Genomic DNA, 54,220 nt, shown 5'->3' on the forward strand with positions numbered 1-54,220 from the left:
TGTGTTGGTATATTACAGAAAATCTGAATAAAGTATATTTGAGGTTGTCTGTGTGTAAACATATAAAAAAAGTTTGAGGGTTATTAAAACTTTTGCAGAGAGCATATTAAAATCCAAAGTAAAAAGATGATATATATTCAATAGTAAAAAGGTGAAAATATAAAGTTGAACAACAGTCTGCAGTTCAACAGTAACTTTCACCTTTTTTTCTATTTGAAAAATAAAAAATAAAAATAAAAACTGATCTCTTTTTGTAGTTAAAACTTTCTACCAGTAGAGGTCAGTGTAGGATTAATCGATGCTGTAGTGCATTATTTTTGGCATATTGAGCCTACTCATATTTTATTCTCATTAATATTTATGTGATTATTCTGCATTAAGGTTTTATCCTCAAATAATTTGGCCTGGTTAGACCATTTTCTCCACATAAAAAAAAATCCCTTGTACTCACAATTAAATTAGTTTTATTTTACTTCAATTAGACAAAATATAATTTTCATCTGGTTTTCCTCAGGAGATTTATATATTTTATATTTATTTTATGTTTGTTTATTATATTTATTTTATTATATATTTGGCAAATTGACAAAGACAATAATACCCAATTTTCAAACTTATTTTGTTGGCATTTTATTGCATTCTCAAACTTGTGTTCAGCTCATTCATGGCTCAATAAAAGGCCTCTAAAGAACATTGACACGCTTACTTTGGACACTTTTAATTTACAGATTTATCAAAACTTTTATCTATTTGTTTCTTTTTTTGACAAAATATGTTTTCTTTTTGAAACAATTCACCTATTTAATTTTTTATTGTTTTTAGCTTTAATAATTTTGTATTTTAGCCCATAAACAAAGTGAAAAATGTACAATTTTTTCAAAATACTTTGTTTTGATGTAAGTCATCTGGCCTTGAGCGCGCGCTATTGGACCAGCATCTGGCGCGCGTCCGCCTCCCCTTCATCACTCCAGCCGCTCGCGCCCGCTGAGGATGCGTGCGTCGGAGCGTCCTCGCGCCGCTCTCCCCGTCCGGAGCTCGTTTCCTCCTCTCTGAAGCAGAAAGATTATCTCCGCAGACGCAACAACAATGGGAGGACTGGACGCGTGTGGCGGCTCCCGCTCCATCTTACTATAATTCACACCGTCGCACTTGGCTTTATTCCCGGCGAAAATGGCGACGGGGGCAGGCTGGCAGCCTCCGTACAACACCTCGACTAGCAACAGCAAATACACCCAGTCTCCAACAGGGTCCGGCATGTTTTACGACGGGAGCTTAACGCTGGAATACACCCCAGACCTGCACCTGAAGATGAGCAAGAAGATAGCCCAGCTAACAAAGGTGTGTGCGTGGAAGTGAATGGATGACGTAGGGTGTAGTGGTTAAGTCATTTAGAGCAGGTGGGGATGTAGATGGAGTAGTACTGGTGTGGGATGCAATGCTATTTGTAAACACGGTCTTCTACAGTTATGAAGCTATGTAAACATCCTAACTCTGCAACATGCATCAGTTTTAAAAGCATATTTCCATGTTTCTGCATTAAGCTTCACCAATAAGATTTAGATTTTAATTGGTGTCTATTTGTTAATTTTGAAATTGGTGCAACACAATGTAGGAGTAAACCTAAATTTGTGCACATCATAGTTTACTCTAATCACATTCCATATAGTCAATAAGCCATAGATGCAAATATTTCTCGTGACTTCAGCTGCTGCCATATCCCTGCTTAACCTGTGTGTGGTTCTCCTCCAAAGCCAGGAGGACCGATCTGAATTATGTAATCTATGGAGGGGTTGCAGGGGCTCGGCTGAGCTGCTTCTTTGTTGTCTACACCTGAAAACCGTTGGAGGATGCAGAGATAGTATGAGATTCAAGGTGGCAGCTCCGTTTAGAGCTTCGGGGCTTCTGGTGTGATGGCGTTGCACCAAGAGAGGCAAGAGCAGGAGTACAAAGCGGGAGATTTACATAACAGTTATGGTGATATTATAAATCCGAAGCGGGCTTGGGGATGACGATCTAGGATTAGTGTCTGGGTAGCGGCACAAAAAATGAAAATTGACACTTGTGTGATGATGTTGGGACTAAAATCACTTCTTGTCTGGATGTTTTCCACGTGTTTCCAAACAGTTAAAAGGAAGTTCAACTTGGAAAACCCTCCAATTGATTAAAATGTTTAATAATAAACTTCTCAAGTTGCTTCATTTTTAGTAAAAGAACTGACAGATTTACTGCTGTTCTTTGTAGAATTGTTTTAAGTTAGTCACATTCCATGGTTTTTGGGCTTGAGTGTTCTACTTGATCACACGCCACAGCAGATTTAAGTTTGGGCTTTGACTAGGCCACTTTAAAAAACATTTTGTTGGACTTGTTGTGTTTTGAATTAGGTGAGCTTAAGATCACCAACTGATTGTTAGATGGTCCTCTTCAGATTTTTTTTTTTTTTTTTAGAAATTACAACAAATTATTCAGATCCTGAAGCAGGAATGTCATCACACGGCCACGTGAACTACTTTCCATGTATTGGGATGTTTTATTTCTGTTTTACACCCACGTTTCCCAGTGTGAGATGGATTATTCTCGGTAGGAGATCCCCAGTTATAGAGTGAAAACTCAGTGAAGGTTTCTTCAGCTTTTGTCCACATATTTCAACTTCATATCTAGGCTTTGCTCACTTCAGTGGCTGGCTTGCAGCTGTGGATTCCACTGGAGCAGCAAAGTGGGACATGCTGCGGGTTTTAAAATACAGGACAACAGAAAGCAACATTTTGGAGAAATTCCTGATTCGCTGTGTAATGCATTTCAGTATGAAAATGTTTTTGGTGTCAGAGGTTTGCTGTATGTAGCTAAAAATTTCCATGGTCTGGTGCATGAAAACATTGGACCAACAGGCATCTCCCCTTGAGAAACGGGCTTTCATTAATCCTTTAATTACTGAATATGATGTTAATCCTCTGAAAACAATGAGAGCACAGACGTAGAGTTGCATTAGAGGCACATGCTGCAGTTGTTCTTCTCCTCAATATTTGTGGCCTTTCTCTCGAGCTCAATCAATAGCCGCTGACTGTGGCCTCAGAAGCCTCCCTCCTCGGTGAGCTGTTGTCATTTTCCTTATTCAGCCTCATCCATCCTGCGCAGAGCAGCTCTGTACCAGACATCTAGATCCTGATAAAAGTAGCACGACGCTAAATCCAATTTATTATCGACGCATTGGATGAGAGTATGCTATTGGCTGCTTTTTTTCTGCTTTTAATGAGAGGCCTAGTTGATTTGTAGTGTCATAATCTATTAAAAAACACTCTGAAGCCTTCCCATTGAGAGATTTCTATCACAAAGTTATCTATTTTGATCTGTTTTTCTCTAAAGGTTAGATGACTATTTTTTAAAAAAAATCTGAAAACAGATGTCAGTTTTAGTTTAATTTTATTACTTTTCAGATTTAAACATTTCCCTTAGTGCTTATTTTTAAATTCCTCTTGCATCGGAGGACAAATTTCATTTTATAGCAGTAGCGACAATTGTAGCTCTTTGAATTGAAAAGATTGCTGAGCCTTGGCTTACCCCATTACCAATATGTCAGTCAACACCAGATGGGGATGAAAATGCAAAATCTTAGTACTCTATCTGCCATTTTCTGTTATTTCTTGGGGATTTTTATACTAAAATATATACAAAGAAACCACGAAGCACCAGGTCCAGGCTGGACTTTGAACGCTTTGAGTCGTATTGTTTGAAAAATGTTTGAGCTCTTTTTGTTTTAAGCCTCTGATGACACGTTTCCTGTCGAAACTCCAGCTAAAATGGAGAAACAAGATTCCTGATTTATGTTTATGAGAGAGATTTGAAAAAACTCACTGGCATTGTCTTCAGAAACCTAATACCATGACCTTTCTTCTTCTTCTTCTCCTTTGTTCTATGGAGAATTTCTTTCAGAACATAATTGTTTTCATTCTTTTGTGCTTTTTTTCCCCTCAATTACATTTAACGACAAATTGAAAGTTTGCTCCAAAAAATGAAGTCCAGACCACGAATCCAAATCGTTTTCTATGTTCACATTGAACTCTTCCGCTACATCGACATGCTGCAGTACGACAGAGCGCAGGATAACGAGTTCAGTCAACAGCGGAGTTTAGGATACCAGGGGATGTTTGATGGCTTTGCCAAATGATTATTTGTTGAGCGGCGTTTATCAGGAATATATTTCACTCTCTAACAGGATTTAATTGCACTTGAATTGAGAGATTGCGGGAGAATATTTATGCAAAGCCAGCTTTAGCCCAAAAACCACTGCAAGGTGCCTCCATTCCTCTGAGATGGTGAAACAAAGTAGAAAGAGAGGCTGGAGAGAGAGATAGAGAAATAAAGAACAAAAAGAGGGAGAGATAAAAGGATGAAAGCACAGGGAGAGTGAGGAGCCGGAGATGAAAGCAGCAGGCACGCCAGCGTCATTAAAATAATCATGTATAATTGAAGGAACATTTCCATGGGTGACTCAAAGCTCGGAATCTGAGCTCAGAGTCAAGGAGAGGAGAAAATCCACCTTCAGTTCCTCTACTGAGCCGATCCACGATTCACCACTGGAGAAGAACATTCGAGCAGGAAATCCACATCAGCAGAAATCTGTCTGCTCTGGATGTTGAGAGTACTGTACATGAGTTAAAGTTTATAGGCTGTTGATTCGCTGCTTTCTGTCTTTTTAAGACTATAGAGGTAAAGATGTTTTCTTTGAATCTCTTGCTTCTGATGCCCATAAGAAAGAGAGATTGGGTGTGTTTTTTAAAATCATTTTCGGTTTTGTTTTATGTTGTCATAGAGATACATCCCCACTACCTTCTGTTTATTTTTTTTCATGGAGATGTGGTTTAAATTGTATTCATGGCTGTTAACTATAAAACACAAAGAAGGACAAATGCACTGTTTTTCAATTCGAGTTAATTTGTTCCTGTTTATACATCTTTTATGTCCTTTACGCATTACAGATAATTTTTTCTGTTAAACTCCAATAAATGCTGCAGATTGTATGCCAGGGTTTTCCCCAGTGTCATTCATCCACGGGCCGATGGATGAATGACTGCTAATATGCATTTGCAGACTAATGGTGGAAGGTTTTAGTTTTGAATGGAAATCCGATCGTCTAATTGGTGCGTCTTGGCTAAACGTCAAAGTTAGAGCCATCAAAATATCCGGAGGAAGTAACAAGTGAGAAAAATTTTGATTTTTAAAAAAAATGTATATTGATAATATGGAGGCCAGATTTTGAGCTCAAATTTGTTGCAAACCCGGGTTCAAAACAATCACATCAGTAGCTTTGCTTTTCACTCCCTGTTGTCTTTCCATCTATGTTTTCATTAGGATTTTTTTAAACAGATTTAAAATATTAATAAATACTATCAGACCCTCCATTCCCTCTGGAGTAAACTCTGTGAGAAATGTTAAAAACTAGGACACCACGCTGCCTATTTGCAAGTCTTCAAACTCCTTAAATGACAAGGAAAAAATTAATGGTCATAAAGTAGATGCCTAAAGGTAACAATATGCATTTATAACCTACAGCAATGTAGCGTTACAGGTTGAAAGATGGCGCCTGTCTGGTGTCAGCATGTTGTTTTCATTCATTAGAGACTTCAGTTCTGGATGGAAAACTTGTGAACATTTCTTCAAAAGTGATTACACGTCGAAGTATTGATGTATTGCGTCGTCTCAGAAAGCTTTTACGAAACTGCCACTGCTGCATCGATTTAAAAGTGGCGTTAAATGTCAGAAAGTCATTCATCTTTCTTCTCTAGAGGACATCACAAGCCTGTCTAATGCATGTCGTACAGTATGTTTAAGTGAAAACCCTTTTTAACTTCACCTGTTACCGGAGCAAATTTTGGACCGTTTGGTTCCGACAGGTCCGCGTTTCAGCTGACCGTGACCGAACATTAGCTGCTCTCCGGGGGCTTCAATTTGCTGGAGCTTAAGGGTTTTAAAGCTTCTGCATATCATTTACCTCCAGCACTCATAAAAACCTGCTTATATTCCTGAGAGTGAGCGCAAGCATGACTGACAAGATGTTATTCACTTAAGCCTGTGCGTGGAGAGTGCAGCAGGAAAAGGAGGGGATATCCTGTATCCATATTGGAGCTTGTGCCGGAGACGAATTTCTCCTCATGTTTTGTCATGTCATCATGGTGACTTGATTGAGTCATGTTAATCTGATTGGTTGTGAAACATCCACATCTTTTCCAAAAGGATGGAGTGAAAAATGTTGGGTTTTATTTTGCATCACTTAGTGAGGCAAAGCGTTGTCTGCCTACAGTCTGGAACATGTTTGCCTCTTTCACTGATGTTATTGGTATTGATTTTTGCACAGTTGATCTTCTTTTTTCCCCCCCCATCCTTCTCCGTACAACTATCGATCTTATATTGAAGCTGTTAATAAGAGTTTTTGTTCCCATCTCCATGCTGTCATCTCCTTCTGCCTCTAGGTAATTTATGCGCTCAACACCAAGAACGACGAACACGAGGAGGAAATCGAGTCTCTGAAAGAAGCCCACGAGGATGAGGTAAACTTTCCAGTCTCCTCTCTGTGTGTGTATTATTTTCCAGAACTGTAACTTTCTAATATTGAACTACTCAAAGAAAAGTTGAGTCATTTGGAGCCACTTTATGAATAAAAGATATATGGAGAGCAAGAGTTTGTCTGTACCTGCTGGGATTCATTTTAATTCGACTTTTGAGAAACAAAAGTTATTTTTACTTATTTGTCAGTGGCGCAGACGGCTTGTGGTAGAGAAGTGAATATTTAATTTATGAACAGCAGCTTTACTAACGCTTTGCTTGTGTTAGTAATGTGCTTGCGTTACATTACTGTAACGTGTTGTAATCAGCATCTTGATATGCCACACCTGTGAGGTGGCTGGATTATCACTAACAAAGATTGAACAATATTTGTGTTTGTAGAGGAAGTCTCAGCTTTTTGAATGCTGGATTTATATTTTCGTTGGATATATGACAGCAAATTATTGGACAATAACGGAAACCTTCAGATTTACTTAGCGTTTCTGGGTTGCATTAAATATATTAACATGTGATTTCAAAAACTTGAGCATTAGGATCTTGACATCTTAAAATCGTGAGTTTTTCAATCAGTTATCACAAGAAAAGAAGTTTGAGAGCTATCTTACAGATACTGATATAAAGAAATTCATCTAAATATAACAAGCAAATTAATTATTTCCTACTTAAATAAATAAACTTCTTGTTCTTGAGATATAATATTGGGATATTGAGTCTGTAATTAAAATATGAGGTAAAAAAAATGTGATTTTGTCTGGAAGCCAGAATTTTCGTACCACAATTCCTAAAAGTTATCGTCACCAAACATCTGCTATTATCTGGAAAAGATCATACCGACAGTGAAACATGGTGGTGGCAGCATCATGCTGCTTCAGTTTTCTTTTAGTTTATTTTCAGATGGAAGTAATTTATCTTAGATTCAATCACAAGCTGTTCCAGATACTAGCCAGTTCTGACAGAGCATACATGCAGTTCAGCTCATATTGCCTCAGGCATTTTGTTTAAATGTCACCTACTACAACACAATAGGTGCAGTAACATCTTCCTCTATATGACTGTTCACTCATAAATCCCATTTTATCAGTGTAGAGAGTCCAGAATCAACGCTAAGCCCATAAAATGTAACGTACAGGCGACTGTCTGGAGTGGTTTGCCTGAAACACTTCAGTTTTATTAAAGGAGCGTAGAAGCAAAGGCTTTTTGAGAGTTGTTTAAATGTTCATTTTTATTAGGATTTACTCCCAAGAGAAGCTTCAAGTTCACCATGAAATATGGTGTTTATGTAATTTGTTCTGAAACTTATATGTTTTCAAGAAGAGGCTTTTCTCTCCTGCAAACATTTCATTAAGGCGACAAGTCCTGCGTGTTGCTTCTTTAATTATATTTATTTCTTATTGCCCAATTTTTAGTTTTTATTTTTAGTTGTGCCAGCTATGTCAAAACAAATTCCGTTTGCTTTTTGCTCAGGTCCAACACATAGTGACAGAAACCAGAGACAAGATCATGCAGTACAAGAGCAAAATGGCGGACGAAGCGGACCTGAGGCGCCGGCTGGCCAGTCTGGAGGAATCTGTGGAACTGCACGACCACATGAAGAGACAGGTCACAGAATGCCGCCGGCGTCTATGGCTTTGCACACATAAAACTTCACGTGTGGGTCCTGCCTGATCTCTTTTTTTTATTTTCATTGCCAGGCCTTGGCAGAGTTCGAGATGTACAGGCAGAGGATGGAGGACTCGCAGCTCTGCACCGAGGCCCAGCATACCCAGAGAGTCGTTTCCATGAGCAGAGAGGTACGGCCTTTTAAAGAAGATTCAAGGACGCAGTGAAACCTTGAGGCTGCAGAGTACGAAAATGAATTTTGCCACGCTATTCATGCTTAAAAATCATAGCAATGCTAAAGTTGAGTAATCACGCAAGTGCATTCCAGCAGCAGCGCAATTTGAATTGGCAAAAATAAAAAAGAAAATGCACAAATCGTACAAAGATGAGCTGCTATTGCACACAGTGCAAAACTCTTTACTTTGCAGAAATAGCACCACTAACTTTCATTGGCTCTGCTGGTAAAGATGTGTAAACAAACTGACATGAAAGTCCAGGAGGACCTGGTACGAAACCAGTGATAATTATAAACTAGAATGTCATTGATTTAAAAAGGAAAAAGTCCTAAAATATTGATTCATTACACACAATGTGACACATTTATTTCTCTTATTTTGGTGTTTATGGCTTACAGGTAATAAAAAACCCAAATTCACACATCCAGGATATTAGAATAATGACTAAAAACCGCTTTAAAAGAAGGATTTGTAATTGACAAATGTTATGTTTTGGCCCTATCAAGTCAAGATAACTTCAAATATTTACTAATAATCAGGGAGAATGTTAAAAAAAATAAGTCATGCTGTTCCACACTTTACTTCCTGTATTTTTGAAAGTCCTAATGAGCCATTATGTAACCCTTAGTGGAATATTTTAACTACTTAAGAGCCAAAAGTCAGTAAAGAAACATAAGCGCCCCAGAAAACAAGCTTGGCATATCAGAGGCAGCTTTTATCTCTCCCTTTGCTGCTTGATTCCTCCTTTTTTTTATTATTATTATTTATTTGACTCCTAAAACTGAATTGCCGCTTTGAGCAAATTTGTGTAATTTTCAGAGTGTTTGTTTACACGGTACTTCAGGCAGGAAGTGGAAGTTTGTTTTGGATTAATTTACTCCAGCAACTTAAAAAAAAAGAAATTAGTTGAGAGTGATGACTGGTTGTGAAAATTGCACAAAAGTGGATGAGAATAAAAAGCAAGAAATATCACATCATATCATATATCATATCACGGCACCTGCAAAACAATCATATTGTTTGATTTGATGACAATTGGACTAAATGGATAATTTAACTGTATTCGGGTGCAGCTGAGTAGGCTCAGTTCACTGTCACTGTGTTGGCAGCAGTGTTTGTCTTGTACCCCATCAGAACTTCATGAACCGGAACCAGCCTGCTCAGGTCACAAAGCATTACATCACACGTTATATTTTTACATGTTTTTCATTTAGATCTTGAAGGCAGCAGGTAGGGCCGCTGAGCAGCTTTCAAAATGTAACTATAGTGTCACACCGCTTGAACTTTCCCTCTTTTTCCACAACTTTGAAGAGTTTTTTTGTAGGATTTTATGTGTTGCAACTAAACAATATATATACATAACTATTTTTATTATTTTTTTAATTTTATTTACATTTTTTTTGCAAATGAAAGATGTGAGAGAGTGTATTACTGAGCGTTCCTAGACTGGAAGACTATTCTTTTGGTCTTGATAAGTCTGGAAATAAATTTTAGAAAAGTATTTATATTCCCACACTATATTCCCTTTTCAATTGTCTAAATGTTGTGTCCTTTCTTTCATCCTTCCCTTCTCGATTCCTTGGTTATGTCCTTCCTTTTGTTCATTCATTTTTGTGTCTTTATTTAGTTCCTTTGTCATCTTTCTGTCCATGTATGCTACCGTTTCTCTCTTCCTACCTCTGTTCCATCTGTCCTTTTTTCCTTTCTTTCATCCTTTCATTCCTTTTTCCCGTCTTTTTTTCCTTCCTTCCTTTCGTCCTTCTTAAAGAAACTTAAAGATAAGCTGGATGTTATTTTTTGGGAGGTTCTTCCTTCCTTTTTTGTTCCCTACCTCCTTTCAATCTGTCATTTCTCTCCTTCCCTGTGCCCCTCTGTGCCCTTTTTCTTGTATCCTTTCTTCCTTTCTGTTCCTTCCTTGTTGTATTTTGAAATCACTATAAAGGACTAAAACTGGATTTTGGACATGAAAAATGTGCAAAATCTATATAGTATTCAACCCTACAAAGTCAATACTTTGTAGAACCATCTTTTGCTGCAATAATTTGTACGCTATCAGCTTTGCACATCTGGAGATTGAACGTTTTTGACTAAAACCTAGTCAGATTGGATGAACTATGAACATCTACTTTCCAGTTTTTCCACTGATGCTTTGACTTTTTGGTTTTTACTTTGACTAGGTCATTCTAGCGCATAAATATGCTCTGATCTAAACTATTTCATTGTATCTCTGGCTATATGTTTATGGTTGTCGTTCAGCTTGTCAATACTGACAAAAGTCTCTGTCTCTGCTGAAGAAAGCATTAGCATAGTGATTTTAATCTGTGGAAATTGTGGAAAAGCTCGAGCGCTGTGAACGCTGAAGACCCTGCATGCACTCATGGCACACAGAGGGCTTTAACCTTCTTATTTCTCTTGGTCGTCAGTGAAAGTCCAAACAGAATAGATCATGTTTCGTGGTTTCAATAGGTGGAAGAGATGCGTCGCGATTTTGAGGAGAAGCTTCGGGTGTTCAGCCAGGCTCAGGCCCAGTTTGAGGCAGATAAGCGGCGAGCGCTGGACGAGCTGAGGGCCACCCACCGACACGAGGTGGAGGATCTCCGCAACAACCAGCAGAACCACACCGCCACCTCTGCCGAGGACCAGGAGAAACTGGCCGAGCTGCATAGACAAGAGGTGGGCCACGACTATGAGACACAGGAAGCTATGTGTGCAGTTAAGGAGCCACATTCTTGATTGGCTTGGCTTACTCCGAAGATCCTACCCTTAGTAATTTAGCTGGAATTGCTATTTTTGAGGATTTTTTTCTTTTGTTTTTTAATGAAAACTGAAAAAACCAACAGCTTTACTGGTGCTGTTGTTGGTTTACGAGCATAATTTAAACTAAAAGTGGTTGTAATTTTGATCATAGACCTCTCGTTTTTACGCATGTCATTCCATTTTTTTTTTATCTCGCCTCGTTTTATCATATGCCTTAAAAAGCATTAGGCAGAAATAAAACAGTGGGCAGACCTCAAATGTTTTCTGGTTTAGTTGCCGCAAATCTCCGATTGCATTCTGGCAGCCTGGAGCTACTGGCACGCTGGAGTACAACAAACAGATTTTCTTTTCACTTCTCCCACTCCGTGTGTAGGTGGAGGCTTTGATGGAGAGGGTGGAGCAGCTGACGAAGGATAAGGTCCGTCTGGTGGAGGAGTACGAGGCCAAGCTGGCCAAGGCTCAGGAGTATTACGAGCGAGAGCTGGAGGCCATGAGGCGGACACACCAGCTGACCACAGAGAACCTGCTGGCTTGGAAAAGGACGGAGGTGACGGGGCAAAACTAAAACAAAAAACAAAATAAAACAAATGATGATTCTTCTTTTGCCGTGTGTAATACGTCTCCGCTCCCGTTTAGGTGGAGCTGCGGAAGGAGTTTCAGGCTCAGGAGGCGGCGCTGCAGCGGTCGCTGTCCAAGCTGAGGAGTGAGCTGCAGAAAGCTCAGGAGGAGGCCCGGGAGAACCGGGACAAAACCAACAGGCTGCAGACATCGCTGGCCAATGCAGAGGGAACCATTAAGGTGCGTCAAAGTGAACAAGTCATATTTATTCTGACTAACCAGACATGTGCAGCTCCTTTTGCCAAACAGGTTATGGGCTTTGTGAAATTGTGGCAAAAAAGCTATTTTGGAAGAAAGCTACAACAGGTCAGCTTTAGTTTAGAGCGAGCCATGCAGAAAAATGTGTTAAAAAACAGGCAGTGGTTTGTGTTGTGGAAAAAATAATGCTTTTCTGTTTTTGCAAGTGTTAATGTCCTTAAGTTGTGAAGCACTGGATTTGTTTTTTTGAAGATTTCTTTTTTATGTATTAGAGCAACCTAGTCAAATCGCTGGCTTAAATCCAACTGAGGATCTTTGACAAACTCCACAAAGAAGACTGAACGAAAAAGAGAGAAAAAAGAAACTCAATTTAAAAAAAATTTTGAAATCCATGTTTTATTTTATTATGCACAATTTATGTTGACAAATTTGTTGCCAGAGACAAAATGGATTGATTTTCAGCAGCTAAAGCACCTAGGCCAATCAAAATAAAAACAACATGTATGAATGAAACACCAAGTACAACAACAGTAAATAATAGCAACAATAAAACTTAGTGAAATAGATTGAATTTGGTTGTTTTAGTGTGAAAAACTGCTAAAATCTTTAAGAAGTATAAATACTTTTACAGACATGGTATAGACACTCAGATCTGTTTGCAATATCATGAGTATTTTCCTTTTTGGGCTCAATTGGGTTGTCATGTCACATCAAAAATGCATAAAATTGTGCAAGAATCCCCCTTTATCTGGTTACACTCTGGTGAAAGTGGGTTAAATTGAATGAAAAACCACTGCTGAGAACAAAGGCAGAAGTAAAAGCCTCGGGGTGGAATCTGTTTCCGAGCAGGAGGAAAGGTAATGTAGTGTGCTCTGACAGAGCTGCAGGCTCGTGTGCACAGGAGAGGCTCGAACGGTAGCATCACGAGTGTGTGTGTGTGTCGGGGTGTGTGTGTGTGCGTTGCAGAACCTGCACAAGCAGCTGGAAGAAGCCATCCAGGATGGAGAAATCTGGGTGATGCAGCTGAAGGACACCGAGTATGAACTGGAGAGCAGCAGGGAACGGGTGCAGCAGCAGGCCACAGAAATCCTCCACAAAGCCAGTAAGACGTAACTCTGAAGTAGATTTCTGAGTCTGGACTGCTCATGAAATTTTGTCCAAGATGAGTACTGGCGTTTAAAAGCTGGAGACAAATCACACACAGAAAGCATCGGTAGATTTATTATGGGGTTTAAATTTTAATCTAGAGAAGAGTTTAAAAAAGGGAGGCTGAATCTAAAAGAGCATTTCTAACTCGTGTAACCAGTCTGCTTATGTTAAAAGGAAGCGCATAAAGAATTAAAATATTATAAATAAAAGCATTCATTATGTTATGAGGTTGCAGTGATTATGGTTCATCTGATGTTTTATATGTTTGTAGTTCATATTCTGTCTTGATCTGAACTTCTGCATAGGGAAGAATTTACTGTACAGTCGACAGTGTTTGCAGATTTTTTTGTGCAACGTAACTTGAGATTATTTGTGTTCAATTCGCAGAGCATTTTTGAAATATTTGCTAATTGATTTATCATAATGTAAGTTGACTTTGAAACTGTTACAGTAGTTAGGTTTAAGGTATATTTGGTAGATCTGTCTGTTTATATCCATTCTGGGGTTTTTTTTCAGGTTCCTCATTTAAAGCTTGACATCATGAATAAATGGTTAAGTTTGAATTAATACTTTAAATACTTTAGTTACGCCATATAATCCTACACACTCTGCTGAGATGACTAAACAGCAGCTCTAGACACATTATTCGCTTTTAGTTTCCCATAAGCACAGAGCTGATCTGTATCCACGGCGACCCATCAGTTTAGATCAAACAAACCTGGTGTTACATGTCGGAATGCATTTGAAAAGGTATTAAAGTTAGAGATGCACCATCTAATATCTGCATCGGTTCCAATATTGAGAAAAATTCTAGATCTGGTATCTGTGGCAATTTGCCATATATATAACGTATATACGTTTGCTTTTCTACTCCTAATTGCACTGACTGAATAAATGAAAGTTGTTTTTACATATTTGACCAAGCTTGTGAAGCTATCTGTGTGTTTAATTGTGCTGTACTGGTGCAGAGTTACCAGATAAAGTTGTAATTCAGTACATTTATCTCTGGGTTTAAAAAAAGGAAAAAGTCAATTCAATTGTTTTTCTGTATCAAATCTGTATTAGCCGATACTGATCCTCCGGTATTGGTATCGGTATCAGAAGTAAGAAAAAGTGTATCCCTAATTAAAATAAATGTTAGAGTTGGAAAATATCTGGTTTTATTGCATAAGACACACAAACTAGAGGGGAGAATAAAGATGCTGTTCAAACCACAGAGCTAATTATGATTACTTGCAATTTAGAAGTATAATTTGGGAGCGTAAGTATGAGGTAACAGATCCCAAACCAGATATCTGAAGGGCGCCACAGGAGAACTGAAATGATTTGTTATGGTCTGGTGTCTGATTCTGGTTTTTGACTCTAATGTTTCCAGGTCAGATTGGTTCCTTGCAGGCCACCCAGATGGCCCATGAGGCGACCATCAGGAACCTGGACCAGGAGCAGAGTCGCCTCAAGGAGAAGATCGGACGGCTGGAGGAGGAGAGGGAGGCGCTGCTGAACCAGAGTCAGGCCGCCAGCGACCAGCACAAGCAGCAGGTGCTCAAACTGGAGCAGGTACGAGCTTTCCCCGTCCGCCGCCGCCCCGAGAGAGAGAGATGGAGAAAACTGAACATTCAAATGGATAACTCCTTTCTCCATGCATCAGTCTCTTCGGGAGGAGCATCAGGGCTATGAGAAGGAGCTCTGCAGGCTGAGGGCTCACTACGAGGAGGAGACGCTGCGCTTTAAAGAGGCTCAGGTCCGAGTGCTGGAGGAGCTGGAGGAGAAGCACCGGACGCTGAGGGAGGAGGCCCAGCAGGAGAAGGAGGACGAGAAGAAACTCCTTGTTACGGTGAGACTGATATAGGGGTGGACGGCACAGATTTAGAATTTTATCACAATATTTTGTGGTACTATTGTGAAAACAAAAAATTAATTTTAAATGCTATTTATGACTTCTTTTTTTAGTGTCTGTATGGCTGTGACTGCATAGCGCAGCTTTTATAACACCAAAACAACAAAGGTTGCTCTAGAAAAACATTCCCATCTGAAATATCTTTCTTCATTTAATTTAATCGTATTTTCCTATTCACTGATACTCTTGTGGAACAAACAATGGAAATAATAGTAAAAATAACATAATACTATCAGTTTTTATTATTCAAAATTAATTGAAATGTATTGAGACACAAAAAATCTAAATTCATGTGACTTTCACTTTCCAAATTTTAGCGCATTTTACTGGTTATATGATTGAACAACACAGAGTACATGGGAATTTTTAGTGGCCAAATCAAATTCTTGTTTGTAACAGAATGTGAAAAGTGTATTTAGCTTGTTTATCATGCAGCAAAACCCAAAAGACTTGCAGCTATAATTGCATTTAAACGCAACACTCTACAAAGTATGAATTCAGGGGGGGAAGAAATGCAAATGCATGCAAAAATATGAAAACCATTCATTATTTTTCTCCCACTTCACATCTGCGCTCTTCTTTGTGTTGGTCCATCACAGAAAATCCAAATCCAGAGTTTGTTTTTTATAACCTTCGAAAAAATGAGAAAGTATTAAAGTGGTGTGAATTTGAATGTGATTTAAAACAATAAGTCATGTTGCGCAGCTGTTTCATTTTCCCCTCACATCGTCCTGATCTGTTCCAGGAACTGAGCAAAACCATCAGCTGGCTGGAAACATCTAATTAGATCAACATTAAAACACTAGAACTACCAAAGATTCCCAAAATGGGAATCTTCCTCTAGGTACCAGAGAGGGGCCAGTTTGGCCCTCCAAGAGAGGGTGTGAAGAGGCGCCTTTGTTATGTAAATAAGGCCATTACTGATGCATCACAAGAGGGGGGCAAAGCTGAACTATTACTGTGTCTTGTCTCTATTCTCTATGCTGCAAAAGCGAAGTGATTTCCCTGCTTAAATAATATAAAGATTATATATATTATATTTAGCTTAGTTTTATTTTAGCAAAAAAGCACAATGAATTATTTTTTATATTTTAAATGGAGAATTAGAAATTTTACAGACAGGTACCAGATGTATTTGTGTCTAAGTCAAGAGGTCAAGAGGCGTTTTAGTCTGCAAGAAGCAGGATGGAGAACAGGATACAGAAGATATACAGAAGATATACAAAAAAATATACAAAAGAACAACTGTTATTTGTTTGAATGCTTTTTATTTTTGTCATTAAAAACAATTAAAAAAAATACAAGAAATAAAACAATTCCACAGTTATTTGCAATAGGCACAGTGGGACAGCAGGGGGCTGCATGTGTGTGTGTGTGTGTGAGTGGCATTTCAGCCCTCATTCTGTGCACTGTCTGCACTGTCGGCACACATCTGGCACTGCCAGTTCATGGGCTTGCTGCATTTGCCACATGCGTATTTGAAGCAGTCAACGCATCTCCTATTTGTACTATTTTTAATGCATCGACGGTTGATTTGGCACTTCGCCCTTTTGCCTGGGCTGGGTGTGGCAGGTTGTTGGCAAAGCAGTTGCTCCTTGCACGCCGCCTTCTCACTCACATGAGAGTTAGCCAAGTCTTTTGCGAGCTCCACCAGGAAGTCCACCCGTCTCTCCTGCACCCCAGTGCATGCCTGATACAGCACATGCGCATTCAGTGCTGCCATGTCAATCATGTTGTAGAACACGGCAACTGGCCACCTCCGTGTTCCTGCACGCACGCTGTACTCCCGCACCATTTTGTCCATCCCATCCACACCGCACTTTGCTTTGTTATATTGTTTGATGGTGTTTGGCTTTCTTCTGGTGGTATCCTCAGTCTCAACCACGCTGTGCATGCTGCTGAGAATGTAAACGACCTTCTTCCTTTTGGGCACATACACAGTCAGCGTGGCATCAGAGGTTGAAAACACCTGAGTGGTGAATTCAGTGCGATCCTTCCGTTTAGTGGATTGTGGAATTTCCCTGCGACACTTGTTGACTGCGCCGAGGATGGTGGTTTTCCGGCTACGCAGTCGTTGCGCAAGTGACAGTGATGTGAAGAAATTGTCCGTGGTTACAGTTCTGCCCTTGTCCATGAACGGTTCCATCAGCCTCATCACTACAATCTCGGACAGTCTCTCCCCGCTGGGACGACTGGGGTCCTTGCCAAGATATGGGAAGACATTGCAGATGTACTTTGATTTCAAGTCGCAAGCCACCCAAAACTTGATGCCAAACTTGTCCGGTTTTGTTGCTATGTATTGAAGGAAACAGCAGCGGGTTTTTGTGGGGAAAAGCTGTTCATCAACAGTGATGTGTCGACCAGGGCTGTAGGATGAGATGCAGTTAGCGGCAAACGATTCCCAAAGATCAGAGATTGCAGCGAATCTGTTGGTCTCCGCTCGCTCACGGCGTGTAAACATGTCATCAAAGCATAGGTGTCGCATGATGTTTTGGAAGCGGTTTCGGGCCATAGTTGAAATGATCGTTGGGTTTCCCAGGTTTGCTGACCAGCTGTCACATAGTGATGGAACCTTGGTCACCCCCCGCAAGATAATGACTGAAATAAATGCCATTAGTTCCGGGAGATCCATGAACCAATCCTGCTGCTCCTGACGTGCATGTTGGGTGGTCCACTATTGAATGGTAAGAAGCATCTCCAGAGTAATAAAACAGAGGAAGCTCTGAAGGCGACTCCGGATGCTTTGACTGGCCTTAGCGCTTGGCTCTCCATCTTTAGCGTACGGCTCTATTGGAGTGAAATGGAGATGTGTCCCCACTTGTTCCTGCCGCCACACTGTACCATCCTTCGTGGTCTCTGTCGGCTCACTCCCCGAACGAGCTCTCTTTTTTGGTAGCGGGAGAGTGTCCTCATCTGCAAGAAAAACAATTTCAAATCAACTTTTTGTTTCTTTCTAAATAAAAAAATAGTCAGGAAAATAAAATAGGCAGGTTGAGAAAACTAACCTGAAGAGAGCTCAGAGTCCGAATCCGGTTGAGCGTCTAGGTCTTCTTTGTCTATGACTTCTTCATCTATATCTTCTCCTTCTGAATCCCAAGGCTTGGAATTCTGCATAAGTAATTCCAAAGCCTCTTCAGCATTCATCGGCTTCTGTGTCCTCTTCGCCATCTTGATTCTTGCAAACTAAAAAGCTGAGTGAATGTCCAGATATTTATACTCCACAGCACAAAAGGCAGCATGCAAATTTGCATGTGCAAAGTCTCCCAGATCTGGCCCGCCTCTCACCCCTCCCCACACTCAGGAACCACCAGAAGTAGTTATTTTCAAAATTTCTATCCTGTTCCAAGGACAATCAGCGTGAAAGTTGATGTAGTGAGTTTGGCTCTCCTCCCCCCTGCTGGTTCCTCAGGCTATGGTCACATCTACAGGGATGCTAATTAGACCATTCAGAGTCGTCAGTTTGGCCACATTTGGATGCTAATAACCCAGTTTGGCCCTCTCTCGGTAGTTCTAGGAAGATACCCAATTTGACCCCTCTTGGTAGAGATAGGAATTTCTCAAAATCCTGGTAGTCCTAGTGTTAAAGCTAAAGCTTGAAAAACCACATCAGCCTCCGTTTGTTTCCCGCTGCGTCTTTCACCCTGTCATCAGTTCCCTCGTCCTTCCCTCTCTCTGTCTCTCCCCCGCCCTTTGCATTCTTCCTCCTTTGTGTCTCACAGTTTTAAGTGGCTGTGTGAGAGGAATACGAATGTCCTCTCTGCTGGAGGAGCGGGAAGAACTACTGATCACATTATGCAGGTTAAATTAATTTAACCTGGACCATTTACCGTGACAGTGTCTTTTTTTTTCTACCAGCACTGAAACATCGGTGCTGCTTTTTCTTCCTTGCCGTTTAATCTGATCTCTTATAAAGAAGACAAGATCACTCTCAGCTGTTGTCGGTCCGCTTTTGTACTCTTATTGCATTTCATGTTTCTCTCTGAATACACAATATATATTTACTAGAATTTTTTACGAATACATTGAGGTGAACTAAGTTTGTTTACAACAGAGAGCAACAAAATTGAATTTGTTCATTTTTGTTTGTCCTTTTTTATGATCAACTCCGATTCTAAAAATAATCCAGGTCCAAGAAGACGTTTTGGTGTTTGTTTTGTAAGTGGAGATCAAATTTAAATTGGGTTAGGATAAATCACAGTGCGAGACGCTGTAGATTTTTTACTCTCTGTGCCATTTCATTTACTGTAAACAGTGTTTCTTTCTCATTAATCTAATGGAATCAGGAACATAAAATGTGCCAAGCTTTGTAAAAGTATTTTAACATAACATTTTCTCCAAGCCGAGCTGTGGATTTCTACTGCTCCTCCAAAGTTACCAAACAAGATGTTAGTGGCTAAAAATCGGACAGCAGCTCTTGAATAAAGAGCCATATTGTGGCTGTGAATTAACCAAACACTTGTTGAGTTTCAAGTGCTTTTCAACCTGTCTCTGCCACATTTCCCCCCTCTACATCCCATCTCTGAGCTCCTCACAATTTGAATTTATTTTTGATTTTCTCTTACTCATTGCATTTTCTGCTCCAGTTCTGACCAGCATTGTTATTTCTCTGATGCCCACCCCATTGCTCCAAACAACCGTCATCTGAATTTCTTACAATAGGGAGGCAAACAAGCACTTTTTAGCACCACCTTTAACTCTGTAAGTCCATCTCTGCAGCATGTCGTTTGTCTCTAAAGTCCTTGTAAGCTAACGTGTTGGATGGAAATGAAGTTGAAATTCTTCCTCTGCATTTAGCTCATTTGCTACATGTGTTTTTCTTACCTCTTATGCTCCTAGTGAATTACAGCCACCTGATTTTTATTTAAATGCCTGTATCCATTTTAAAACCAAATGGAAAAGCGGATTGAGATTTAACTCTGGTTTTCTAAAATATGGTGATAAATGGACATTAAGCTTCTGCAGCCGCCGTCACACAGAGCAGGACTTAGCCATGTTGAAAATTTGAGTGCTACGCTTTGAAGCAAGGCCTGTTCAAGGACACCAATGCATTTCAATGAGTTAGTCCATTGTCAAAATGACACAATAAGCCACAAAGAGCATGTAGCTGAGGTGAAACTTGCTAAGGGGCAAGTATTTCGACATGCACGCTCAAATATATACACATGAATATACATGAGCTTAAGACAAGAGCCTCTGTTGTCACTTGTGGTAAAGATTTCTGCTCAGCTCCCATCTGGCCTGCATGAAATGAGCTCTTGCTTTGCGGTTTGTCCACATTACAGACAGGAATACTCCTGCGGTCACACCTTCGCGATTCAGAGCGTTAGCTGTGTTTGTAAATTACTCGCCGAATCAATATTTATCCAGCTGAGGCTGCAGACTTTCAGGGATTTAAAATTGCACAATAAAACACCCAGATGGAAACGGCTGTTTTGCGGTTTCTTCGTCTAGTTGGAAAAAAAAGTCAAGGTGGATCTGAGGCAGCAGTTTGCAGTCGATTTTTATGCATAATGTCACATCTGCTTCAATGAATCCATACAAGAAAACACATTAAGGAAGAGCAAATGCAGCAGAAATGATATGAATAACATGAGCGGGATAAGGGGTTTTACACGCGCTCATAAATATTTAACGACACGAATTCAGCTCAATTAATAGTATCCGAAAGGAAAGAGGAAAAACCCGCTTCTGCAAAGCCCCTGTTGCACATAAATGCTTTGTGTGTTTTTATAAAGTAGCACATATGGTTGAATTATCAGGAATAAATAAGAAACAGTGAGAAGTGGACATGAGGAGGAGATTTTCACGAGAGAAATTCCGAGTGGCCCAGAAAAGGATTTGATGCTTCGGCTTGAAGGATTAAACCGAGTTGTCGCTTCCACCCGACGGCCGTTGAAAGTGTAAATGGCAAGTCATGTGTCTCCTCTGTATCCAGTAAGGCTCTGCTTCACCGAACGGCTGCCAGGCCGCTACACTACGTCACAAATGGGATTTACAGTAGGGGCGGCTTATTAAATTTGCTGGTGGTTTTTTTCAGTGTAGATTTTATTTTTAGTTTATTGAAGGGTAAATGGGCCACCAAGCCTTCACCGTCTGTGCAGGCAGCTGATAAATTGTATCAGGATGATGAATGAAACGCTCCTTTCAGGGGCGATTCATTTAAATCTCACTGCTTCTTCCTCTTGTTTTTTTTCCTGTTCTGTCCAGAAAATGAGTCAGGAGTTTGAGATTAAACGTCTGTCCTTAGAGGAGCAGAGAGATCGCCTTCAGCAGCAACTGGACAACTTGAAAGAGGAGCTCACGGCCAAACTCAACATGGCCAATCAGGAGGTGGGAAATGATTCCTACGCGTCCGATACTTTCCCAGTGACAATGTGGTAACCTCTTGGCCGGTGCCTCCTCAGGTGTCCCACCTGCAGGAGATCGTGAGGGAGGGGGAGCAGAACCTGAATTCGGCCCAGACGCAGATAAACTGCCTGAAGGAAACCCAGGAGAAGCTGCGGATAGAGCTGGACGCAACCAGAGGCCGCGTGCGAGAGACAAGCAACCTGCTCACTGACCTACAGGTGAGCGTCTGCGTCACAGTTCTCCAGACGTTCCTGATTTTCATGGTTTTTACTCACTTTTGGTATTCTCATGTAAATGTACATCAGAACATTTTATTTTTATGTCATGCATACCTGCAAAGTAACACTTAAATTCAAATTTTAATATCAGAAGTGGGTAAAGTTCCCAAAAATTGTACTTGAGTAAGAGTAAAAAAGGAGTCATCCAAGAAATTACACATGTAAGAGTAAAAGAAGTATTGGGTAAAAAGGCTGCTCAAACTGATCAAAACATTAGTCATTTAATATTTAAAAATTACAGACACAGAAAGACCAAAATATAAAATAAATAAATACATTTATTTGTACAATTACCACTAGGTAAATCAAAGGGCTTTGCATGAGATAAAATGTATAAAACACAAGGAATAAAAGAGCATAAAACAAAAGAAAAACAAAGTCATGCTACATAGTATTAAAAGCCATTTTGAACATATATGTCTTGAGTCTTGATCTGAAGAGGCCCAGGTCTGAGGTCAGAGGTCAGGCTTATTTCAGCTGGGAGTTATGTGAAAATGTAGGTACTTCAAAGACCAAAATGAAAATAATTCATATCTATAACATAATTACACAATAACAAAATTAGGCAAAATAAGAATTTTTTCTCATCAGTTTCTTTCAATATAAAATTTATGAAACTTTAACAAAAACTGCAGATATGTCTGGTGATTTTCTTTAAACAGCGTTATTGTTGTTTTTTTTCATTTACTGAACTTACAGAGCAAAAGCTTACTGAAACTTTACTCAAGTAAGAGTAGCAGTACTTTATAACTAAATTCCTAAAGTAAAAGTAAAAAGAACGGCGTAATAAGAATATTCCTAAAGTATCTTTTTAAAATGTAACTAGTTCTAACTCTGTTTAGTGTGATTCTGTTCTTCTTTGCACACGTATGTAAAATGTGTTGCTCTATCGTATCAATATTTCGACCTACAAGTTCAGGATAATCAATAATATGTAAATAATATGTTTTTCTACAACAGCAGAAAAAGAAATATATTGTTATATCAAAGTGCCACACTTGGATATCTGTGATTTGGAGTTCATAGAAGGAGAAATCCGCTGGAACAACCCTGTATATGAGATTTTCCACTAAGAAAATCTGAGAAATCTCTCCAATCCTGACCTCTAAAGTCTCCCATGGCTGTATCTCTCTCACATAAAACATCAGCACAGATTCTTCCACTAAAAACAGAATTAAGCTTTTATGAATCTCAAAACTGTGTTTTGTAGAATCGCTGCTAAATTTGTAATTTAATTTTAATTTAAATATGTTCCAGATCTGGATAAGTATGTAAAATAATAATAATAGTGTGCAAAAAGACTTGTGTAATTTCTTCTTTCTTTCATTTTCATTCCTTCCTACTTCTTTTATTTCCTTGCATCACTTCATCCTGTTTCCTTTCTTTCCTTCTTTCTTCCCTTCTTCTTTCCTTTGTCACACCAAATCCCTCCTTCAGATTTGAAAGCAATAAAACTCAGACTAATAAAATATTTGTAGCACCAGTTATTTGCCTACACCTCTATCTTGGATCTATAATTTTATTATAGATGCATAATTGTTGGCAAACTTAGTAATATTTTGTAAAATATTAGAAAAGCTTTGGTCTGCTGCTAAAATGACTGATGATGAGAAACATTTAATAAAGTGGACATTTTGTGCAAGTTGCACAAGGCAGAATTATTAATATCAAAGTTCACTGTTGTATTAATTATTTGTGTAGTTTTATCAAGTTTAATCCAACAAATGTAGACCAGGACATGCACCTTGTAACCCTTGAGAAGCGCCGCCGCTTCCTTGAACTTCTCCTTCACCCCTCTACCGCTGATTTGATTCAAACTTCGCTTCGCAGACATTCAGTGAGTTTGCAGATGATGGGTAGGGGAAGTCTCTCGGTTCTCAGATGCGAAAAAGAGGGGACTGAAAAGTGGGGAAGCGGGAGGACTGAAACACATTTGGAAAGCAGAACCGGAGGAAATGAAAGAAACAAGTGCTGCGCTGAAGTCCAGCTGTGGGATAATGATGATGAAGCTATTATGAGTTGAGTGGCCGCGTGTCTGAAAGGAACTCTGTCGGTGCGAGCCCTGTGAGCATATATTTAGTGGGGAACGTGCTGTTTACAGAGGACAGACTGTATATTTTAATGCTAATTCTGACCATCGATACCATAGTGCGTTTTTACTCCATTATAATAATTTTCCTGCTGCTTGAATGAAAAAGTAAATGAGGGATATGTGGATTGCAACGGAGAGAATGAAGAGGGAGAGATGAAATGAGAAGCAACAATTAGCTGAAATTTCAGTGGCCTGTTTTTCTGTCTTCATAGTGCCTGTGTCTATATAAAGGAAGGGATTTGGCAGAGCTGAACGCAGGATTTTACCTTTTATTCGTTTTTTAGCTCATTGTATTTTAGACAAAAGCACAAAATCGACTGGGGCCAGATTAACTTTAAAATTAGAACATGCTTTTGTTTTGTGGGGACTAAAGCTGGTTGGTTCTGTAGGATGAACTGAAAAATCATTTATTTTTAAATTTGAACCCTCTTGGTCCAAAAGCAACTAAAGTGATTGGCTTGGATGCTGACAGTAGCTGCGTTGTCATTACAAATGTACACAAAACTTTGTAATATTTCAAAAAAACGCAATTTTGCAATTATGTTGTTTCCATTAAGTACGAAATGCAATTAAAATCCCACATGAATAAGTTCGTTCACGCGATAATTCATTAAAAAAACATCATCCTCCAACTACTTCCTGTTGTCGTCTTCATTGTTTGCGCCGATGACAAATTCCGGTTGTTGATCACGTGACTCGTGTGACGTGAAAAAAGTGTTTCAGTTTTACCAAATAAACCAATTTCGATGTGGCTAAAAATACACACCTCATTCTTGTTCCAAAACTTTTTATTGATAAACGAGAGTCTTTTCAAAAGTGCCGTGTTTTTATCAGGGGAATGTATTTCGGAAAAGTCAAATTGTGCATCTGCATAAGTCAATGAAAACGCAAGTAGTGACGTCAAAAAGAAAGAGATAAAGCTGAACATATCGGACGTGGTCCAGAGTGTGACTGCAGCTAGCGATTATTTTAGTAATGGATTATACTATTGATTGTTCAGAGGATTAATCAGATGTAAACAATTTTCACATTCTGCAGATTTTTTATGTTTTTTAATACAATATTAGAAATACACTAAGAACTCCATATAAATAATTTTATTCCTTGCAAAATTATTTTTTTATCTTAAATGCAAAATGTACATATACATATATATTTGTGCAGTTTTGGCTTAATTACTGCTCCGACGGTGTTGTCAGAGTAGTAATTAAGCTAACGACCTTCTCAAGTAAGAAATGGGTGGGAAAAAATTTTAACACATGCATAATTGTAGCAATGGTTTAGTGATGACTCCTTCTAATCAGGAGATAAATGCAAACACACAAACTCTGGAGTGAGAACAGCTTTTCTGGAAAATAAAATGACTATGCATTATTAATTGCTGCAGTAACTCTCCAAATGATTCCAATCACGATAAAGAGCTAGTTTAACTTAAAACAGCTGAGCTCGTGGAAAAGAGGAAAAAAACAACAAGCACACAGAGATGACGTCAGCATGTCTCCATAACGGACTTTCTCCAAGCATATAATGCATCTATGCAGAAAGAATCATTTTCAAGCCTCTCTGCTATAGGTTTCTTGTTTTTATGTCTTTTTCTGTATCCTAAAAGTGAAATTTAGATGCAGCAAAATGTAAAATGTCATCCCGTCATAATTAGTTCTCCGAAGCAGCAGAGTTTGGATTTACCCACTCAAGCAGCGCTTCCCCTCGCAGCTAAAAATAAGAGCATTTAAAGGTTTATAATGAGCTCATCAGCACATAAGCTCTGAATCCTCTTCAGCTGCTGGAAATGACTGACCTGATGAAGTTTGCATCAAAGCCAGCACTATAAAAATGGATGTGGAGGTTCAGGTGGCTTGCGTCGCCCGGCAGAATTTTATTTTATTTTTTAAAAAGCTGCTTCTGCTTAATTCAGAAAAGAAAGATACAAGAATGCAGCTGAATTTCCCCCGTTTGTGTTCATAGGAGGAGATTGAGACCCAGAAGCAGCAGCATGATGCCAGGGTGATGGCCATCCGCACGGAGGAGAAACAGAAGATTGACAAGATGGCAGATGACTTGGATCAGAAGTGGAGAGATGCTCTGCGGTGAGGAGGAAACGAATCCCATCTCATCCCTGTCAGCCTGTCGGTCTCATCTGTCTCGTTTTGATTTTTCTATTTGTTTTCTAATTCGTGTCTGTCGCTCTTCACCCTCCTGCTACGGTCATCCTTATTATCAGAGGTCGACAGCTTCTTGCCCAAGAACGGACGGCTACTAATGAGACGGAATAAAAACAAACTCCTAATTTTCCAGACTGATGAAATATTTGCAGATCGCCTTATGCCAGCTGGAGAATAAACACACAAGCACAGAATATTAACACAGACGCATCTCAATAATTTCGTTCGGCGGATAAAGCTTTTTTTTATTACGAGAATAAAGTCAAAATTAATACATTATTTTTTGCATTATACGAGTAACACTACTACAACTTGTAATAGTATAAGTCGTAGTATTACGAGAAAAAGTTTACTTCGTTCTCATATGACTTTATTCCCATATTATGACTTAATTTTCATATAATTATGACTTTATTCTCATAGAACTTGATTCTGGTATTTTAACTTCGTTCTTGTAATATTATGACTATTATTGTACAAGTACATTCTCACTATACTATGACTTTATTTTCATGATATGGCGTTATTCTTGTCATTTCATGAATTTATTCTTGTAATTTTATGTTTTTTGTTTCTTTTTTCCCTCAGTTTGGCACTAATATTACGTCATAAGTGTACAGTATCGCTAAAAACCTAATTTGTTTCAGTAATTCAATTGAAACTGAAACTAATAAAAAAAACTCGTTAAATATTTTAGACTTTATTTCTGAAAAACCCAATTTAATCTCTCCAAAAGTTAAAAAAGTCACTTAAGACCAACAGACGGGGATTTTTAATACAGGAATGTTATTGTATGTAATGTATCCAAGGATACTAATGGAAAGTCCAGTGGAAGAAAAATCTGTATTTTGAGCTACAAGTCACAATCATCAAAATGAGCTAAAAAAATGTCACTCTGTGTGTAATGTTTCTATATGAAGTATTTCCACGCCATTCTTCAGGGAGGAAGTGCGTTTGTTGAAGGAGGACCTGAGCGAGGAGTACGAAGCCGACAAACAGGCGGCTCTCAGTCGGCTTTCCCAACAGAAGGAGCTGGAGCTGATGGCGTCACGAGAAGCCTGGCAGAGGAAAGTGGAAGATCTGCTGGAGCAGGTAAAACATGGTGGCACTAAACTCACTCAGGCTTAATGAAATGTTATAAAGTCTAAGGTCGTGACCCCTACTCTTCTGCATTTTTGCCTCTAAATTCCCAAAAGAAACTCAAATGGAAAATATCTCTGCAGGAAACGATAAAAGTGAAACAATGAGCAAGTTGATTTGAGGAAACATTAGAAACAAACCAACTCTCTATCGCTCCCATTTCATTTTCTCAGAACACGAAGAAAACCTCAAATGATTGCAATTTAAATCTGAACCAAAATAAAATAAAAGCCAGACGTTTGACACTGAGCTCTGGTTTCCCTGAAAAAGTGGGCAGTGAATTATTCCACACTGAATAAAGTACGAAAGCCTAGGTTTTAAGGTTTTAAAAAAGAAATTAGCTTCATATGAACCACAAAAATTGGATTTTGTTTCTGCAGCAAAAAATGATTATAAGGAACAAATGTAGACAGGGTGAAGGGCTGCTGGAAATAGAAAGCTAAATTTGGACCAGATGGGAGTGGGAGGATGGATTTCTTGATCTTTTCTTTGGTTTTTCTGAACAAAGCGATAACCTTTGACCCCTCTGCCTCGTTGGGAGCGTCTGTGAGTGACGGTGCCACTTGATGTCGCGGTCTGTTGACAGGCTGAGGCAGAATGGCCTGTCAGAGGAGACAGACATGCAACAAATCTCACATTCACAGGCTTCCCGTTCTGCTAGTGACGTTATTAACTCCAGTTTTGTCATTTACATCCAGCAACTGTCAAAGCAGCAATAAATTAGTTAGAAAAATGAGGGATTTAATTTGTTGTTTCAAGTTTACTCTTCTTCGCTCACAGCGATGTATAAAACCTTGTTTTTATAACTTTTTCTTTGCCAAAGCAACATGTTTTTAGCTCTGTGAGGATATGCATATGCATGCTGCATGTTATCCTAAAGAAGACCTGGAGTTTGCATGTGTGTGTGTGTGTTTGAAACTGATAGTGTATTCGTTTTCTCGAATCCCTGCAGCTGCTGTTTTGCTTTCTTATTAGAATTTAAAATTAGCAGAGGAAGGACGGTTGGAGGTGTTGGGGTCGTTTTTTTCAGAGGGACGACTATTTCCTCCTCTGACTGGCGTCACTGTTCCTGGGACGCACGCTGCCTCTGGGTAATTCAGAACTCCACTGAGTCACAGCAGAGACTTGAAAGAGGCACGTCTGGATTTTACCACAATGCTGCCTGCCACCAGATAAATATTTGACGAGCACAATTTCAACTTCTGTTAAAGAACAATCGAACACTTGAGGGCAATTGTTTTATTTTGCAGAAAGCCATACAAAAGATTGCTTTTAGTTAGTTTTTTTGGACAATTTCAGTATATTGCAGAAAAATTCCATCTTAGGATATAGATCATTTGCAAAACACACACATTTCTTTCCATTTGTCATTTTGTTTTTGGTCGAGGATTTCTGTAAATTTGAACTTCAAAGCCTACTTCAGACAAACTCGATGTTGCTTTTTGCATTGAGCATTTACTATAAAAACGCTAAATAATTTAATTATCGTTTTATAAATAGAAACTGAAAGATGTTTGTCCTGTCTGAAGGATATTGTGTTCTCCTCCTGATGATTTCTGTTGCCAGCTTTTGGTCCTTTTGGCATTTTTGTGTATGAATAAAATATATTTTGCAGATCAAATAGGAGTAAACGAAATATAAACTTTCATGTCAAAGATTGGAAAATGACTTGAAGAAATAGACCCTTTTTATCTATAATCTATATAGAAATAAAATTTCATTTCTGGTGAATGAAAAATGGTTGCAGGGCTTTAAATCACTTTTCTCACTCTGAAAACAAGATTAGATTAGACCATAAAAATTATGTTTAAGTTAGTTTCATTAATATTCAGTTCATTAAACATAAACCTTTCTATCTGTGCCATACAGTGTACTTTGACTATTTAGGACTATTTAGCTTCGGTTGAGAGTTTTCTTGCTTGATTTAATCGTTACTAAACAGATTTTGGTGTTGCTTGTTGTAAAATCAATTATTGATGACATTAATTACTCATCCTGTTTACATCTCGGATTCTGTGAAGCTACAGTCGATCTGGTTGTTGTGTTTGCGGCCCGCGTAGCAGCTGGCCTCTGCTCTGCGCTCTGCTCGTCAGCCAGAAACGAGACGCTCCGACTCGACGCCCAGTTGAGGGAAACGTGCTCATCCGTTGCGTCGCGTTGACAGTTGTTGACAGCCGCGCACTAAGCTGCCGTCTTGCTTTCAAGCCTCCATTCATGCACGGATCAAACAAGAAAGCCGTCGGAGAGATGTCGTTTGCTTTCACCGAGCCAGGTGGGAGATTTCTGCTGCTTATCCACGAAGATTTCCAAAGTACGTTTTAAATCCAGATGTAAACACCGCTCATGTCTACTCGAGCATTAATTAAACACCACGAGAGAGAGAGAGAGAGAGAAATGCTCGACTTCTGTCTTGCAGCTTTCCTCTTAGCTGCAAACAAATTGTACAATGCACTTTCAGACTGGATATAAATATTGTATCGTGTGGTGGGTGCAGTGATCTTAACTGTATTGACCTAGTTGCAGCTCCGCAGAAACACCAGCAGAACTCAGAGAGTCCTTTAAGGCAAAAATAACCTCATGACGACATGAGCTGTTGGCTCTTATTTGTTAAATCAGGCTCCCGTCTTCACATGATCTACATTTGAGGATTTATCTCTCTGCACTATTGATTCCGTTCACTAATTAATTGTTCCAGGAGTTAATTAGCTGTGCTTTTACATCAGTGATGCCCACGTGTGGCAGGCTGAACTCGCAACCCCGACTTCCTTTTATGCTGTTCATTTCACCAACGGTTTCCATGGAGACTCCATAACATGATGAGTCAGGTTGATGTTTACATCCAGCATGAATAAATCACATTCGTTTTGGGTTTTGATGCAGCAATAGTACCATTGCTTATGTATATTACAACCTTTGACTCTAGGGATTTTTAAAAGTAAGGGATTGCTGTACAAGTTTGAATTTGTTGGGAGATTTCGCTGACACACTGGGTCAAAAGTTTACATGCTAATAATAGTTGTTTAGGATATTTAGCCTAAGGCAGATTTAGGTTAAATCTGGTTTCAAGTGTTGCCTTGGAGCTTGAAAGTTAGGTGTTTGAATCTTAACCAAGGTGGATTTGCATATTTTCTTCTTATTTCAAAGCCATATTTCCCTTTCCCATTGTCTAAATATTCCTTCCTTGCTTTCTTCCTAACCTATGTCCCTTTACTTTCTACGTTGCTTCCTTCTTTTCTTCTATCCTTCTTTCCTTCTGCCATCTCAGCTATGTGTGTTTCAGTGTTAAAAGAAGTTATTTAGAGAACATGAAAGTCTTCCAGTGTTGCAGGCATGGCTGGATGTGCCATGATTATCTATAATGACATCTTTTTCATTAAGATATTTTAATTACCAGAGTCTCACCCCAGGCTGCAGCTTGCGTGTGTGTGTGTGTGGGTGTTTGTGCTCTAGAGTGTGTTTAATTATAAACCAGAAGCTCGGAGGTTGCCGAACATATTTGCTTTATTCTCCCTGTGAATTCGAAGGACTTTTTGTAAGGCGAGCAAGTCAGATGGCTGCTCGTCTTTAAATCTTCAGCCAGTGAAGAAGCTCACAAACGTCTTCTCAATCCTAATTTCCCCCATCCTCTCATTTTAAATCCATCTTACCTTACAGCCTCTGCTCTTGTACTTCTACACCGATAAATCCTGCCGGGGATTTAATATCCGGCGGCTGAGGAAACAGAGCCGACTCTCTCAGAAACTCTTGCCAGTCAGAGCTGCTAGCATCTCGTCAAACCAAGCTGTTTGTGCACAAAAAACCCCACTTGGCTTGTTATTCAGGTAACTGCGATAACGCTGCTCCTCCGACTGGCTGTTAGAGCAATATGAAGAGCATTTCAAATCCCAGCTTTTAGCTCTAATCTATGCGTCTATCAACATCAGTGTCAGAAATCTGGACTATCTCTGATGAGGATTATCAGGTGCAGGAGCGAATCACAAAAATGTTGATCTATTTAAAGGAGCTGCTCTACATTTTCTAAAAATCAGGCCTTTTTCTGCACCAAAGAAGTTCAGAGTTAGCATATTTGCTCCATATATTAGAGGTATTTCCTATCTATAATTTCTGTTAATTCTATTTCAGGCATTAAATATGTTTTGTGTTCCTTTTTTTGTGCAGATATCGCTCCTGAAACAGTCCCTGGAGCTCCAGCTGTCACAGTCTCAGTCCGCTCTCCAGCAGCTGCAGTCTCAATTCAACCAGGAGAGGGAGCTGCTGAGCCAACAGCTTAAAGGTTTGTCTGAAAACCGTCTTAGTTTCAAGATTATTTATTTACCTTTGTAAGTTAAGCGAAACACTAAACGCGCGCAAACTTTCATCCCACATATCAGCTGGAGTCATTTTTCCAGAAAAACAGAAAAATTTGAAAAATAAAGCATCCATCAAAGTTTAAAATGCAAAATAATGTTTTGCAAATATTTTCATTTCCCTTGATTACATGTTACGAGCAACAAGTTCAACATTTGGTGTGATTCTTATGTGATCAAAGAAGTGGAAAGAAAATCACAATTTTTAAAAAATGTTGAAAATATTATCTGAAAAGTGTGGTATACAAATTACAAATTCAAATATCACATAAATAAGTTTTATGTTGGTCTATCACATAAAGCCCTCATATCGAAGTTTATGGTTATGATGTAGTGAAATATAAAATGTCCCCATCATGTTAAATCTTCGTCCTTTCGGCCGTGTTGCTTTGTGACGCTAACTGCTGACAGAAACCGAAACGTTTCCCGTTTTCCATCTGCAGAGATGCAGAGGGAACATCAGAGGAGGGAGCATCGGTTGCAGGAGGCCCACTGCTGCGCCCTCAGCACCATGGAGGAGGCCCGACAGCACCAGATCAGAGTATGACGCTCCCACACACACACAGAGATACCTTTAGACCACATTTCACACAAATAAGCTCTTGCTGCCCTTCGCAGCAGCTGCTGCACCTCTTCTATCTGTAATCAGCAAAAATCAGGAGAAGGTAAATCCCATTTATGAGAGTAAGAAAAAAAAGATTAGCTGGCATCCAGCTTAATTGGTTGCCTCAAGAGGCCTCCAGTGAATGATATCAACCCGAAGTAATTTCCTTCTGAGAGGAAATTAAAACCTCTTTCTGTCTGGAGGGTGTAATTGTCGCTGCTGCTTTTGCAATTTTTTTTACTTTTTTTCCCAGTTTAGTGTTAAAGTGTCATGATTGTGTTTGTGTGGAGCAGCTATGGGAAACAGCTTCAGTAGGAGATTCTGTGCAAACAGCTACAGGCTGAATAAGGGAGACGCTTCCCCGTGCTTTAGTGTTTTTTAATGAAATGAAGACAAATATTCATGTTGCATTTGGCAACCCTCAATGGAGAATCACCAGTTGGGTATTTATTGGTGCCCAAATCCTAAAAATGAATGTTACTGAGGTATTTTTAAAAATATATTTTACCTGAAGTATAAATGTGACATGCCTACTTTGGAGTACAGTGTAGGATGTGTCATGCTGTGGGCCTGTTCGTCTCCCAAGAACCCTAGAAACAAGGTCACAGCGAACATGTAAGGAGATTTTAAATAAAAATCTGCCAGTAAACTGAACATTAGGAGTAACTGGGTATTTTTGGAGAATAAAATAAAATAAAAAACAGCAGATAAGGATGTGCCAGATGTCTGTTTTATAGTTTAGTTTGTCCTTGTAGAGACTGTGTAATAGCAAATGCTCATTTATGTAAATGGGTTATGAAATTGATCTTATTTGAGCTGCGGCTTCATCTCTGTGAGTCACAATTACAAAGAGTCTCAACTTTGATTTTCGACCTTAGCGTTTCTTCTCTGCCCTCTGCAGGCTCTGGAGGAGCGTCTGAAGCAGGAGCAGAGGGAGGAGGTCCATGCTCTGAAGGAGGCCCACAGGAGAACCCTGGAAATCCTCAGGCAGCAGTCAGAGCAGGAGCTGCAGACGCTCAGATTTGAACTGGAGGACGAGGGGAAAGCGAAGCTGGGTAAAAAGAGCACTTCCCTTTTAAAACTTCACTTTTGGCTTTGATTAGTTTTTGTCTCACCACGATGATAGTGTTTATATTCAGGACAGTTTTAATCCACTGAACTGTTTCCACTTTGACTCAGGATGTTTCTGTATGTGCTCGGATTATATCGCCTGTGATTTGTTTGAAGTTTTCACCTGCTGTGTGCTCAGATATTATCAAAGAATCCACCTTATTTTCCTTTTCCTCAACTACAGCTGAAGAGGAGCACAGCCAGACTGTGGCACAGTGGAAAAGTTAAAAATATATACATTTTAGTGACTTGATTTGCTTTTATTACTCTCCTGATTGGAATAGTGCACGTGTGTTGGGATGGAAGGTGTGGAAATCACTATGTTCTGTATGTAGGAGTCTCTAATCAGCTTTAATTCTGATTAAAGACTGTTTTTCATTAATTCTGCATCTCCAAAGGAGAATGGTTTGTCTTGTAGATTATTTAATCAACAGGGAGCAGAGTTATTTATTTATTTTTTGTTTTAGGTGTTGATTTTACCTGCAAGTTGTGGTTTGATCTCTTAAAGCAGCTGCTTTTCATCACACTTAGATCATTTGATCCTTGACTTTATCTCTGTTTACATCTGTCTGGCAGCATCTCTCCGAGCAGAACTGAACCACCTCCACGCCACGGCCATCGAGCACCTGAAGCAGATCCACCTCAAGGAAAACAACGCAGCTAAGAGGGAACTGGAGAAGGCGATGGAGCACAGCCACCAGCAGGTAACCGTGAACATTTCTGTTCGGACCTCCCGGATTCGTCCGGAAGTGTTCGTTTGACAGAATCGATCTGCTTGTTTTACTTTTCAGGAGCAAGAACTCCTGGTTCGCATCTCCAACCTGCAGGCCGAGCTGTGTTCCCGTAGCAACCGCATCACCGATCTGGACCACGAAATCCACTCTCTTAACGAGACCATCGACACTCTGACCAGAGAGCTGGAGATAAAGGGCAAAGAGGTGCTGCGAGTTCGCAGCGACGCCAACCATCAGATAAGGTAGAAACTCCTGCAGGTCACCTGGCAGTCGCCATCATATGTTTGGTTAAAAAGTGCATCGTCGTGTTAGCCGAGGAGTGACTCGACACTAACTGACCCAGTTTGTAAAACAGAAATTCGAACACAAATCATAGGGGAGTAATTATCTGAAGAACACAGCATCCAGAGATGCTTTGAAACTCCAGGTCTTAATTACAGCAGGAAAAGAAGTAAATGAACGCTGGGTTTCTGATCTTTTTTTTTATGAAGCTTCAACTTCAAAACATGTTCCTTCTGTTTGCACAGAAAACATATAAAACCCAAACGTGCCCTCATTAAAATGAAAAGTTTTTGTGTGGAAAAACTGGGAATAATTTCAGAACTTGTTCCGGCTTTAATTTCATACAAACGCTGTGAAAAACAACCAAATCGGAGGGAAAAATCTAAATTTTCTACTTAACGTTTATCGAAGCAACATAAAATTAAACCCCAGTTTTGAGTCTTTCTTTGTACCCACCTGTCTTCAATTAAAGAGAATCTGCTCTGTCGAAAACAAAGTTTAGATGTCCTTGTAGTGTTTTTTTTTTCTTTTTACCGTGGCTAGACACAACAAAAATACTCATGTTTGGCTGAGGAGCAAGGACGAACAGAATAACTCCAGATTTTCAACACAGAGACTGAACGATTGATGAAATCCTTGAAAAAGAAAAACAAAAGTTAGTATCCAGCCGAAAATCTCCTGAAGTGATTCCAGCAGTCTGTCTAAAGCTGCAGGCTGACATTAAAACACGACACAGGTTAAATCGAGTATGAGAGGCAAGAGATAAATATATATAATACAGCTATTATCCATCTTTAAGCACTAAATGGTGCTTGTTTGATATCATAAATACTCTTTTAATGATTTTTTTTTGCGCATGTTGTGCAGCTGGCTGCTGCTCTGAAAGCACAAATTATTTAAAGACTTTTCAGACACTAATGGTCAAGCAATGCTCAGCAGTCTGTGTTATTAACCTGCCTTCAGTAATTCAGCCTCTTCTGCCATATGTGACTACGCCATTTATTTTTTTATTTTTTTGCTCAAATTGCAGACAGGCAAATTAATACCCTGACACAGTAGCCATGGTTACCACTTCTTTTAAGCTCAGAGTGACTAAATTCGCTCCAGCTCCTTTACCTTCCAGCCAAATTCAGTTTGCAGCTGCACATCTGCTGTCGCCCAGTAAGATTAAATAAAACGTGGTAATTGTTCCCCAGCTGGAGTTTAGTTAAATTAGATCGACCAAAATATCATAACGGTGGATAAATCCCTATTATGAAGTGTAAACTTTGCTCGAGCAAATCTGTGCCTTATTTCTGGGGCTAACGCTGAACCATATCCGCCTCCGCCACAGAGCGCATGAACAGGACCTCATAAAGAGGCACGAGAGGGATCTGGATGAGCTGAAAGTGGTTCATCACAGAGAGGTTCAGATTATGCTGGCTGACTTCAACAAGGCCCAGGAGGTTCTCAAAGACAAGATTTCTGCTCTGCAAATCCTGTAAGTCACAATAGCTCTCCTCCATCATGGCGGTTACCTGTCTGTTCAGAGCTGGTTTTTATTTAGAGGCAAAGTTTGTTGTATTTAAATGTTTCTTTTTCTTTTCTTTTTTTTTTTTTTGGCTTGTGTGTTTCCTTCGTGCGCAGGTTGGAGGGTACGGAGGAGAAGTTGAGAAACAGAGAAAGCCGACCGGAAGATCTGCATCTCATCGCAGAGCTCAGAGAGATGGTGACAGAAAGAGAAGCTCTGGTCAAGAAACTCGTCGTGAGTAGACATTGTAGCAGTCTGGAAAAGTTCTGAATGAGCTTTTTATCATTTTACAAGTCTGAATAAAACAGAAACAAAGTTAGGGTTTGCTGGCTATATTCCTAAAATATAAAAAATTAAAAGATGAACATCTGAATGACAAAGAAAACCGAGTCCTTTGTGCATGTATTTATAGTTAAATGTCATCTTTTCAGCTTTATTTCAATTGGGTTTAAACTTGCTGCTCATGATACTTGTGATAAGTATGTATAAATATTCTTTATAGCTAGTAGACCTAACAAACCGGCACCATACAGAGGGTTTTAAAAGTACTCTACTTGGCTGTAATGGTAGTAATTTTTGAAGGAGTTAAGACTAATTGATGGTGGTAAGAGTTTGGATTCTTTGTAACGTCAAACCTGTTGCTTCAGGATGACAAGAAGTTCTACCAGCTGGAGTTGGTGAACAGAGAGACGGGCTTCAACAAGGTCTTCAATTCCAGTGCCAACGTTGGTGTCATCAATCCTCTTATCAAGGTGAGCACTCTCTTCACGTTCCCCTCGTAGGAAATCAGATAAACTACAGTCGCTATGAATAATGGAAAAGTATGGAGTTGGTGTTCTCCAAGTCAGGATAGTCGAGGAAAATTTGAAATTAATTATGAAAAGATTTACTTGATATTATTATTCTGAGCATAGTTATTGCACTTTGGTAAATAGAAATTGCTAAAAAAAAAAGTGGAGGATTGTTATACTAATTTTGCATAAGAGATATTAAGGAAAGTGAGCGTGTCTGTACAGGCGGTGATTCTATTTTATCACAACTTTACTCCTCTTGTCTGATGGAACAAGCCTTGTTGTTTTAATAACAGGTTATGTTGTAAAAGCAGTTTGTGTGCTTCACTTTCTTTTCTCTTTATAACATTCAAGCTCAGCATTCTGTCTCATTATGTCAATAAACCATTTGTCTCACTGCGATGTAAGAAAACGAAACCATAATAAATAATCTCAAAACCTTTTTCCACAAAAACAGGACTTTTATCTTGTAAAATACAAATCAGCTAAAGAGAATCTTACAAAAATGTGCATTAAACAAACCGTATAAATTACATTTTCCTCTCAAAACGTAATTCTCTTATTGATTTCGATACATGTGGAGCAACAGGTCTAACTCCGCCTCTTTTATCACATTGAAAGCACATTAAGCTGTGCTAAGTTTAACAGAAAGTGTTTTGTGCTTTAAAAGCATTAATTCTTGCATTAATACCTGTAAGTAGCCAACTGCCTTATTAAAACCAAACTGCATGTCTTTCTTTGTCTTTTGCAGTTTAAAAGACTTTAAAATGTCAGGAAATGTTAAAAGTTTTGTCTAATTTCTTTTCATTTAACTTGTTTTTTTTACATATTTGTGACAAAATACCTACAGAATACCTACAAATGACTTATTTTCAACAACATAATACAGAAGCACAAAAATAAAGCATTCCTTTATATTGTACTTAGATTCTATCTGCCAACTTTTCATTATGTTCTCCTTTAAATTGTCCAGATTTGTAGTGAATTACTGATGTTCAACGCTTTGCAATTTCAACTGTCTGTCAGAGACTCACAATGTAAAACACACAGAAACACATGCTTATAATCTCTGCAGTTCAGGCTTTGGCACCATTTGATGGCAAATAAAAAACACTCACCGGAATATTTTTCACCATAAGACTTAAAAAAGGGGAAAACATCCACATTTCTCCGCTTTGTGTGCCCGGCTTATTTAGCAGTCCTCCCAGGATCCCTTCCATCATCCAGAACCATGGCTGTCATTATGAAACGTAGCATAAATTCCCACCATTGATCCGCACGGAACAAGAGGAGCCAGAATCATAGTTCATCTCCATTGATTAAGCTACTGTATTATATTGAAATCGATCGCCGCGAAATCAGGAGAAGGCCTGAAGGTTCATCTGCTGCTCTGATAGAAAAACGAAACACTCATTTCTTGTTTTTGTGCTTTTGATACCCGCATGTCGTCTCCACTGCGAAGCACAAATTGACGTCGTTTTGCTTCGAATCCCGCAGCCTTTGCGAAGCCCGCTCACATCCTTCCATCAAGTCTGTCGTGAGGTCTGATATCGGCTTACAGAGCTGCTCATCACCCTTTCATGTGTTTGCACACAGCTGTCACAGCCGATGCCGCTGAGAGACAATAACACTTGATTTCGAGTCACAGCATCAGCTCATCATCTCCTCGTTTTCTGTCCTCCCCGTCCTGTGGGCTGCTGGTGTTGAATAACATGCATTCTCCTTTTTCTCAACTACACCCCCACCTCCAAAATGTAATAGAAAGTCACAGAATTTTTGATGAAGCTATGAGAGCTTTCTTTGCTGCAGCAAGGAAACGAGAAGATTTTAACCTGATTTATGCGAATCAAGCAGCATCTTTGTAAGTTGTTTGCCGTTTTCCAAATGTGAAAGTTGAGAGTAAATGCAGTTGAGGTGCTGCATGTAAGCCCAGCAAGCAAAAGATCACAACCAGGCCCAGTAGGATAAGTTTTAGGTGCGTTTGTCAGGTTTTCTCTTTGCCATCCTAGCTACGTCGCTGCTGGTAACACCGATTCCCTGCCTCTGACCCACTTTTATCTCACAGACTATCAATGTGAGTGGTGTTGAAGCTGGTTCTTCGTATTTTGTGCTGAATTTGGAGTGAAGGAGTTGCTTGTGAAGCTTGGATTCCAGTCTTTGCTTTATTATTTCTCTCTATTTTAATCAAATTTTGCCCTTCTTCACATTTTGTGATGTTGTAACCAGAATCGTCCATGTATTTGTTTCTGTTGGGACGGTTGTTTTTAAAAATAATCTGCAAACTGTACAGCCACATGTTGGTTGGGTTACATTTTACATCAAGTTTCACTGATGCAGCAAATTATTCTTTATGTAAATCCATAACCAACCCGCCTCCTCACGATACTGCTACGATGCATTAGGCGATTAATTCACCCCCTTCGTACTGCTTCTTACCATTAATGTTGAGCTCATCACAGATGGCAGGAGGTAAAAACCTTGTGCTGCCTCTTTCGATTACACAAAATTAATGAGATGAGGAGGAACTGGATTCATTTTGTAAGAAGCGAATCTGAAACGAAGCAGATGTTGGAGGGTTTTGCGTCACCTTAGAGGAATCTACGGTAACGGCGGGAAAGAGGGTCCTCTCAAACTCCTCCTGCTTCATCTCTCACTAGAAACAGCTGGGCTCCGTCATCACAGTTGTCATAGCGTCATCCTCATCGACATGGGAACATGAGGGTCAAATGTGAAACTGGACAGCATCAGTAATCTAGAGCTGCTCTGTCAAATCTGAATTGCGAAGACTAAAGTTTGCAGCATTTGCAGCCAGTTTTAGCGGTTTTTAGGGTTTATAAGCCGTCTGGAAAAGTGCAGGTTCCAAACTGAATGTTGGACACAGTAGAAACGCCTGCTGTAGATTCATATTTATATATATATGTTGTGTTCAAGCCTTAAACCTAGACAAAAATAGTTTATGGAATTTTGACTTGAAAAATGAGGAGAAACTCTGAATCTAAGCTGGTCTTCCTGTGATACATAAGGCATTAGATGCTGAATTATTGTATTAGTCAACTGTATTTTTTTTTAGGTTGACAAATTTTTTTCTCTGTGACAATTTAACTCTTGCTTTTTTTTTTCCTCCAGAGTTTGACATTCATTCACAGTTTGGTGCCGTTTTTGTTTCCATGTCACACATGTGACAAGTCTTCATGTGCTTTTGTATGGAGATGGGGAAGAACAAGATCGTAATTTCGCACAAACCTTTTTATCGCTCATGAATTTTAGAGAATCTGATAAAAGCAAGGAGGAACAGAGCTGTGAGTTTGCCTGAGGCTTTAGAAAGCATTAGAAGAGCAGATAAATATTCCATTTACTGAGACGATTCGCCTCATGAGAGCGGAGGTTGTGTTTAAATCAGAAATGTTTTGCTGTCAAGTCCAATTAAACCAGCATTTAACCCAAATCATCTAGCTAGTCAGCATTCATGTGTCGCCTCTCTGTGTGTCTGTAGTCAAAAACAGGCAGCCAATCAGATCAGCGCCTCACCAGCTTCCCTAGCCATTCAGCTCTCCGATTCGTCAGCCCTCCCACCATGAGCCACGAAGGCCAGGAGGAGGGGAGGTGGGAGGAGGGAGAGGTAGGACCAGGAGGCCGCTTTGCGCTTCCTCACTCCTCCCTCCAGAGGTCCCTCCCAAGACATAAGAAAGCCCTGCCACTGTTCAGCCCTCTTCCTCCTCCTTCTTCTTCTCCTCTACCTCAGCATCCTCTTCCTCATCCCCCACACCATCCCATGCCAAGCCTCGCTCCTCCTCATGCTCCTCAGGATCCCCTCGCGCAGCATCAGGGCCTGCAGAGCTGTGGGAGGTGAGAAATGATGTGAGTTCCCTCCGCCGCTGCAACTCTCCACTTTGGTTTTCACTGCAAACAGATCATGTGTTCACGTCCGCCACCTCCACCACCCGCATCTCTGACATCACTGGTCTCGTTTAGTTCTGTCTTCAATGCCCAAACTCTCACTGAGCAGCTTACAGGTTTACTGAACACACAGTCGCTTTACAGAGGCTTCATTCCTCCTGAGACTTTTAACATTTATTTACGTTGTTATGGATTATTCTGAGGTTTTATGTGATAAAGCAACAGAGTCGAGCAGTGAAGTGAAAGTCATCATCAATCTGTCTATCATCCATCCATCCATCCATCAACCATCATCTTACATCCATCCATCCTTCCATCCATCAGTCATCCATCCACCCATCATCCAACCATCCGTCATCCATCTATCCATGCAACAAATTATAGCACAGTCTAGCCATCCATCCTTTCGTCAACCAACTACCTGTTTGTCATCCATCCATTCATTCATCTTCCCTCCATATTCATCTGTCCTCCACTGTTGGCTTGTCACATAAAATCATACTAAGCCTATGAAGGATTAGTTTATAACAAGAAAAAAAGTGAAGTCCTAGAAGACATGAATAAAGTTAACACATTGACCACTTTTTGTGCAAGTTTAAATGTCCCAACCGGCACCAGTTGCATCGTTCAATCTTCAACTATCAGGTTTCAGTATCATCAGTCAGCATGCTCATGAAGTTTTAAGACAAAGTGCCAGCTATAAGTAGTCCTTTATGATCACGCTGAGCGTTAAAGAGTGTATCGAATCTAAAGCCAGGCGGGATTGAAATTGGAATTTTAATTTGGGCCTGGAGCCATTACAGAGCCCGTCTCCGATCGACTCATTTCACACAGCGCTGCAGTCTTTTGCAGCCAGACTTCATTAGATCAGGGTCAATACACAAAAATAATGAATGCATAATCCCCTGTTTTGATCCGCTGTGTCTGAACATCCCGTTTTTTTTTTTTTCTCCCAGCCTCCCCATTTTAACACCACGGACAGTTTTGCCTCTCATCCTTAACTTTCATCTCCATCTGCTGCTGGTTGCATATAAATAAAAGAGAAGATAGGTGGGAAACTCGAAACTTTGCAAGTTCAAATCAGTCTCAGTGGGACCTGAAAGGGAGAAAACTGCACTGCGGCAGCTTAGGAGTTGGAAAACTTGAAAGAAAGAGAAGGGGGTGAAGAAAAAAGAAAAGAGCAGCAGCTGCTGCCTCTGTCTTCAGTGGACACAAAGCAAACAGATGAAGGAGCGCTGCTTGCTACTGCTGATTAGAAATCACTGGAAGGTTTTGCCGTCGGGGGGGAATAGACTGCAGCTGACTCGAAGAGTCGGTGTGAAACCTGAGGATTTGTTTATGGGCCATTTTTAGCCATCTTAAGCCCTCCGTGAATCCTGCATCACTGTATTCTGTCACCGGTTCAGTCCGCAATTACAACACATGAGCCAATCACCGTTACTTTCTGCCGTCTCTGTCTTTCTTTCCCTCCCCTTCTTCTTAAGAGCTGTTATGTCTCTTTATTTCCCCACAGCCTTCCTGAAGCCGGCGTTCCCACGCCAACCGACTCGAGAGGGATCGAGGCAGAAAAAGTCAAAGAATATGTCCCAAAAGAGGAAGACTTGTACTCGCTGTACTTTTCTTTCTGACTGGCAAAAAAAAAAAAAAAAAACACCCCAGTTCTGTCAAAAAATTTAAATAAAGTAATGGGACAGGGAGCTAAAGTGTGACGGTGAATCAAACGGTGCGATTCGAGTCGCTTGATGGGTTGAGATAACAGACATCCGGTCCTCATACGAGCATTTCATGTTTCCAGTCTGATTTTTTTTTACCTTTGGGCTTCCGTACATGATGAGCATGAAGAGGAGCAGTGCCTCATCATTATTAAAAGATTGTGAATTTAACAATAAGGTGTCTGTTGAAACCAGATTATTATCTTCACTTTATTTAAAAGTACACTTTTTTATCTTGCATAAAATTAGAATAAACTTTTAGCTGTTTCGGGTAAATTAGAATTAAAAAACCACATTTTTCATTTATTGAATGCCAGAAATGGTGAGAATTAAAATTTTGTTCACAAATTCGACCCCAAAACACACTGATCTCTGGGACACCGAAGCCGTCTCCTTCCTGAACAGTGTAACATTGAAATGATTAAAACTTATGAACACGTGTTGGATTAAAGTCTAGGAATTCAGCCAACCACCCCATACTATTGATTTTATTGATCTGAACAAAATGCTGCTCTCTTACTGGTGAATTTCTTCTTGAAACTCTCATTTTAAGAGCATGAACTCTCCAGTGTAAGATTACCTGAACGGTGCAAGTTTTACTGATTAACTGAAACTGATCCATAATCCCTGGAATGTGTTAAATCGGCTTTACACGATAGTGTGTGATGGATTCCCATACCATGATGCCTAAATCACCATGTTACCCACTGTACTGTGGTTTGAGGTCTTTGAACAAACCATTGGCAGCTGCTAGCCACAAAAAGTAAAATCTTTCCTTCATCTGCTCACGAAAGTCCAGGTGATTTTTTTTTTCTTTTTTTTTTTTGGCAATTGTCATTTCAACAATAGATTCTTTGATCATCCTGGAGCTGATTATTGATTTTGTCTTTGTCACTTAATCGATTGGTAAACTGACAAAACAATTTTCTGTTGGTGTTTTTCTTTTCCATTTGAAAGCATTTCAGATGACGTTCAGAGCGTTTTGTCAGGAACCACCCATTTTATTCAACACGTACAGCGTTTGTTGCCTTCATCCTTAAGTCTTTTTAAGGATTTTTTAAAAGAAATGATTGAACAAAATCAGCTGCTTTTACCTCATGACTGAGTCTGTTGGTTTTCTATCACTCTACTACACCTAGTAAACTATTTTCCATGTGATTGATCTGTTTTGTTTCTTTAACTCGGATCTGTCTGCCTGCTTGCTCATGTGTGTATTTCTGACTTCATCATTCACGTTGGTTCTGGTTGTGCTTTTTGGCCTCTGCAGTAAAAACTACACCAGCAAACAAACAACAAAGTAAGAGCCTCACATCAGCTCGCTGTCCCAGTGCTTTGACTGTGTACATACAGTACATGTGTGAAGGTCGTTTTCAAACGTCAGAGCTAGCCGAGGGGCGCTCGGTTTACGCTTTCAGTCGTCCATAACAGTCTCAGGAGGAGAAACGCGCAGACGAGCTGAACCAAGCGTCCCATGTATTTTTATTATTCCCACTATTTGTAACGTATGAACACTGTTTTTCCTGTGGTCTGTTTGTTGCGCCACAGGACCAGAGATGCAAAGAGGAAGAGTTCTGCCTTTTTTTTTTTCCTTCTTTTTTTGTTATTTAACGCCAAGGAGGGTTTAGTCCAAGTTTAATGACAAGCATCAACGTTTGGTGTCCGGGTCTGAACTCCTCTGCTGCATGTCTCTGGCTGTGCGGACAGACCACAGAGCATGTGAAAACAGACACACACATGCTGCTCTCATTCACTTGAACTACTCATATCTTCTCGGTGTACTGTCCCATTTTTCTTTCTTATTTTTATTTTTTTTTACATACTCAAAGGTTTACGTAGTCATCGTGCTGGGCTCCATTCAGAAATCTGTGCAGTTTTTCCAAGCTGCATGCTCTTCTTCAACCCAAAAGAGGCTTGGTTTGTCCTCGGAAAGAGTTTGAAACGTTTCAGTTCAGTCCGATGTCTTCCTTTAAAGAGCAAGTAGATGCCACAGGAAGTCAGAAATCAAAAAATCTGCTAATTTAAACGTTGTCTGATTAGACTCTTATTTTGATGTTTCATTAAATGATTTAGCACCCTCCATGTTTTTTGGCGCTCCTATTCTTAATAATTACTACAACCATCTGAAAGTAGCATAGCGCTCGGAAAAACCAAATCATGACTTAGTTTCTTAGCGTTAAATAGATTTTCAATTTAAACAGTTTTGAATTTTCCCCACTCAATAAGTGCATCTCATGGTTTTTCTACTTTTTTGAAGTCTTAAAGTGTTTACACATCTTTACTGGAGGTGCCAATAAAAAAAAAAAAAACAACAGAGGGTGCTGTCTAAATTTTCCCGAGCCTAATTCAACACTTCCTGAAACACTTTAAACATCATAGAGGACCCAGAAATCTGTCCTGTATGTCATGAATGAAGCATCCAGTCTTTGAAGTTGTGCTGAATGTGCTAACCTGGTTAAATTGTAAATACTTCTATGTAAAAACGAAGGAATAAAGGAGAGTTCAGAGGATCTTAATGGTATTGAGGTCCAGATATACTGAACCACAGCTGGTTCATTGCTCCATGCACACTGTGAAGTTTAGATTAATTTAATGACTATATAAAATATGGGCATTTTATCTTGGATATCTGCACTGTAATGTGCAGAAGTTCTTAATTTTTTTGCATAATATATTATCTCAACAGTTTTTGCTTTTAATTTTCCTCCTGAAGCTCCTATTATGAATGGTTAAAGGACCATTGGGATTTTTGTAACACGTTTTCAAACCGTTATATTTAATGTTTTAAGATGTTGTTTATTTAATTGTATTTTTTACTCTGTTATTTATTTATTGTTTCAAAAGTTTACAGAACTGAAATTAATACGATTGTTTAACTGAACTGAAAGTGGTCTGAAGTTAACATGAAACTCATAATTGCATATCTGTCATGCCCTTTTTGAAGTAAACACATTGCAGTTATAACAATATTTATATTTATATCACTTCTGTTGTATGTTATGGAACAATAAAACACTGATTGTGAGAAATTAACTAGTTTGGACTGTCATTTTCAGCTATAACTCCTTCCTGTAGAAATGATCATTAAACGCTTTTTAGTCATGGAAATGTTACAACCCTGGAGAAAAAGATTCTTGACACTACAAACGACGACTGCGGTTTATTTTCAAGGTAAAGACTTTAATTTTCTTACAACTCAGTAGTTTTTTTAAGGACATCCTCCACCATAGCTGTGACATAATGAAGAAATTGGGGATATTTTTATGATTTTGTCACATTTTTAAAGTTTAGTCAGAGCAGTAGATGATTTATGACATTTCAAAACGAAACCTGCAGTATCCTTCAATTTAACGTTTTGCCACTAGATGGCGCCTATTAGCTTTACATTTTTTCCTGTGGCATAGTTTTGTCCTGATTGTTGTAAGAAGCCTTTTATGGCATAAACATAACGGACTTAGTTGAAACCTTTTATGGATGTTTTGTGGAAGACGTTAAAAACAAAACAATGAAATTTTTTTCTCTATGACTTTCTTAAATTCTGCTTCCTAAACGCATCTTAAAAAGATGCGTTTTTCAGGAATAATGTTTTAAATTGGAAATTTACAACCAGCTGTTCGCTGCTGCGCCTCCACTTTTAGGTATTTGCCTTTGGGTGGCGCCAAAGTCAGATTTTTTTTCCTCCAATAGTTCATTATTTATATTCCCCCAAAGATGTTATATCATGGCAGCAAGTACTTGTGAATGTTTACATTTTTATTTTCAAGTCAGTCTCTGCAACAGATCTTGTCAAACAGTGAGATTAATGACTGTTGGGATGAAACTGATGATTTATAGCATATTTCTCATCATTTCTCAAGTTGTTATTATTTTAGCAAATGTTTGGTAAATCTTTTCTTGTTACCCACATTGCTGTTTGTTTTATGTGACAAGAACTGATATCTTTCAGTTTCCATCAGACTAGGAAAAAATTACCTTCAGCTGCTCTACTCTTCTTTTTCTACTTTGAGAATCCTCAACCTTTCACCGCTTTAGCCATGCTTTGGACCTTCTTCGTCTTATATGTCGCTTGTGTACATTTTATCGCCACCTTTTGGACGCAGCTGTATTAGCATTTTTTGATTAAAATCCCAGAGACTGTAGATGAAGATTTCCTCAAGAGGTCCTGTCAGTTGTTTTTATTTATTAGTAGTATTAGCTGTAGCAGCCATAATTAATGTGTAGCTCAAATTTTCTAGATATTTATTTTTCAAAAAAAATTTAAGTATTAACATCCCAGTTCCTTAAATGAATTAGTCATTAGTTTCTGAGGGCAAACAATAAAAATGAGACTTTAGCTCTTAGCTGAACAGTGCAATTCTTAATAGTCGACTGTCAGCTATTAATTGATATTTTTGTTTGTCCACTAGGTGGTGCTGCTTTTCATACTTTTAACGCATGTAGCAAAATTCATCACATTTTTACTGTTTTCTGCAGAGGTAGGTTGGCACGGAGAATGAGTGTGTGTCACTGCTGATGTTGCATAGTTGTGTATTGCTGTTTTTTTAATATAAGAATGTTTAACATATTTGTAATGTTGGTTATTTTCAAGAAGACCCTACAGGAAACACATCAAACCCAATGACTGACCGTCATCAGAACTCATCGAAATGTGTTTCATGGAAGGTCTGTCAGTATTTATTTACTCTATTCCAATGAAAATGTGGAGTTAAGTTAACATCATTATATTTTGGGGTTCAAACCCCCAAAATATCATTAATATTTGAAACTGAAGTAGTTTTACAACATCGACATGTTTAGGGTGGGGGGGGGGAATCAATTCATAATCCTTTTACAATAGCTTTTAGTAAATGAAGTAGGGGACATCTTGAGGGTTGAAAATCTGTGCAGATTGTCTCTCAGTCAGAGCAGACAGAGAGAGAAATGTTCATGCAACAGGAAGCAAACCTCAGAGATGCATGAATGTTTTCCACTTCATGTGCATCGTGTTTAATGTTGCTTATACACAGTGGTCAGAAAATGCAGTGCATACACACAAACAGGATCAAAGATGATAAAACGGAATAAGAGAAGCAGAGATATAATTACTTATTTTTTTAAAAATTTGATATTTCTCCGAAATCCCCCCTTTTTTTCAGCGGCTGAGCTCTGCCAGGCTCTGCATCTGTTCCTTTCTGCTCTCAGCTGCTCAGCAGGACAATGATGTAGATGAGCAGCAGGCAGATGAGGATGAGTGTGAAGTTGACAAAGAGCTCCTGCAGGTTCCTCTTGGCCTGGGGGTTCACCTCGATCTGAGATGCTCGACGGATGGCCGACTTGGTCATGTGCTGGACGCGCTCCATGAGGGCGGCGGACCTGCGGGTCAGTGGGGGTAGGTGAGCTGGGGCGGTTCAGTTCGGCTGTTGAAGCTGGAAGCGGTAAACTCTCTTGTCCGCTCTTTACGTCGTCTGTTATCTATTTCAAAAAAGAGAGAGGGGGAAAATGTTAGTCTCTCGTTCACCATATAGACACGCAATTTGACATTTAGATAATCCATTCATCCATTTTCTAACACCCTGGTCCCTAGTGGTATCAGGAGGGGTGCTGGTGCCATATCTCCAGCTAACGTTCCAGGTGAGAGGCGGGTACACCCTGGACAGGTTGCCAGTCTGTCGCAGACATTTAGATAATAAATTTGCTTATTGGAAAAACGGCAATTTCGAAAAAATCTTTTTGTTCCTAAGAATTTTTGGCGATGAGGTGGGTTTTATTTGGGGGGGTTGAGGGGGAGCATATTAAAATTGGTTTATTTCCCAAAACTGCAGTGGAAACACTTTTTTTTACACAACAGAAGTCACATGATCAACAACCGGATGTTACCACTGGCGTAAACCACGAAGAAGAAAACAGGAAGTAGTTGGACGATGAAGGTTTTGCATGTTTTTTCATGACTTATTGTGAGTACAAACTTACATGTAATTCTGATTTCGTTACTTACTTAATAGAAAGACTGCAATTGCAAAACTGATTTTCTTTTTTTCTTTTTTGACATTAGCGAGAATACTGACAAAGTTTTCCACACATTTTGTAATGCAAACATAGCTATGCTCACTTTGCTTCCTTTTCATTGCAGCCTCTCCAGGTTGAGATACGTGACCCCCGTGTCCTTCGGCGCAGGGTGTGACGATAACAGAGCTGCAAATGTGCGCCACCCGAGGCCTGGTGAAGTGCTAATCTCTGCTCTGTCTGGAGAAATGTCAAGACCACAGAGCGCTGGAGCCATTGTTGCAAGCAGGCATGTAAAAGGGACAAAGTGCCTGGTGATAGAGCCGTGCTTTACTGCGATTCTATCGTCTGAACTGGAGCTTTCCTGGGATCAGCGCTGTCAGGTCACTGTGGTTCCAGTGGTTCCTGCTAACCACTTGTAGGGTAGCATTGAGAAATTTCTATTTATAACTAGAAAAGTAGTTATAAAATGGTGGATTTAATTTGCACTACACCCCCTGAGGAACTAAACGCTTGTCCGTACAGGTTTAACAATTTGCATCTGACTTGATTTTTGCCGCAACTATAGCTAAGTGGTGATAAGAACTGACTTTTCAGTTCCCCTCCACAAGATTTCAACACATCCTTTTCATGCTTTCACTTTTCTTTCTTCCTTCCTCGCCTAATCTGCCTTCAAGTCACTTGTTAACACTTAAGACCTTCATCCGCATCATCACCTCATGAAATGAGGCAACGTTCAAGAGAAGTCGGTCTTCCGTAGGAAGACACTCAGAAGGTTTTTACTCTTAAGCAATAAACATTTGTTCTGTAAGCTGGAATATGATTACGGCAGAAACAGGCTGTCGCTTTAGGTCAACGCGTTTTGTTTTCTGTGAGATTGTCTTAGAGATTACCACAGTCCTGCAGGAGGGATTTACTTCAGTCTTCCGAGCCTTTATGCTGCCATTTATGGGATTTTCATGCTGTCCTGGAGGAAAACCTGAATATTTCATTTTCACAAAGCTCTCCCATCTCTTTGGAGATTTTTTAATTTTTGGGGCGGGGGATGTAAAATGTGTTGAGCGGCGCGATACTCAGGAAGAACACATACTGAGAAGATTTTGAGCCTTTCATCACAGAGCTGAAGCTGAGATTTCAGATCTTTAATTTGTTTTGTTTTTTTGTTGTTTTTTTTTTGCAGTCCTGCAGGATAAATAGCTGTAACAACTCATATTTTACATCTACTGGTGTCAAAAAATATCCCCACTCCTTGACTGAAATCAATACAGGGTAGTGCGTAAATGTGAAAGGAAGGATAAGGATACTTTTTTTAAAAAGAAATAATAATCTGAAAGTGTGGCATGCATTTATATTCTGCTTTACCTGAGTGGAGTACGGCAGAATTGTTCCCAATTTCTTTCCAGTTATTTGGAAAACAGCTCAAGCTCAGTCTGTGAACACAGATTTTCAAGTCTTGCCATTGTTTTAGGTCTGAACTTTGACTAGGCCATAGTAACACCTGTATTAAGATTTAATGTAAGCCAAATCTGCCTGTATGTTTGGAAGGTGAGCCTCAAATCCCAGCATTCCTTCCAGTATCTTTTTATCTTTAGCACGTTTTACTGTAATACGTTCTTTTTTTAAGGTCTATAATTCATGTTTGGAACTTTTGTTTTCATCCTGGCGCCATCTAGTGACTTGTAATGTAGCAGTATTTGTCTTTCTACCACCCATCCATCCATCCATCCATCCATCCATCCATCCAAAATCCTTTATCGTATCATAAACTTTATTATAAACTCCGTTTTTAGTTTGTGTTGTTTCACGATTGGTTTCTAAGGTTACATTATAAATTGATGGATTAATACTGAGCACTTTATGTATTTATTTATGTGTTTTTTTTTCTTTTTGCTCTATCCCAAACCGTTTCCTTGTCATCACTCGGCCCTCTGCTCTTTTGTTTGCACATCTCGTGTTTCAGAGGATCAAACGGGCACAGCTGCTCTGTGTGCAGGGATCGGCTCGTCTGTTAATAACCGGCGGTAAAACCGAAGCGCAGGTGGACAAATCGCAGCAACTGCAGCAGTCAGGCGGATCGCAGAGGATGGGCTGCCCTTGGCTTCAATGTTAGGTGAGTTAACACTGCACTACATCGTCCTGAGGCTCTGAGAATTCCTCTGCTAGGAAAACGGAGGCTGCTGTCTGAGAACAGACGGGTCGGCGCTGACCCTGACATTTTTCTTTGACTTGAACTTTCTAACTTTAACTGCTTCCAGCCACAAGTTAAGAGCTGAACAGGAAGGACATCAGAGATGATGTAAATAAGCGTGTGAATGATGTGAAGAGTTAAATATGTGAGGAAACTCAAATAATTGGAGTTTATGTCTATTTCCAGACTTCATTCCCTTTGCTTTGTCTAAATGTTACATCCTTCCATCTTACTTCCTAAATTGATTCCTTTGTTTCTTCCTTGTCAACTTCTTTTCCTCCTTTATCTTTCCTTCCTTCCTTCTGTTAGTTTTTTTTGTTTTAATCTCCCTTCTTTCTGTCCTCTTTTTATTTCCTTGCCTATGTTCTCTTCTCTTCTTCCTTTCTCCTTCATTTCTTTCTTTCCTTGTGTTTCCACTTCCTTCCTACAAAATCATTTGTAGATCAACACTTTAATCTGACACCTAATCGTGTCAGATTTTCTGTTAGTTTACCTTTTTTTTTTTTAATTCCCTGAAAAGAGCCACTTTTGCCTCATCGGTTCACAGAACATTTTTCCAAAAGTTTGAATATTTTTGATAAATGCCTTGGAACTCTCCCATGGCCGCCATTTTTGCTCTGTCTCTTGAATGTTGAATCGTGACCTTTGACCTTAAGCTTAGGAATGCCTTTGTACCTCCTTCCAGACTGTTGAACATGACATTTTCTCACCTTTTCTGAAATGTTCTGAAACCTTTTACCCTACTTCATGTTGTCAGGCAGGCTCTATTTAAGAAAGTTCTTGATTCCATAGACCTGGATGTGGCCAAAAGTTTATTTGTTCAGTTATTTTAAGGATTAAAAAAATGGTGGTCACTGAAATGCTTCAGGCCAACATTTGAATTTGACAAAAGGCAAAAACATGTATTTAATCCCTTTTAAGTATCATATTTGCACTTTAAAGAGTTCTTCTTTTTAATTTTAGATAAATGTTATCGTGAAAGCACACCTCTGCAGAGTTACGCTGAAACATTTTCATGCCGCTCTGATCTGGAGCACCCTGAAGTCTCCTAGATGCCAGTCATTCCTCCGGTGTGACTTTTATCTGCGTGTGTGTCAGCACATGCGGCTGTTGTGTTGAGCTTCACACACGCACGCCCGCACACGCCCACACACACAGGTACAAATCCTGAAAGCATTGCTGCGCTTAACCTACAAAACATTTAGTGTGTTTGGTTTGATGCGTTTGTTGGCAGGAACTTTTACGCATCAACCTGACCGACGCGTCGGGGGTATGTAGGTTAGACAGATGCTCGTACTTTCTGATGCCGACCTAATATTCGAACTGGGGCAGCAGCAGGTTTGAAGCCAGCTGTCAGGATGTCATTCTGCACACCCGAAAATTTCAAGAAACCAAATGTTCATCAAACGGATTGTTCTGTCTAAGACGACTTCAGAGAAAAAGGTCGTCCAAATCAACCCTATTGAAAAATGTGCCACTCCTGTTAAGTCATAAATAAAGTAGGATTGATGACATTTTTTGGTTCAGTATGAATCAGCCACATATATCTAATTACTGCCAGACTAGTTGAAATTAAAGAAGAGATGATTTATGAGTCTGGTAAAAGAGTCAAATCCAATTTGGGACTCCAGTGAACCTCAGTAGTTGCATTCCCATTGACGATAAAATTGCGCAAATTGGAATTATGAAAATAAGTTTGCTTAATGTGAAAACCTCCTGTTTTTGATAAAAAGTTTTATTTTTGGCTGTATTGAAATTAGTGTAATTTGAAAAAACTGCAAAGGAAACACTTTTTGCATCACACAAGCTATGTGATCAACAACAGGACGTTATCACTGGTGGAAAAGGCAAAGAAGACGACAGGAAGTGGTAGGAGGTTGATGGCACTGCATGTTTTTTAAAGACTTACCACATGAACAAACTTATTCATGTGTGATTTTAATTGTGTTCTTATTTAATTGCAAAAAATTGATGTCTTTTATTCTACATGAGCGAAACATCAGTGAAGTTTTGCGCACAATTGTAACGGAAACACAGCTGGTGAGAACCATTTTCTACAAATGGAGAACGCATGCATCAGTGGGGAAGCTTCCCAGTGGTGGATGACCTTCCAGAATTACTCCAAGAGGGTACCGACGACTCTAAGCAACATCTACACCCCTTCAGGCCTCGGATAAGGTCAGAGGTCACCTCAACAAGAAGATAGAGAGACAAAGGACCTCCATGGAGGAGTTAGAAGAACGTCATTTTGCCCACATTTACCAGAAAACGTCTTGGTGATCTCCTAGACTTTCAGGATAATTTTCTTTGGACTAATGAGACAAAGGTGAAGGTTTTCTGAAGTTATGAAAAGAACATCATGAAAACCACCAGCAATCTGGGGCTGCTTTGCAGTTTCATTAGAAAGCCCTGAAGCAGAATGTCCAACCATCAGCTTGTGACCTTAAGCTCAAGTACGAAGGAGTTACGCAGAAGGACGATGAGTCAAAGCAAACCAGCGAGTCCAATTGTGAATGGCACAGATAGAGTTTTCAGTGACCCAGTCAAAGTCCAGACTTTAATTCGATTGAGAGTTAAACAGCTTTTGCGACTGTAGAGTGAGCCAAAGCTGTTCCACCGTGTTTAATTTCTATTAGCAGTTCAAAGTTTAGGAAGGTGGACACTTTTCCACAGCTGTGTAATAATCGTCTTCACTCATTTTTTTATATTTAGCTGTGAAAACATTTAATCTTGCAATCAAAATCAAAAGGTGGTCATTGTTGTGGAAGAGACAAGCTTCCCACTGGACTCTACAAATCAAAACCAAGTGCTCGTTCTTCAGCTTCCAACAGAACCACGCAGTGAAATCTAATATGATTTCCTTTCCTTAAGAATGTACAGTAGAGATTAGATTCAGCTGATTTGGCTCCTCGTCGCTCCGAAATAAGATCATGTGCTCATTTTGGGAGTCCAGGGAGCGAATGTTTATCCCTCTGGGAGGTTCAGTCCAGTTTCCATCCCCCTGCTGCTCCTCTTCTGTTTACTCTACGTGAACACGGACACTTTTACAATTTGTCTCGACATCGCAACGTTAAACCTCGCCTCCTTTTTCTTTTCTTTATTTACCTGCCAGATCAACTCTAACGTCGTGCTGTTCCTCGTTTTCCTGCTCGTCCCCCGGTTAAATCCGAAGACGTCTCCTAACTTCCCGAAATCGAAGGGGGGCAAAAGTTTGTAGAGGATGCTGAGTCTTACCTTGCAGAGATGAGAGCGGAGCTGGTTGGAGCTGGAGACAGTAATGTCAGATATGCAGCGCTCCGCAAGGCTGGAAACACTGAGGAGGAGACAGGAGGAGCAGAAAGAGAGAGAAAGAGAAAGAGGGAGGGACAGAATGAGGGAGGGAGGACATCCCAGAGAGGATTTTAAGAGAGCCAGGATACCAAATTTGTATTTGCTGAACTGAACATGCTGGACTGAGGCGCCACTGCTCAGTTTAGCTGAACTGGAACAGAGAGGAAGCTGGAATCAAACCCACTTCTTTACCCACTGACTCCACAGTCACCCCTAATTTTTATTTGTGAAAACTTTTGGCAATTGTTGTTAAACCAGGAATAATTATTCTTTCGTTTCGTGTTTTTCACCCATAACGAGAACCACTAAAGAAAGAAAGACCACTGGTGGTATTTCTGTTTTAGCGACATTTGCAGTCATCCTGCACTTTAATTTATGATCTACTCCACTACGACAAACCAGAAACAAAACTTTACACACATGTTGATGTGTGTAAAGGTGGGATCACTTTTAGGAGTATCTTTTACTACAGTTTGCATTTTATTTTTACTTGGGTAATTTATTTTTATGAAGTGTATCACTACTTCTGAGTCAAATTTTCACTCTACCAGTGAAGTGAGTAACTTCACTGTGTGAAGAATAGACTTGTTAAAACTAAAACTTCACCAGAAACAAACACCTGCAGGTGTTAGATAATCTGACTCAAAACAATCTTTATTTTGCCTGATTTCCTTTTGCATTTATTTGTATGAATTACTTTCATTT

The 54,220-nt window shown here is 39.6% G+C and overlaps 2 protein-coding genes across 6 annotated transcripts; one reads left to right on the forward strand and one right to left on the reverse strand.

Moving 5' to 3' along the window:
• The first annotated feature begins 932 nt into the window (after positions 1-932).
• Positions 933-45,048, forward strand: fam184aa (family with sequence similarity 184 member Aa). Of its 5 annotated transcripts, XM_028007599.1 has the most exons (25): positions 933-1,338; positions 6,465-6,542; positions 8,023-8,157; positions 8,250-8,348; positions 10,860-11,066; positions 11,524-11,697; positions 11,787-11,948; positions 12,933-13,068; positions 14,491-14,672; positions 14,764-14,949; positions 21,220-21,342; positions 21,417-21,578; positions 25,696-25,817; positions 26,834-26,984; positions 31,191-31,305; positions 31,822-31,919; positions 32,884-33,037; positions 33,669-33,796; positions 33,884-34,068; positions 35,442-35,588; positions 35,735-35,852; positions 36,266-36,370; positions 39,903-40,028; positions 40,152-40,255; positions 41,820-45,048. In XM_028007599.1, the coding sequence occupies exons 1-25, from the start codon at positions 1,171-1,173 to the stop codon at positions 41,932-41,934; spliced, it is 3,480 nt and encodes a 1,159-aa protein (XP_027863400.1). In that variant the 5' UTR covers positions 933-1,170; the 3' UTR covers positions 41,935-45,048. The 5 variants fall into 5 exon arrangements, with proteins under 5 accessions (XP_027863400.1, XP_027863398.1, XP_027863401.1 ...); XM_028007597.1 differs by having other exon boundaries at positions 39,903-40,255; XM_028007598.1 differs by having other exon boundaries at positions 934-1,338; positions 39,903-40,267; positions 41,820-41,938.
• Positions 45,049-46,971: 1,923 nt separating this feature from the next.
• On the reverse strand, positions 46,972-53,538 carry pln2 (phospholamban 2). The gene is made up of 2 exons (XM_028007952.1): positions 53,420-53,538; positions 46,972-47,466 (listed from the first exon to the last, which is right to left on the reverse strand). The coding sequence occupies exon 2, from the start codon at positions 47,352-47,354 to the stop codon at positions 47,193-47,195; it is 162 nt and encodes a 53-aa protein (XP_027863753.1). The 5' UTR covers positions 47,355-47,466; positions 53,420-53,538; the 3' UTR covers positions 46,972-47,192.
• Positions 53,539-54,220: the final 682 nt, after the last annotated feature.

This window comes from Xiphophorus couchianus, chromosome 22 (genome assembly GCF_001444195.1).
Source record: "Xiphophorus couchianus chromosome 22, X_couchianus-1.0, whole genome shotgun sequence".
NCBI lineage: Eukaryota > Metazoa > Chordata > Actinopteri > Cyprinodontiformes > Poeciliidae > Xiphophorus > Xiphophorus couchianus.

Coding starts and splice junctions, on each gene's coding strand:
- fam184aa (XM_028007597.1), top strand. CDS start 1,171: ATGGCGACGGGGGCAGGCTGGCAGCCTCCGTACAACACCTCGACTAGC. Junction 33,038..33,668: donor CGAGGGGAAAGCGAAGCTGG/GTAAAAAGAGCA, acceptor TCTGTCTGGCAG/CATCTCTCCGAGCAGAACTG. Junction 35,589..35,734: donor ATTTCTGCTCTGCAAATCCT/GTAAGTCACAAT, acceptor CTTCGTGCGCAG/GTTGGAGGGTACGGAGGAGA.
- pln2 (XM_028007952.1), bottom strand. CDS start 47,354: ATGGAGCGCGTCCAGCACATGACCAAGTCGGCCATCCGTCGAGCATCT.